Source organism: Xyrauchen texanus, chromosome 8, assembly GCF_025860055.1.
Source record: "Xyrauchen texanus isolate HMW12.3.18 chromosome 8, RBS_HiC_50CHRs, whole genome shotgun sequence".
Taxonomy (NCBI): Eukaryota; Metazoa; Chordata; class Actinopteri; order Cypriniformes; family Catostomidae; genus Xyrauchen; species Xyrauchen texanus.
Window position 1 is genome coordinate 33,495,022 of NC_068283.1, and position 53,494 is coordinate 33,548,515.

Sequence of the window (53,494 nt, forward strand, 5' to 3'; positions counted from 1 at the left end):
GTGAATACACTGTTTTCATTAAAAACACACCACATGCAACGCAATATTCTAAACTGGCTAAAATGCAGAAAACAATAAGTATCAAAAGCATGAAGAAATCTGGATAAAATAACTTAAGCTTAACTTAATTTTCTTTTATAATACTTAAGTATATTTATTATATGCTATTATTTCAGTATTTCAGGTTTTCACAAGGACAGCTGTACACTGTTGTATCTTTGACATGTTTGATACATGTTTAAATTAATAAATGTTTATTTATTTATATAAAAATGTGCATATTCCATTGACGTTTGGTCTGCACATTATTAACTAAAATATGTTATTTTCGTTGAATAGAATATGTATATATTCACATTTGTAATTTTTTTTAAGACACTGGAAAATAATATAATGCAGTATATTATAATATTATAAATTTTCCAGGCGTCTCAATTTTTTTTTTTTAAATGTGATGCTATCACGGCATTTTGTTGATATACGTGCCGGGTCGCTAAAGACCCAAGTATGTAGTAATGATTGACGAAACTCCTATGTTAATACATTTAGGTTCAAAAGCTATTTATATTTAGTACCTTTAAGACATTTAGGGCCAGCTATAATATCTGTGCCCTCTACAACGTCTGAGCACCCTAGGTCCTGTTGACATAAAAATCAACGTTTGTTCACTCAAAATAAAATACAAATATTTGTACAAATTAATTATTAACATTAATTTAATTTTACACACGATCGCTGAATGTTTGGCGACCACGTGATCTTCCATTCCTCACTGACTGAACGTCAACTGTCTGCGCGTGCGCGGATCTCTAAACCAGGAAGGTGTTGTGTTTATGAACCGGTGCAACGACAAAAACAGCGGAGATCCAGAATGATATGAAGGAATAGAAGGTAACTGTGCGGTTTTATATGTTTCAATAGCAGGAGTGCAGTTAAAGCTCGTGAATCCACGTCGTCCTGCACCGCCGTTACACGTCCTGCAATCCTGTTCAGACAGAAATAAGCAGATCACTTTTTATCACACGATTTTTCTGCTCGGGTTTTCGCCTCATTGTTCTAGTTTCTGTGGGTGACATTAAATGTAACGGTGGAGATTTGTGAAAGGTACATTCATGGCTTTAGCGGAAAATAGCTAGCAAACACCTACGAAAAGATAGCAGTATATTACAAACTAACTTAACAGCTGGCAATTTTTTAAGAGTGCAATGCATTGAAACATCTTTATGTTCATTTAAAAAGTGTAAAACGCAAAAAAGACACTCATTGTCGTCAGGAGGCTTATTTCCTAATGCAGTCTCAGCTAAGAAGTGTGTCATTTAAAGTTAGGTAACAGCGTTAAGGTCTTTGCAATCTTAATAATCCGTACAACACACTGTCACATACTTTGCTGTCTTGTTAAATAATATATCTAAACTTAAGGAATAGTTCACCCCAAAAATATTTTTTGTAGACTATTTCAGCTCTGTAGGTCCATATAATGCACGTGAATGGTGACCAGAACGTTGTAGCTCCAGAAAGCACATAAAGGCAGCATAAGAGTAATAATCAATAAGACTTCAGTTTTTTAATCAATGTCTTCACATTTACATTTAGTCATTTTGCAGACGCTTTTATCCAAAGCAAATTACAAATGAGTAAATTCATGCGCAATCTCATCAATTTTGGGTGAGCTCAGGCCAAAATGTGACTCCTTTTTCATTGTACATCTTGCCTTTGCAGTCTTTAGGCACAGTCGTGATGTCAAGCTCGATTACATTTCCTAGTGCTTGGTTAGATGGCGCTAGGAGGTGTAATCGAGCTTGAAATCAAGATCGCTAAGGAGACTGCTGATGTCTAGATTTATAGTGGGGAAAAGTAGTTATATTATGGTCTGTTCTCACAGAAAACTGATTGGATCACTTCAGAAGGCATGGATTAAACCACTGGTGCCGTATGGGTTACTTTTATGCTGCCTTTATGTCCTTTTTGGAGTTACAAAGTTCTGACCACCATTCACTTGCATTTTATGGACCTACAGAGCTGATATATTCATCTAAAATCTTTTTTGTGTTGTGCAGACAAAAGTCAGTCACACATCTGGGATGGCATGGGGGTGAATAACATCACATTACGGAACCAAAATATGTTGCAAATATCCCTTTTTTTTATCTTCCTCTCTCTTAATCTTGCCTATGCAGGTAGAGTGGGCTGGGATGGCAGTATGTGCTCTAACTGTGCTAGACGGGGTCGGGGAGGAGGCCACGACGTTGGGTGGCGTGGTCGTGCTGTTCCTGGCGCTGGTCCTCGCCTGGCTGTCTACCCACGTGGCTGACCGTGGAGACCACATTTTGGGAACTATTCTCACTGTGGGTGCCCATGCCTCCCTTATTGGTTTGGGGGGTCACGACAGCTATGCGGGCTCCCCTCCCAGCTCAGAGCCCAGTGAGCAACCAGATGAGGAGCCAGTAGACGAGGAGAAACAGGAAGAAGATGTGCCGGGAGAGGAGCTGTTGGATATTCAGGGCGCCAGGAAGAAAGTGAGCCGTGTTCAGGGTGATGGAGAGGAAGTGATGGAAGAGGAAGAAGAAGATGAGGCCACAAGTATCACTGTGAGACTGAAATTCTTGAATGACACAGAGGAGCTTGCTGTGCTCAGACCACAGGATACAGTAGGACTGCTGAAGAGGTGATAATGAGTCAAACACACACACAAAATTTGACAGTACACACATTATGTCAAGGGTCTTCAACAGGGGTTCCACAACCCCCAGGGGGTCCGCAAATTATTGTTTGATCCACCTTGGTGGCATTTGTAATAATCACTCACTCGCACGCGAGCGAGCGACAGCGAGAGACAAGAGTGTGAATTATTGACAGGTTGAAGTCCTTTGCAGCTGCATGCCAAATCTAAATGTGACTAAACCGCACTAGTCAGCAGAAGAGCGCAGCCCGGACAAACCCTTTACTCGCCCAACGATAATCAGATGCTGCTCAATGCGTGTCAGACATCAGGTTCAGCAGCGCTGCAGTAGAGGGTCATGTGAGTAAACGAGTCTACTTTAAGTTGGTCGTGCTGTGCGGTTTTGCAGATGACAGCCTGCTTTCAGAACAATAGCTTAGTTGCCTGGTTTAAATAAATGGTTAACACTGAGATTATTAAACTGGCATACAACGTTCCACACATACAAGACGGTGACTCTCAAATCAACATAATTAAAGGTGCAAACAGAGGTTTCTTACGAGAGGTTCTCTCGTATTGCGTAAGCTAGCTTACGCTACGGGAAAGATTCATCTTTTCTGAGATATTGAAGCCAAAAAATTATCCTTAATTTTTGTATCCATTGTCAACGCAGTGCGGCAGCTGCAGACCTTGAGCGGGCTAGCTAGCGAGCTCATAGGTTGCTCTGCGGCAACTGCTGCAGCCTATAGATGAGCTTGGGCGAACTCAGCATCCAATGAGAGGCGTCCAGCGCTCACTGCATCAAAGCCCGCCAAAATGGGCGTGACTAGAGTGCATATAAGCGTAGTTCAGTAGGCTGGAACCCTGATTTTCATCTCTTCAGCGAAGCTCTCCGCATCTCTGAACTGGAAGCCGCGTCGCCATTCGAGGGGCATCAAGCAAGCGTGGACAGCGCTCGAAGAAGCCGGCCGTCTTAGCCACCTTCAGCCGTCCTGCGAGCTACGCCATCCGGCGACGTATCCTTTTAAAACAAGCTAGTTCTTACGAACTTCACAAAAGAGTACGAGCGTCTTTTTAAAGATGCCTCGCTCCACTTGCGCCTCATGCGCGCCCCTCTCAGCACCGGAGACCGCCATGTCATCTGGCGCTCTCTGCCTGGGACTGGGGCATGCAGAGCTCGCCTCGCTGAAGGCGGATGCGATCTCTGCGAGGAGCTTCGATGTTGACCCTGCGGGCTCGACTCGAAGCGCTCAGGACCGAAGCCGCCGCGCCGCCTTCCATTCAGCCGCGCAGAAAAAGCGCCGCTCTCAAAGGCTGCCGGAACCAGTGGTAGAAGGGATTGCCTCGCCGGAGCCCCTTTTGGCGGGCTTTTCAGATGAACAGCCTCACACCTCTGAAGAAATTTCAGAGAGTGCTAGGCTACATGGCCTCAGCCGCAGCAGTACTTCAGCTGGGTTTACTGCACATGCGCCCGCTTCAGCATTGACTAAACACCCGCGCGTCTCGCCAGGCTTGGGCCACAGGCCGCCAGCCCATCAAGGTGACTCAGACCTGTATTTCAGCTCTGCAGCCCTGGACAGTGGCCGAATGGTATCAGTGGGGAGTGACAATGGGAGCTGTATCTCGCCGAAAAGTCATCTCGACAGACGCGTCCAACACGGGTTGTGGCGCGGTCTGTGAGGGCTCTCCGGTTTTCAGCTATGGTCAGTTCAGGAAAAGCTCCTTCACATAAATTGTCTGGAAATGATAGCGGTCGAGTACGCGCTCGTGCGCTTTCTCCCGGTCATTCAGGGTCACCACGTCCTGGCCCGTTCGGACAACAGATCTGTGGTATCCTACCTAAACCGTCAGGGCGGTGTCAGATCCAGGAACCTCTTCCATCTGACGAAACGCATACTGAGTTGGTCCCAGTGCCACCGGCGCTCGCTGAGGGCGACGCACGTGCCAGGCCACCTGAACGACGGCCCGGACAGACTGTCCAGAGACAATATTCCCCAGGGGAATGGTCCCTGCACGCTCAAACAGTCCAGATGTTATGGCACCTATTCGGCAGAGCAGAGATAGACCTCTTTGGGTCCAAAGAGAACTCTCACTGCCCAATATTTTTCTCGAAGCGAGGACGCCGCTGGCCCCGGACTGGCCCAGACGCCCGCTTACGCCTTCCCTCCCGCCTCGCTATTGCCACAGGTAATGCAGAGGATCAGGGAACGCGCCACTCGGTGCTCCTCATAGCCCCGCTTGGGAGAATCAGACATGGTTCCCGGAGCTTACGCAGCTGTCACTGGCAGCGCCGTGGCCCATCCCAGTGAGAGCAGATCTCCTCTCTCAAGCTCGCAGCACAATCTGGCATCCCCACCCAGAGCGCTGGGCGCTGCATGCGTGGTGATCAACGACTACCCGTCGCTCTGCCAGAAGGAGTAATAAACACCATCATACACGCTAGAGCCCCTTCCACGAGAAGACTCTGCGTCAAAATGGTCTGTGTTCTCAAAATGGTGCACCGACAGAGACCTGGACCCGCTGGACATGTGGGGTGTCGTCGCTGCTCAGTATTTCTACAAGAGCTGCTGGATAAGGGCAGATCCCCATCCACGCTCAAAGTGTATGTGGCGGCCGTTGCGGCGTTCGCTGAACCCCTGCACGGCCAGTCATGGGGTAAAAATGAGCCTGGTCATCCGCTTCCTCAGGGGAGCTAGAAGGATGAACCCCCGCGCTCCCATCGGTTCCTATCTGGGATCTTTCTATAGTTCTCGAAACTATGAAAGCCCCCTTTCGAACCACTTCAATCCGTGGATTTGAAATACCTTTCACTCGAAACCGCTTTTCTGACTGCCCTGTCATCAGTCAAACGTGTGGGAGACCTTCACGCGCTGTCTGTCAGCGCTGCGTGTCTTGAGTTTGGACCAAGTGACTCCAAGGTCATTTTAAAGCCTAAACATGGCTATGTTCCCAAGGTGATCGGTACTCCTTTCAGAGCACAGGTCATTTCCTATCGGCGCTGCCAGCACTCGATAGCGAACGCGACGCCAATCTCCTTTGCCCGGTCAGAGCACTGAGATTGTATACTGCGCGCTCCGCCGCTTTCAGACGCTCTGAGCAGCTTTTCGTTTGCTCAGAGGGCGCACCAAAGGTCTGCGCCTCGAAACAGACACTATCTAGATGGATAGTGGACGCTATTGCTGCTGCATACGCGTCAAAGACCTGCCATGCCCGTAGGGCATTAGGGCTCACTCCACTAGAGGCATGGCATCCTCGTGGGCATGGTCCAGCGGGATTTCCATTCACGACATATGTGTGGCAGCGGGATGGACTTCCCCTCCACCTTTGTCAGATTTTACAATATGGAAGTGCCCGCTCTGCAGGCAAAACTACTAGCGGTTTAGTACGCTACAGCTCCCTGGTGAGCTGCACTGATGGGACACATTCCACACAGACCGGCACCGCCGCTCTGTCGCTCCCTTCCCACTATGTGCTTATGTATTACACAATCAATGACCCGCATTCTTGCCGGCCAAATATTATTTCCCCACTCATAAGGGCTCCCCGGTCCCCCTTAATTCCCTGGGGCTCATACAGTGGATGCTTGCGCGCACGGCGTTGACAATGGGTTCCCGTAGCGTAAGCTAGCTTACGCATATCTAAAGAACCTCTCGAAGAGAACGTATCGGTTACCTAACGTAACCTCTGTTCTCTCTAGATGAGGGAACGAGTATTGGCGTAGCCGGCCGTGCTTCGCGCCACGTAGCGACTTTTCGCTTCAGTCAATGAAAACCAGGGTTCCAGCCTACTGAACTACGCTTATATGCACTCTAGTCACGCCCATTTTGGCGGGCTTTGATGCAGTGAGCGCCGGACGCCTCTCATTGGATGCGAGTTCAGCCCAAGCTCGTCTATAGGCTGCAGCAGTTGCCGCAGAGCAACCTATGAGCTCGCTAGCTAGCCCGCTCAAGGTCTGCAGCTGCCGCACTGCGTTGACAATGGATACAAAAATTAAGGATAATTTTTTGGCTTCAATATCTCAGAAAAGATTAATCTTTCCCGTAGCGTAAGCTAGCTTACGCAATACTCGTTCCCTCATCTAGAGAGAACCGAGGTTACGTTAGGTAACCGATACGTTTTCCTCATTACAAATTTTTACTCAATGAAATCAACAGTCATTTTAAAATATATGTATAGAATCGATCACTCACATGAGATGAGGACTCAATTTTAGTAACCTTATAAAAGTTGTTTTATTCTGCATGGACGGGGTCTGTCTATCTATCTGTCTGTCTCTCTGTCTCTGTCTTTTTCTTTCTTTTTGGAGGTTTGGCACAGGGATTTACAGGGGAATGTCAAAATATCACTTCATGTCAAAAACGTTGCAGACCCCTGTTGGAAATCTCTGCTGAAAAGACCAGCTAAAACCAGCTTAAGCTGGTTGGCTGGTTCTCTTACGAGAGGTTCTCTCGTATTGCGTAAGCTAGCTTACGCTACGGGAAAGATTCATCTTTTCTGAGATATTGAAGCCAAAATATTATCCTTAATTTTTGTATCCATTGTCAACGCAGTGCGGCAGCTGCAGACCTTGAGCGAGCTAGCTAGCGAGCTCATAGGTTGCTCTGCGGCAACTGCTGCAGCCTATAGACGAGCTTGGGTGAACTCGCGATCCAATGAGAGGCGCCCGCCACACTGCAACAAAGCCCGCCAAAATGGGCGTGACTAGAGTGCATATAAGCGTAGTTCGTAGGCTGGAACCCTGATTTTCATCTCTTCAGCTGAGCTCTTCGCGATCTCTGAACTGGAAGCCGCCGCCGCTTGAGGGGCATCAAGCAAGCGTGGACAGCGCCGAAGAAGCCGGCCGCTTCGCCACCTTCAGCCGTCCTGCGAAGCTATGCCATCCGGCGACGTATCCTTTTAAAGCAAGCTAGTTCTTATGAACTTCACAAAAGAGTACGAGTGTCTTTTTAAAGATGTCTCGCTCCACTTGCGCCTCATGCTGCGCTCTTTCAGCACCGGAGACCGCCACGCCATCTGGCGCTCTCTGCCTGGGACTGGGGCATGCAGAGCTCGCCTCGCTGAAGGCGGATGCGATCTCTGCGAGGAGCTTCGATGTCGACCCTGCGGGCTCGACTCAAGCGCCAGGACCGAGCCGCAGCCGCCTTCCATTCAGCCGCAGCAGTAAAAAGCGCCGCCTCAAAGGCTGCCGGAACCAGTGGTAGAAGCGATTGCCTCGCCGAGCCCCTCCCTCGAAAGCATCGCCTTCACCCTCCCCGCCCACTCGGACGCCAAGAGTTGCCGCCGAGCCGCTGCTCTGCTGCCATCTCGGACTAAGAAGCGGAGGATAAGGGCTGTTCCATCATGGCTTCGACAGCCAGGAGTGGTCAGGCTCACACGCCCTCCTCGCCCAGGAATCCAGCAGGACCCGCGCCGAGTCGGCGGGGAACTAACGCCGCCTCACACAGGCCGCCGACCGCCTCGGCTCGAAAGTGGTCACCGCCCCTGAACAGGCTCCCAACAGACTCCACGCCAGCACCTTTGCCCGCCCTCGCGAGATGGCGGTCTAGCTGGTGCTCCCGCCTAAGGCCTGCAGAACTACTTCCGCCTGTGTTGGCCGCGCTCTATACCGCCGCCGCCAAGCCGCGATCTGCTCTGCATTCCATGGCCGCCTTACAGACAGAGGCTGTTTCAGATCTGAATCTCTTTCTGCCTCGTCGCTGCTTAGCTCCTCTGCAGGCCGCCCACGTGACCAGCCTCCTGCACGCCAGCCTCTTCACAGCCCCAGCTCAACAAGCCAGACTAATCAGCGTCGACAGGGCGGCCGCCTCGATCAAGGCTCAGACAGCCGCCTCCTGCGGCCTCGGCCTAAGATTGTACTGAAACCTGAGCAACCGAAGTCCTCCTAGCGCTAGTTGAGAAAACGACGGCTCAGTCCCGCCACGGCCGGACCACCGCCAAAGCTTCGCCCCTGTCAGTCCCCTTCTCTCAGGCTACTGCAGTGGTGGATTCAGCAGCCAACAAGCCGGTGATACTACCCGCTTGCTCAGACTCAAACGCCGTTTCACGGCTAATCCAAAGAAATCTTGTAAAGAGTAAACATGCCTTATGTGTAGAAAATGTGCCCACAATCCAGTGCTCACCCCTACACACAAGCATTACACATCCCGTGTCCCTATCAGAGCACACTCACATAAGCTGTTACGACCGCCGAGTGTTAGAGTTAATAAACGCTACCACGAGCCCGCGCGCTACTCTCCTCTGCCCGCTCTGTCACACGGCCAGCTGTATGTAAGTCCCAGACGCCCTTGTCAGTCCCCTTCTCTCAGGCTACTGCAGTGGTGGATTCAGCAGCCAACAAGCCGGTGATATTACCCGCTTGCTCAGCACTCAAACGCCGCTTCCACGGCGACTCAAAATAAAGCCTTATGTGTAGAAAATGTGCCCACGATTCAGTGTTCACCTCTACACACAAGCATTACACGCCCCGTGTCCCTATCAGAGCACACTCACATAAAGCGGTTACGACCGCCGAGTGTTAGGGTTAATAAACGCACCCACCTAATCCGCGCGCCGCTTCATTCTCTGGCCGCTCTGTCACACGCACCAGCCTTATGTGTAGAAAATGTGCCCACGATCCAGTGTTCACCTCTACACACAAGCATTACACGCTCCGTGTCCCCATCAGAGCACACTCAAAAGCTGTTACTTAACCACTCGAGTGTTAGAGTCAATAAATGCGCCACGTAATACGCGCTACGCTTCATTCTCTGCCCGCTCTGTCACACGGCCAGCAAACACTTCTCTGTATGTAAGTCCCGCGTTCGCGGGCTATGCTTAGCGCATCACTTAACAGACGTGACTCTTTCCCCATTCACCTCAATCGGAAGTCACTCACAGAACAGCCTCGTCCATGCTGTCTGCGAAGCAGTCCAGCATAAGCACAGTAAGCGCCACACATTCTGTTCAGCGCTGTGTGCGGCAATCAGAGCGATTTGGCCATTCACCCTCTAACATTACACTTCAAGCTGGGAAGATATTCCAGGGATATCCGAATGGGTGTTAAGCACAATAAAACAGGGCTATTTGCTACAGTTCGATCGCCGCCCTCCTTGCTTCAGAGCTGCTCGAACTACTTTGAACACGGAAGCAGCGTGCATGCTTCGCTCAGAAATAGCAAACCTTCTGTGCAAAAGGGCCATAGAGAGAGTGCCGCTCCCTGAGCGAAGTCGGGTTTTACAGCCGCTATTTTCTTGTCCCCAAGAAAGACGGGCGCCTCAGACCAATATTAGATCTCAGGGTTTTGAACAAAGCTTGCAAAAAGACCGCTCAAAATGCTTACAATCAGCAAACTCCTCAGCGATGTGCGCCAGGGGACTGGTTTATTTCTCTCGATCTGAAAAATGCATACTTTCAGATTCAGATAAATCCCCGTCACAGGCCATTCTTGAGATTCGCCGACGGCCAGGTTTATCAATACACCGCCCTTCCGCTCAGCCTGTCCTTAGCACCTCGCACTTTCACGGCGCATGGATCGCTGGCGCCGCACTCCCCGCGGAGTCAGGGTTTGCGAATTCTGAACTATTTGGACGATTGGCTGATTTTGGCACAATCACATACGGAGCTTCTGTCTCACAGGACAGTTCTCCTCAGTCATCTGAACAGTTTGGGCCTTGCAGTCAATTGGACCAAGAGCTCACTACAAAGCCCAGTCAGGCAATTTCCTTCCTTGGAATAGAACTAGACTCAGTGGCAATGACGGCTCGCTTATCTACACAGTGCTGCCGCGGTGCAGCTTACTCAGTCAGCGCCATTTCAGATGAACAGCCTCACACCTCTGAAGAAATTTCAGAGAGTGCTAGGCTACATGGCCTCAGCCGCAGCAGTACTTCAGCTGGGTTTACTGCACATGCTCGCTTCAGCATTGGCTAAACACCGCGTCTCGCCGGGCTTGGGCCACAGGCCGCCAGCCCATCAAGGTGACTCAGACCTGTATTTCAGCTCTGCAGCCCTGGACAGTGGCCGAATGGTATCAGCGGGAGTGACAATGGGAGCTGTATCTCACCGAAAGTCATCTCGACAGACGCCGCCCAACACGGGTTGGGGCGCGGTCCGCGAGGGCTCTCCGGTTTTCGCCTATGGTCAGTTCAGGAAAAGCTCCTTCACATAAATTGTCTGGAAATGATAGCGGTCGAGTACGCCGCGGCGCTTTCTCCCGGTCATTCAGGGTCACCACATCCTGGTCCGCTCGACAACAGATCTGTGGTATCCTACCTAAACCGCCAGGGCGGTGTCAGATCCAGGAACCTCTTCCATCTGACTAAACGCATACTGAGTTGGTCCCAGTGCCACCTGCGCCGCTGAGGGCGACGCACGTGCCAGGCCACCTGAACGACGGCCCGACAGACTGTCCAGAGACAATATTCCCCAGGGAATGGTCCCTGCACGCCAAACAGTCCAGACGTTATGGCACCTATTCGGCAGAGCGGAGATAGACCTCTTTGGCGCCCAAAGAGAACTCTCACTGCCCAATATTTTTCTCGAAGCGAGGACGCGCTGGCCCAGGACTGGCCCAGACGCTCGCTACGCCTTCCCTCCCGCCTCGCTATTGCCACAGGTAATGCAGAGGATCAGGGAACGGCCACCGGTGCTCCTCATAGCCCCGCGTTGGGAGAATCAGACATGGTTCCCGGAGCTTACGCAGCTGTCACTGACAGCCGCGGGCCCATCCCAGTGAGAGCAGATTTCCTCTCAAGCTCGCGGCACACTTGGCATCCCCACCCAGAGCGCTGGGCTGCATGCGTGAGTGATCAACGACTACCCGCCGCTCTGCCAGAAGGAGTAATAAACACCATCATACACGCTAGAGCCCCTTCCACGAGAAGACTCTATGCGCCAAAATGGTCTGTGTTCTCAAAATGGTGCACCGACCGAGACCTGGACCCGCTGGACATGTGGGGTGTCGCCGCTGCTCAGATTTCTACAAGAGCTGCTGGATAAGGGCAGATCCCCATCCACGCCAAAGTGTATGTGGCGGCCGCTGTGGCGCTCGCTGAACCCCTGCACGGCCAGTCATGGGGTAAAACGAGCTGGTCATCCGCTTCCTCAGGGAGCTAGAAGGATGAACCCCCCGCTCTCCATCGGTTCCTATCTGGGATCTTTCTATAGTTCTCGAAACTATGAAAGCCCCCTTTCGAACCACTTCAATCCGTGGATTTGAAATACCTTTCACTCAAAACCGCTTTTCTGACTGCCCTGTCATCAGTCAAACGCGTGGGAGACCTTCACGCGCTGTCTGTCACGCCATGCGTGTCTTGAGTTTGGACCAAGTGACTCCAAGGTCATTTTAAAGCCTAGACACGGCTATGTTCCCAAGGTGATCGGTACTCCTTTCAGAGCACAGGTCATTTCCTATCGGCGCTGCCAGCACCCGTTAGCTGAACGCGACGCCAATCTCCTTTGCCCGGTCAGAGCACTGAGATTGTATACTGCGCGCCCGCCGCTTCAGACGCTCTGAGCAGCTTTTCGCTTGCTCGAGGGCGCACCAAAGGTCTGGCCACCGAAACAGACACTATCTAGATGGATAGTGGGACGCTATTGCTGCTACATACGCGCCAAAGACCTGCCATGCCCGCTGGGCATTAGGGCTCACTCCACTAGAGGCATGGCATCCTCGTGGGCATGGTCCAGCGGGATTTCCATTCACGACATATGTGTGGCAGCGGGATGGACTTCCCTCCACCTTTGTCAGATTTTACAATATGGAAGTGCCCGCTCTGCAGGCAAACTACTAGCGTTTAATACGCTACAGCTCCCTGGTGAGCTGCACTGATGGGACACATTCCACACAGACCGCACCGCCGCTTGTCGCTCCCTTCCCACTATGTGCTTATGTATTACACAATCAATGACCCGCATTCTTGCCGGCCAAATATTATTTCCCCACTCATAAGGGCTCCCACGGTCCCCCTTAATTCCCTGGGGCTCATACAGTGGATGCTTGGCACGCACGGCGCTGACAATGGGTTCCCGTAGCGTAAGCTAGCTTACGCATACTGAGAACCTCTCGTAAGAGAACGTATCGGTTACCTAACGTAACCTCGGTCTCTCTAGATGAGGGAACGAGTATTGCGTAGCCGGCCGTGCTTCGCGCCACCTGGCTGACTTTTCGCTTCAGTCAATGAAAACCAGGGTTCCAGCCTACGTAACCACGCTTATATGCACTCTAGTCACGCCCATTTTGGCGGGCTTTGTTGCAGTGAGCGCCGGACGCCTCTCATTGGATGCGAGTTCGCCCAAGCTCGTCTATAGGCTGCAGCAGTTGCCGCGAGAGCAACCTATGAGCTCGCTAGCTAGCTCGCTCAAGGTCTGCAGCTGCCGCACTGCGTTGACAATGGATACAAAAATTAAGGATAATTTTTTGGCTTCAATATCTCAGAAAAGATGAATCTTTCCCGTAGCGTAAGCTAGCTTACGCAATACTCGTTCCCTCATCTAGAGAGAACCGAGGTTACGTTAGGTAACCGATACGTTTTAGCTTGTCGCCTAGCCTAGCTAGGCTGGTCAGTTTGCAGGTTTCAGAGGGGGGGTTTGAACACTTTTTAGCTGGTGAGGCTGGAAGACCAGCTAAGACCATCCTGACCAGCTAAGATCAGTATGACCAGCTAAAACCAGCCAACCAGCTTATGCTTATGTCTTTTCAGCAGGGCAGTGTTTAATTTTTATATCAATGGCTTTGCAATGTAAACATCATGAAGTATATACATACAATAATATGTTAGCCTACCATACATGTTTTTATAGGCATAAAACGCAAAACTCAATTTTATACAATATGTAATGGGGGTCCTGGCTACATCTCTCTACCCACCAAGGGGTGCTTGGCCTGAAAATGGTTGAATACCCCTGGAATATGTAATAAAAATAATGTCATATTTATGCTCGAAATAGGAGACAAGCCTTTTGTTTAAAAATGAATGGGAGTAAATGCTATGCTCAAAATGTCAACTGTAAGAAAGGAAGTCATGGCTTACAGTTAAAAGAGTCATTTGCTTTGGTGGCAAATGCAGTTTTGCCATTGCCTAGCGCAATTGTGGGTTTTAAAACCACAGGTAAGATTTTAAACAAATTACCTCAGGTTCACAGGATAACATGGTCATACACAGCAAAATGACTTCCATAAAATTATCATCATATGTACACTTTAATGACAGTCTTGTAGAATGGCCCTCTGTGAAGGAAGCGCAACAGTTCCCACCCACTTTTTCTGCCGGAAGTATTTTCCAAGTTAATTTCTTGAATAGAGATTTATAAAAGCCTTCATAATAGAGTTTTAAACCATGAATTAAACCAACCACACCACGTGAACAACAAAATCATTATTATTGATTTTAAGCAAAAAAGTATTTGAAAATCGGACAGATGATAAAGGTATAAGACTGTACTTAAACGTGTTTCAAGAGGGTATGAACTACAAACCCATGAACAGTGCTGGGTAGATTACTCAATTGTACTATGGTACTGATTAGAAATTACATGTCGGAAATTGTATTCAGTAACATTACCTCTTGGATTACATTTTTAGAAGGAAATGTAATATGATTTCTTTTAGATGACTTGGGTTACTTAAGAAGGAAAACTTTGTACCATTTTGACATTGTTGCTTAAAGGGGTCATATAATGGTACATGCACTTTTTCAAGTTGATTGTACTGAAATGTGTGTTGGCTGTGCCTGTACACAACCATCCTATTATGATAAAAATCCATCCAGTGTTTTTGTTTTAATCTCCTTATATATTTTCCCCTGCCTCAAATCGAGCCGTTCGACCGTGTGACGTCACACGGTCGGACGCCCCTCCCAGGATTGTTGATTGACAGCAGTGTTTCAACACAGACCCGCCCTCGCTCGTGAGCGAGCTGTCAATCATAGTCCGTCATCTTTGTTGATACACTGGAGCAGAATGGCGCCTAAGCGATTTAATTGTGGTGTTCTGTTCTTCGGTGTAATAACGAACACAGCAGTCATTTTGATGTTCCTAAATCTGAACCGCTGAAGACGCAGTGGCTGAGTTTTGTTTATGATGGGAATATTCCCCACGAGCAACGTCAATGCGTTCAATTTTGCGCGAATCATTTTTCACCAGACTGCTTTATAAACGAGGGTCAGTATAAAGCTGGTTTTGCTAAGAACTTCCTGCTGAAAAAGATTCGGTACCAACTATTTATATTCCCTCTGCACCTCCAGAAGAAGTAAGTGTAATGTTTTATTAACCTTTATATTAATCTTTGCAAATCGCTTGCACGCTTCACAATGAATGTGGCTAATGTTTACACTCAGGGTACATTACGGCATGTTTTCCATAACGTTACGACGTTCTCAATATAATTCATAATCCCACGTTTATAATGAACAACGCATTATGGTTATTGTGTTATTAAAAACTGTGGACGCAGGTGTTACAGTTAACATGGTAACATTAAGTTACACCTGATTTACTTGTATGTTACTGATTAAGAAGTAATGTAAAAAAAAACAGTTATACGGAGAATAACTCCAGAACGGAGGGGCGGGGTGACCAAAGCTCATTATCATTTAAAGTCATATGCTCTGAAACGGCATGATGAAAACAGAGCTGTTTTTGAGCAGGTAAAATTAGTGTTTTCTTAAAATACTAATGAGAATTTTTAATAAAAGTATATTACAAAGTTTTCATTTAGACCCTAAAGATTCATATTAACTTGTACAAAAATGGCATTATATGACCCCTTTAAAGAAAGAAAACTTTCATTATGCATAAAAATATAAGAATGGCTATGACTTCTTTTAGTGTTGTCACAATACCAAAATTTCAATAGTAGGTACCGTCTGATACCAGTGAAATTTTACGGTTCTCGATACCAATGTCGACTTGATACCACAGCAAAAAAATTAATAAAATGCTAATATGGCAATGTGCTACTGAACACACCTATTTAAAAAGTTACATATCAGTGCGAATAATACATTAAAACAAAAGCATGTGTCCAAGTATTTCTCAATAAGGTATGCATTGCTTAAAAGTTTTTTTTAAGCCCTACTGAAATCTGTATTTTTTCTGAAAACTTTATTTGAACTGTATTTAGTGTGATTTAATGTAATCACCAAAATAGTGTCTAATCGATTTAATCACTAAAACAATTAACAAATGAATACAGAAAAATCAAAAATTTCAAAATTTCAAACTTTTATTTAGTACAACAGCACTCTTACTTAATTGCTTAAATTGTATTATTATGAATATTATTATTATTATTCATAATTATTTATTATTATTACTACAGTATGATTGTTAAAGCCCAAATGTTTAATTTAGTTTGCTTGTGCTGCACGTTTTACAGTGAATGAGGTCTCTGCTCCGTCATCTCCCATAGCATATGGAGTTTGTGTGGAGTTTATTCACTTTAAAGCACGCAGCTCATGCAGACTAAGATTGCAGTCTTTTGCAATTTTATAATCACACTAGGACATTTCGTGATTTTAATTAGATTAATTGTGCATACATTGTTTTCTCCCATTTGCCTGATTAATAATAACTAATTAGAATCAAAGTATTTTAAAATAAATTTTAATCTAATTACAAGATTTTTGCAAACTAATTATGTAATCTGTTACTACCCAGTACTGCTCATGAAGCATTGTGAATGATGGAAACGGAAAAACACAGATAGAAAAATATCTAACTATTGATTTAGAGTTATTCATTATAGGTATAGAAGCAACACATTTCAAGTTGATTGCAAATTTGAGTGTGTAAGGAGGCTGATTCTGTTTTTTTCCACTACAGAATCATGGGTAGTGTAGTTCTTTACCTGGAATACTACTGTAAAACACAATAATAAAAAAAAGAATTTAAAATAACGTAGACTGGTGGCTTTAACAGGAGCAAATAACATCGATTAACAACTTTGGAGCTCATAGTAGGTCTGAATTGAAAGATTTTCATGTTATCGACGGTTGCATTCTGTTGCTCAGTTTTAATTTGGAATGCTACATGTACTGCCTCCTTTCTGCAGTGGCCTTTTGAGTATGCAAAATTGCAATTTAGAATTTTCAAAAATTTCAGTCTTTCCCCTTTCAGTTAGACAGGAGCTGTAATTGCATTACTATAATAAAAACTTTTGGTCCAAAACTCAAATGTTCCTCATTCTTGTTTTTCATCTTCCTCCCACATCAGTAAGTATTTTTCTGGCCGTGAACATCAGATCAAGCTCATTTACCAGGGCCAGCTCTTGCAGGACCCCCAGCGGTCTCTTGTGTCTCTCAACATCACCCACAACAGCGTGCTCCACTGTCACATCTCCCAAGTCCAGGAACTGCGTGAGGCCGTGGCAGAGGACAACCCTCGAGTTGGTGTGAGATCCATGCTCAGCGGGGGGCTGCGATCGGCCGGTCTGGCTCTCAGCACTGGAGGCCTGGTGATCCCAGTGTTTGTGGTGCTCCTTGCCGTGGTCTGGTACTTCCGAATCAACTACCGCCAGCTGTTCACTGCACCGGCCACCATCTCTCTGGTTGGGGTCACAGTCTTCTTCAGTTTTCTCATATTTGGCATGCACAGTTGATGAAAAGATGGATGGATGGATGGATGAAAAGAAGCATCCCACATAGAGGAATGGTGCCAGTATTGAGAAGGAGAAAGAAACTACAGAAAAAAATAGCAGCTCAGTGGTAGCAGAGAACATTCTCAGGGAGCCTTTGAGGCTTCTGGTGCCATTTAGAAAATGTCTGAATATGTGTATGTATGGTGAAGGTGTGCACTACTGCTTTCAGCTTAATTCGTGAGCATGCACAATGTAACATTGCTGTATCATTTAGCTTCTTGGAAAAAAAAAATAGGCATATACAATTATTTAAACTCTGTGTGAAGAGAAATCAAGATTTGAAATCTCACTGGTCTTTTATTTAGAGAAATTGCAGTTTGTGCTGACTCATTGAGCCTCATTCATGAAACAATAAAAACAAAGTGGTTGAGCTGAATGTGCCAATTTAAAAAGGTTACACAGAAATCTGTTCTGATTGTGTTTCATGAATTAGGCTCATTGATTTTAGGTTTTATCAATTGTTGTGGCTTGTTTTAACCAGTAATAACATGACTATCTTCTGTAGTAGCAAACTTTCCTACGTTCCAATAATAATGAAAAGCTGTGATGTACAAACTCATGTTTGGAATTGAAGGTTGTTTGTTACACTGAAACCTGTATTCATTTCAAACTTGTGTTTCTACATGACAAGTCTAGCTCAGTGTGGCAGCTGCTATTTCTAACTTGTTTAAAATTCATAATCATTATTATCATCATCAAATAGGCCAGTTTTATACCAGCCTATATGATAAAGATTCTAGATGCAACATACTCAGTGCAAAGTATCTCAAGCATTATGGTTCTTTTTAGTTCAGTTAACTCAATGCATTTACAGGATTTTTTTTTTTTTTTCATATTTGACATGGATAACAGAGCAAATAATTTGACGTTCTGTAAAATCTGTATATAAACAATGTGTTTACTCTAGATAAAACCAAGAAGGTTCATGGAGTAATCTTAAAATGACAGTTAATTGGTTACTTTAATGACAGAAAAATGTGATACATTCATAATGTTGTCAAAAGTATCTGTTTAATTTGTTTTAAGAGAAAACTAATCTCATTCTTTATTGCAGACAACTAGTTTATTTCATTAAAACAGATTGGATTTAGCTTTGATGCAATAATTCAGAATAAAATGGCTCATGATTGAAACGCATACTTGTTTCTACACACAATGAAGGACAAACTCTTATTTCAGTGGGGTTTTCAGAATGATGCCATAGAGAAACCATTTTAGGTTCTCCAAAGAAGCTTTTTGAATAATCATTGGATTAAAGAGCCTTCCCACGACAAAGAACATTTTGTACAATGGGAAGGTTCCATTGATGTTAAAGGTTCCTCGTGGTGCTAATAAAGAACCATCATTTTAAGAGCGATTGCAATGCTTACAAATCTCCGGACCAATGTGATCGTGGGGACCAATGATGGGGTAATTATGAGTTTAAGAAATATTGAGTTTTATTTATACTACTACAGAGATGACTACAGTCCACTGAGAAATAACAGCATTACAGTAAACGGCATACAAACACCCACCCAAATTAATGTTAGATCCTGTGTAAACTGTACCATGTTTTTGTATTTTTTATTTTATGTTCTCATCATGCAGGCAGTTCCATTCATACTGCCTAAATCAAAAGCTCTCAGTTCATTTACAATTCAAGTCACAAAATGCACAAACAAATCCATGACATAAAAAAAAAATCACTTAAAAGACAATCAAATAGAACTGTACTGGCTGAATTTTATCCTTTTTAAGTGCATCTTCAATCACTATTTGCACTTTTGCTACAAAAAAAAAAATATATATATTTTTTTTTAAACAAAATTCTTCAAACAAGCTGACACCTAATAAAACATAGTTAAGTGCTCTGAACTTTTGACCGATGAACTTTTCAGCAATCCAAACTCTATGGTCAAAGGAAATACATAACACACAATCACACAGAGGACTAAAGGACTCAAAAAGCCATGATTATAAAAATAACATTCACAAAGCAGACTAAATAAATACTCTCAGACAAAAAAAAAATACCAGTCATGACATAAAAAAGCATATTAACAAATAGGCAAAAGATTGTGCATCCACAGTTTTGGCAGAAAGCTGTCAGTAGTGCTAATGAAAGTCCATTGTTTAGCAAGACATTGTCAAGAAAGACAGTTCGAGAGGCATTGTAGGGCAGTAAGCTGCTAAGAAGAGAAAAGGTTGCAGTGACATTATCAGGACAATATGAGGGAAACCAGTAGAGGACATTGCACGTATTAACCCATATACACACCATGGCACATCTTCATGTGTCACTGTAAACCCAAAACTCACATGTATACACATGTATATACAGAAGTACGCAACACAGAATGACGAAATGCATAGTACAAAACAAAGTGGCACAAACACAATCTTTCTCCATTTTAAACACACACTAAAAGAAAACACGGCAGTTCTCACTTTTCACTGTGCAAGAATGTGCCGTAACAAATGTGTTTTCTTATTGTCTACATATCTCAGAAACTGAGATATAAAATATGGGATTGAGAATGGGTAACTTCTGAAGTCTCCCCGATTTTCCCTTGCGTACACATACGCCACACGGACTAATCTAGTTAATCATCTTCGAGCATTATTCAGGTCCCAGAAAGTTGTTTATGCATTTTTTTCTGTGTGAGAGACATTTTCTTTAGTTTAACTCATCGTAGATGCTGGGGGCTGGGGGAACTGGCAGTTTTGGTCGCTTTTTTCGACTGGATAGGCCCAGTGCATTCTGAGAGCTGCTGCAACTCCCACCACCGACTACTCTCTCTCGTTCCTGTCCTTTATCCCTCTCTCCTCCACCTCTTCCAATGCTACTCAAAGACAGCGTGCTGGGCTTCTTCTCTTTCTTAGGTCTCTTAGATTCAGAGTTGTTGGTGCCTAGGATGTAGACAACAAATAAATGCAACCTGGTCTCATTTTGAAAACATGACTCCATATAAAACACAATAAACATGTCTCCAGGTACAAATCGCTGCAGTTTCTAGACTAAATGAACACTAGAGGTGCTACAACAACTGTGTTTTATTCACATGCACACAAATCAATGTCAAAAGCTTATTAGGACTTAATAAACACCTCTTTTTGTCTATTACTCATAAACTGCTATGTTATGATATTCACACACTTTTACTCTAATGCATCGTTTGAAAAATGAGAAATGAACTTATTCTGATGTAATTGGCTTTCACGGTAGATCACATGGTAAAGCACTGGACTTTGAACACAGCTGACTGGGGTTTAAGACCGCTCAAGAACGCAAGCTGAAACATGACACAACAGTGTCATGGAAGTGACATGGAAAGACATGCTTGCTTCAGAAAATGTGCTTTACATTTCGCTTTTTAAAACACTATTGGTTGGGTTTAGCACTTGGTTGGCTAATTGCTTCAGAAACAGTTTGCTTTTCATTTCACTTCTCCATTTTAAAACACTATTGGTTGTGTTTATGGGTTGGTTGGGTAAGGTTGTCTTTAGTATTGTCTCGTTTATATTTTAAAACAATATTGGTTAGGTTTAGGGTAAAGTTTTTTTAAGTGACATACATTTTACTCATTAAAACCAAATTCACCTTCAAAAGCTCATCTGAATACAACCTCATTTCAATGGGTTTTGGCACCGTCAGCTGGACATTTCACTTTCAAACTGCAGCCAAACGTGTAATACACCACGTAAATTATGTTTTGCAAAAATGTAGCAGTACCCACATACATTTGAGACCAGGCTGAATAAATGAAAGAGCAAATGAGACATTTTTAGGTGTGTAAGAGCAAATTAAAGTCAATTACAGGTGTTACTTTGTGAATTATTTACATTTATTCACCTCTTTAAGCTCGGCATAACTCTCTAGGCCTGCTGTAGGTGGGGGCCAGAGGTTTACGTTTAAAATGTTAAAACACCTGGAAAGATAATTAGTCATATGTGGTACCATTTGAAAGCTTAAAATATTAACTTTTGTAGAACTCCAGAATTTTTGCATTTACAGTATGTTTAAAGGGGTCATGACATGAGAAACCAAATTTGCCTTGATCTTTTGGTATATAAGAGGTCTTTGTATCATTAAAACGTCCTGCAAGTTTAATATTTTAAGACGTCCTCCCCATTCTAAACGAATCATTTATTTAATCAAGCTCAAAATACAGCTCGTTCTGGATTCATGGTTAGAAGTGACGTGTCGGTTAGAAGTGGCGTAACAGCGTTTGCATATGACCGCCTCCAGCACAAGATAACTACGCTTTAAGCGCCAAGACAACTACGCTCATTTCAGTATCGCAGTCGCCTCACAAGTGTTCAGTCGATGGACAGCGAGCTCTGACAGAGACTACTTGTGCACAGGAAAATTACGATGCCACACAGATGTGCTGTTCCTGGCTGTGGTCAAACAAAACCTCTGAATAAGCTGCCGAAAGATCCAGACGTCAGGGAAAAATGGATGCAGTTTATTTTTTGCGGACGTCCCAGTCACGGCAGTGTTAACTTAAGCGTTTGTTCTGTACATTTTAAGGATGACTGTTTTGAGAACAAATCTCAATATGATGCTGGCTTTGCCAGAAAACTGTTGCTCAAAGATGGAAAAATAGTCCGTGCCGACTATTCTGGGAACAACAACGACGCAAACTGTAAGTAATCTATTTTAAACTTTAAACTACTTTTTAAAGCGCAATTTCATTCATTATGAATAATCGCAGTGTTTTTACTTAGTTTAATTGCATATTGTTCTGGCTGGGGGCGTCAATAATTGATACATAGGCACTGACGTTAGCCAATCATAACAGTGGGCGTTAACACTGAAGTCTTAAATGGAAAACGCCCCCAAAACAGACTGTTTGAATCAGATGATGAGAAACAGGGTGGGAAAAGTTCATAAATCACTAGATTTTAAAAGTTTTTCTTAAAAAAAAATATATTAATACTATAATTGCACCTAAGGGAACATAATAATACAATAAAAAAAAACCATGTCATGACCCCTTTAAATAAAATAACCCTGCGTTCTTAAGAAGCACCGCCATGTAGTGAAAATGTTAATGTAAACTGCTGAAAAGAACTAAAACAGACAAGCCTTAAATCAAATGAAAGCTTGTTGTCAGGAATGTGAGTACGCCTTTACTTTTATTTTGTTGCCTTAACACCACCATGTCTCATGTCTGCTTTGATCACTGCTCCTGTAAACCCCAAGTAGCCACAACATTTTTGCTATTACTCTAATGTATGTGGGTAAGGTGAGCTTTTAAATTTGACCATAATATGCTGAAGAGTAGTTTATATCTATATTTATGAATATAGGTCTGCATTACTGAGGGTGATTTAAAATTTAGATATGTTCTGATGCTCCATAAGCCACTCTTATTAATTTGAACAAACCAGTATTTAGAGTTGCCTGTATTTTTAAGGCGTGTAAGAACCAAACAAGCATGTTTGGAGAGTTATTACTAATAAGTAAACGCTACAGGAATTTCAGTGGGGTTTTCTATGTGAAATAAAAGCATGACTTGTTCACAGACTTCTGGACGTGCATACTTTCGAATTTTCAGATCTTGTCACTATAAGGAGCAGGTCATTTTGAAACGTGCTCAAGTCTTTTGTTAAAAACTCACTGGCTTTTGAAGATGCAGAGTCTGACGGTGAGATATCGGAGGAGCCGTCCCACTGGAGGCGGGACATGATGAGCTGGCCATCAGGTGCATCATAACCATCATTTTCCAGCATTGCATCCGAGTCTGGTAGTGTCAACCTATCACACAGAAATCATGGTATGATTCTACACGGTGACAAACAAGCACACAATCCACCAGTGATATTGTAACTAAAGAAGCCAGATCAAAGAAACAAGCAACAGATCTTAAACCAAAGACCGTGCTGCATGGATTAACACAAGGTAACACAAGGCAAATTACATGTCAAACAATGCCATCAGTAACAATCTAATAGATTACTTTTAGATCACTTTCAACCAAATTCTGCATGGTTTCATTTTTTGATTGGTGCTTATGTCAACAAATTCTGATGATAGCAAATGTAAAAATATGAAGAATGTTTTCATATTTTCCTCTGTGATGCTGATAGAGGTCTACTGTAGGCCCTCCATCAATGACAGACTCACATATGATTACATTTCTTAAATTTCCGTAGATTTCTTACCGGCACGTTAACACAAATGTGGTCATGCAATTTTACAAACACCATTCATGCGTAGTAAGAAATCAGACCAGTTATATTTGTGAATCAGCTTCACATAAATGGCTCAATGTTATCCCTACACCAAAAGAGGATCCATATACATTTTTGAAAAAGACTTCAAAAAGCAATTTAAGAAACTTAAATTAACTTTGCAGTGCTAATCCAATTGAATATGAAATTAAGTGTATTTGTGCAATTTGATGCGTTTGATGGACTAAACCAAAGACATTGCAACCTGGTTATATTACACACAGAGTGAAAATTCTAATAATAATGGAAAAAAATGTGTAAAAAAAAAAAGCAAACATTCCTCCAAATGCTTCTTTAGATTTGACACATAATCTTTTGCAGTTGACAGGATATTATCTTTTGGAAAGCAGAGTTTACATTGCACAGTGCCCGTGTCTCCTTAAAATTGAAATTATCTTTATAGATCCAGAGGTAGACTGCTTCATCTTCTTCTAAGTGCAATACACACAACCCTCCCCCTCTCTTCCGAAAACACTTAAAGATTTACACATTTATCAGCGGTGTGTTGACTTAGAATAAATCATTTTTGGCTGAAAAAGCGATTTAATGCCGTTGCCTTGTCGATATGTAATCATGTAATCTATAAAAAGTAACTAGTCTGATTAGGAGTATTTTAAAATGTAATTTAATCCAATTACAAGTAATTGATTTTTGTAATCTGTTAAACAATCCAGATTGCATGTAATTCGTTACGACTAAACTGTACACTGATGCTTGATTGTGTGCCTCAAGGATCAGTACTAGGACCTTGTAGCTTTTCTCGATCATTTATTTTTCAAAAAGCTACTACAAGTGATAAAAGCTTGATGAATTAGAGGGAAATTAATAGAGGGATAGATGTAAGGAAAGGAAAGTGAATGGAATACTGATTGTTTTCTGACAGGGAGAGGTCAGGGTTTGGAGAAGGGCTGAAACTCACGCGGACGGCCCAAGGAGGAAGACCCTGACTGCCCTCCTCTGTTCGTCCGTGTGCTGGGGACACCGCTGGGACCTGCCAGGACACAACGTGGCATTACGCACTGCACCAGAGACAAGGACTGGACAAGAGACTGAACATTGCTAACATAATTTGAGAGGGGGCTCAAGGGTTAGATATTAGTTTTTAGGGAACGGGTGTAAGTGCTGCATGATATTCAAAAAGTCTCTTGCTTTGTAAAACAGGCAGTGCTTTGAAACAACTGATGACTGTCCAATTGGGAAAGAATGGTGTACTTTGTCCAATTGGAATGAAGACAGGCCAAATTAAATGACACAGCAAAGAAAACTGAAACGTGGATACCGATTAATAGATTGGGATTTATGTTGAGTTGCCAGTTGTGTTCCGTAAAATCAGTCCCAACATAACATGATCATTTCCATTTACATAAATGAAAAAGATCATGTGTTTACACATCACATGCACAATCAATTTCTGGCTCTAAAGCTGCATAATATATAAACATATATAGACTAATAAAAATAAGCACTCACACAATCAATGACAATGAATTAATTGGCAAAAGCAACGTCCCCTTTATCACACAACACAGGCACATATGATTTCACTGCTAGGATTCTTTTTCAAGAACAATGGGAATAAATGAAGCTCAATTAATGGATATACAGTTTACATAAGAAGTTTACATACACATAGGTTGAAGTCATTAAAACAAATTTTTTAACCACTCCATAGAATATTAGCAAATTATTGCTTTGGCAAGTCATTTAGGACATCTACTTTGTGCATGGCACAAGTTATTTTTCCAACAATTCTTTACAGACAGTTTGTTTCACTTTTAATTGACTATATCACAATTCCAGTGGGTCAGAAGTTTACACACCCTTAACTGTGCCTTTAAAGGCTTTAAGCAGCTTGGAAAATTCCAGAAAATTATGCCAAGCCTTTAGGCAATTAGCCAGTAGCTTCTGATAGTCTAATTGGAGTCAATTGGAGGTGTACCTGTGGATGTATTTTAAGGCCTACCTTCAAACTTAGTTCCTCTTTGCTTGACATCATGTCAAAATCGAAAGCAATCAGCCTCAGAAAAAAATGTGGACCTCCACAAGTCTGGTTCATCCTTGGGAGCAATTTCTAAATTGCCTGAAAGTCCCATGTTGATCTGTACAAACAATAGTATGCAAGAATAAACACCATGGGACCATACAGCCATCATACAGCTCAGGAAGGAGATGCATTCTGTCTCCTAGAGATGAACGTAGTTTGGTGTGAAAGGTACAAATCAATCGCAGAACAACAGCAAATGACCCTATGAAGATGCTGGATGAAACAGGCAGACAAGTATCTATATCCACAGTAAAACAAGTTCTATGTCGACATAACCTGAAAGGCTGCTCAGCAAGGAAGAAGCAACTGCTCCAAAACTGCCATAAAAAATGCCAGACTACAGTTTGCAAGTTCACATGGGGACAAAGACCATACTTTTCTGGAGAAATGTCCTCAGGTCTGATGAAACAAAAATGTTACTATTTGGCCATAATTGCCATTGATATGTTTGGATGTTATGAGACATCAGCCAGGTAGTTAAAGCTCAGTCGCAAATGGGTCTTCCAAATAGACAACGACCCCAAGCATACCACAAAAATTGTAGCAAAATGGCTTAAGTACCACAAAGTCAAGATAATGGATTGGCCATCACAAAGCTCTGACCTCAGAACTGAAAGAGCATGTACGAGCAAGCAGGCCTACAAACCTGACTCATTTACACTAGTTCTGTCTGGAGGAATGGGCCAAAATTCCAGCAACTTATTGTGAGAAGCTTGTGGAAGGCTAGCCAAAACGTGCGACCCAAGGCAATTCTACCAAATACTAAAAAAGTGTGTATAAACTTCTGACCCACTGGGAATGTGATAAAAGAAATAAAAGCTGAAATAAATAATTCTCTACTATTATTCTGACATTTCACATTCATAAAATAAAGTAGTGATCCTAACTGACCTAAGACAGGGAATGTTTTCAATGATTAAATGTCAGGAATTGTGAAAAACATTAAGGTGTATGTAAACTTCTGACTTCAACTGTAGTATCAGCTAATATTATTGTTTGCATTAATTATAAGCATCAGTTTGAAGAGGCCGATATTGGAAGCAGATTATACCAGGGCTCTTTTTTTCAATACAAACACTTTTATAAAAGTTTTTTTTTTTAATTATTATTAGAGTTATAGTTCTGTGCCACTTTTGGCAGAAGACAAAACTCCAAAAATGATTAATGTCTGGCCTAGTCAGGCAACTAAATCAGACAGCTTTCAATTCTATTTGTTGCAGAAAAGTACTGACCAGTAGAAAAGTTCAACAGTTAACCATCTTTTTCTCTGTATAAGATATTTTGATGCCGATTTCACCTGAAGTGTGTCAAATACTTAAAATCAATTTTAGTATGAATACAGCTTTTAAACAAAATCAGGCAAGACAGTACAGATTTATAGTGGTTGACCGATATGGGTTTTTCAATGGCTGATACAGATGTCTGGAGAGCAGGATGGCCGATATAAATGCCAATAAACAATGCAATTTACAACAACAAATCAGATGTACACAACATTTCTAAAGTGACACAAACTCTTTTTTGATTCAATATTTATTACAATTTTAATAAACATCAAAAGAAAAAATCCTAAAAGCAGAAAGTGTTGATGATGCATTCAATCTATTGGAACTATCTGGAACTGCCACAAGGGAAAGTTCACACTTCTGTAATTTGGCCAAATAAACATGGTTATCGCATGATGCCGATAAATCACAAAATGGCCAAATATCAGCCATTTTATTGGCCTCTGCTGTGTTTCCTAAATCATCGCAAGCCTAAGTCGATAGTAGAAAACGAGGCAGTGGCGCCAATAGTCTCTACGATCAACTTAAGCTTGCAATACTTTTGGGAAACGCACCCCTGGCTGATATACTGAATAAGTCTATCACTTCAGATTTATATACTAGATGTCATATTGGATATCAGCCATTATATAAACAGTATTACAGGATATCAGCCAAAATTTCAATATCGGTTCATCCCTAAATTCTGACCTAAAACCTCCAAAGCTCTGGTCTCATTTTCAGTCTCTCTAAGACATGTTTAACCAGACATCTGACTATGAAGGCCAAGAATATCATCTAATCTAGCCATGACAGGTGCTTACCCCTTGGTTAAAAGTGGTGCTAACCCCCTTTTCAAAATTACATGTGAGAAACATTGCTTAATCCAGGGTAAAATGTGACCTTAACAAAGGGATACAAAAATATGTTAATCCAGGGTTACGCATAGTATAAAAATGTTTCTCTAGACTGGTTTCACAGACATTCTGGCTTATAAACTGCATTCTTTATAATACAAGCCTGCTGAAACAGCAGGAGATGTACTTACTCTTTGCTGGCAAAGGAAAGACGACTTGTGAAAGCACAGCACAGTCAATCACATAATGGAAAAAAGCTCTAAATGTCAATGGAATGAGTGTACCTTTGTGTGCATTTGTAAGAATAAATCACAGATGTTGTGATTATTTTTATTGTTCACATAAAATATGGAGTGAATCCTTACCGAGTGCACATCTTCTTTGTGTGCTCCGATACGACCCCACATTGCTGAGGAAAAAGAGAAGACGACATAAAGACATAAAGACGACAAAAAATAATTCTCTCCACAACATTTAGTTTGTAATAGTAAAATCTGTGAGGGTACATTTCTAAATACCTAAAGGTGAAGTGTCATTTCTGTGCTACTTTTGGCACAAGACAAAATTGCTAAAATTATTCAAGTTTTCAAATAAGATTCAAACACTCCCTCTGTCTTCCATTATTCGCATCAACAAGTCATGCCAAACACATGACATTGCGGCCATGTCTTGCCCAGTCACGCAACTAAATCACACAGCTTTCTATTCTATTCATTGCTGCAAATGTTGGCACAAAAACTTTTATTACTTGGTGGAAGTACTGTTTATTCTGATCATTACTGTTCAAAACTACCGTTGTATTGTTTGCATCATTAATTGATGATGATGTTTTAAGCTGTAGGAAAAGACTGTTTACCGTAGTCAGTATAGATCGCAGCTCCTCTGGTCCCAAAGTCTCATAGCTAATGCCAGAATTGTAGTTATACTGCAGGGGTGACAGAGTGAAACAATATTGCTTTAATAAGTATTGCAAGAGAACCAGAGTTCAGTGTTGTGACATTGGTATGTTTAAAGAACTTGGTAAATCACCTCACCTTGTAAAGGTCTGAATTTACACTACTGCTGAGCTCTCCTGTAGAGAGACAAAAAGAGAAATTGTTTGAAAGAAATTCCCAAATTGATCCTCAGCTTTCCGTACAGTCACGTAGTGAACAAGAGCAAAGAACAAACTAAGGTTATAATAGTTTTTAATTTAGTTTTTATTTCTATTTTATTTAAAAATGTTCACTCAAATTTAGTTGTTTTCATTTTGTTTGTTAGCTCTTTGTTAGTTTTAGTTTTGTTAGTTATTTGTTTGTTTTAATTTTTCATTAGATTTAGTTTTTATTTAAGTTTTAGTATTTATATTAAGGGATATTGGAAAATGAGGAAAACAGACATTTGTATAGTGTAGGTCATATTGCTGGACTCCTAATTTGTAAGTAATATTATTGCTGGTGGCCTCAAAGTAGAATTTCACTTCTAACACCCACATGCTTAGAAACGGCCCTGCTTAGAGTACACATATGCATTCAACTTGATTCTCAGCAACAGAAATGTAAACTGCATTGGGTAGGGGAGGAGGCTATTGTCATATGGTAGTTATATTATGTATGGTAGTCAAAGAAAGAAAAGCCTCCATCTCCATGTAGTTCATTCCATTATCTACAGTGGGGGTGCTCACACTTCTATAGAACGTGATCTACTTTTTCATGTTATTGCAGCAAGATCTACCATGAACAATACACAGTTGAAGTTTGGCCCGAAGTTGAAGTTGAGTCAGGTTTGTATGCCACTTTTTCAGTTCTGCCCAAAAATTTTCTATCGGACTGAAGTCAGGGCTTTGTGATGGCCACTCCAATACCTTGACTTTGCTGTCCTTAAGACATTTTGCCACAACTTTGGTGGTATGCTTGGTATCATTGTCCATTTGGAAGACCCATTTGCGAACAAGTTCCTGGCTGATGTCTTGAGATGTTGCTTCAATATATCCACATCATTTTTCCTTCCTCGTGATGCCATCTCTTTTGTGAAGTGCATTATTCCCTCTTGCAGCAAAGCACCCCCACAACATGATGCAGGCACCCCCCTGCTTCACGGTTGGGATGGTGTTCTTAGGCTTGCAAGCCTCACACTTTTCCCTCCAACTTAGTGTACGTAAATTTCTGACCCACTAGAATTGTGATATAGTCAATTAAAAGTGAAACAATCTGTCTGTAAACTATTGTTGGAAAAAGTACTTCTGTCATGCACAAAGTATTTTGTAAATAAATGTTAAACAAGTCACAGATTGACAGAGTAAATATACTTTTATCTAGCCTACCTGCTTTGAATTTCTGGTAGTCCGTTTCTGATATAATGAGGTATTATGCAGTCTATTAAAGCCATCTAGTGGCATCTTCATGTTACAGTAATGACAGGTTAAAAGGTTTAAAAACATACCACAATAAAAACGAAAACGTCTCAGTTACACACGTAACCTCGGTTCCCTGAGACAAATTTTCTGACTGAGGGACAAGGCGAGCAATGCTTGCACGTAATGTCTTGTTTACGTATGTAACCGAGACGTTCCCTTATTACTTAGTACATTTGACATTGCATTTGCTAATGCATATGGAGAACAGAATCTCATCACACCGCACTACACGACATAACCATCCAGAGAGGAAACCTAACACCACGCCCAATGTACGGCGACCGATCGGAGTATGCCGCAAGTGAGTGACCCTCATATTGGGCCAAGAGGGGAGCACTCAGAACGAGTATATGAACTATAGTCATATAGTATGAATTAACCCCCTTCACAATCCCAGTCGGAAAGGGACTTCGTTTATAATAAAAGTGCTTTTGACTTGATGGGAAGCCTGCATTTAAAGGGAGGGGCATAAATATATGTTATAAATATCAACCACTCTAAACAGAGAGGACTTGTGAAGAGAGAGACGCTACGTCTAGGTTATAAAACCTTGCAAATGTGTTTTGAGAAGACCATCCTGGTGCAAAACATATGTCTTGTAAAGACACACCATTCATCCATGCCCATGAGGAGGCCATGCCTCTAGTTGCGTGTGCTTAACACCAATTGGGCAAATCTTACCCAGCGACTCGTAAGCGATGACAATTGCATCAACGATCCAGTAAGAAAGTCTTTGCTTGGAGATGGACATTCCTTTTGTGCATCCTCCATAGCACACAAAGAACTGATCAGACAGTCTGAACTGGCAGGTGTGCACAGCATATGTGTGTAGCACCCTCACAGGGCATAACAAATGCAAGGATTGTTCCTCATCCGAATTACATGGAGGAGGGATCCGCCTGTGCTCTGCAGGGTGGTTAGAACCTTAGGCACATAGCCTTTTCTGGGTTTGACAGTGGCTTCTGAAAGACCAGGCCAAACTCCAGACATGAATTGTCAATTGATAGTGCATGTACTGCAAGTCACTGAATCATTTTACTGCAAACAGAGCCAGCAGTAGAGCGGTCTTAATGGAGAGCATGCGCAAATCAAGCCGAAGGCGACCTGTTCAAAGTGAAGCTTCAAGCAGCGAGGTGGAGTAATGTTCGCCGGAGCACTGAAGGCGAGCAGAGTCTTCTCGTTGCTGAGAAGATCCCGCCCGCTGACTTGTGTAGTCAACGGTGAAGCAGTAGAGGGCTTCTAGACAGGAGATGAATCGCTGTCTCGAAGGAAGAAAATTCTGAGGAATGGTGTGTGTGCGCCTGCTTATATAGCGGACAGCTTCACGCATAATAGGGTGGGGCTCAAACACCATAGCCAATATTCAAATATTGGCGTTACTGTAGAGAGGTTTCAACTAGGTCATGAGGAAGGACACTCCCAATATGCATTGGCAAACGCAGTGCAAAGTGTAAGGGAACTAAATCTTATTCCAGTTTATTTTTATTTATTTCAGTACGTTTCAGAGCAATGAATTTTTAGTTTAGTTTAGTTTGAGTTTTTCCAATTATGTTATTTTTTACTTTAATTTCAGGTTACAGAAGAAGAAAAAAAATGACATTTAGATTTAGTTTTAGTTTACGATAATAACCTTGGAATAAACACATCAACTGCCAGCTAGATTTCAAAAACTCACCATTTTTGTGCTTCAGAGATTTGGATCTCCTGGGAGAGTTTGGATTCTAAAAAGTACAAATACTTTAATTACAATTTTTTTATATTTAAAGTGTATCAATTTCACAAAGAACATTTGGTTTGGATTTTCATCAGGTTCATGTCAAAACTTATTCGCATACCTTCTCTGACTTTCTCTTCTTGGCTGTGATGAAAACAAAAATAATTGTCAATTATTTTACAAATCAAATGCTACGTGACAACAGAAAAAGAGGGAATAGGAGTAAACATTAAAGGCAGATACAGGTGTGGGACATGAGAGAGGAAATGAGAAAAACAGATTAGATGAGCTCACATTTCTTTTCTGAACCATAAGACCAGTCATTGTCATTGATGTCATCATTGTCTTCCTGATCACTTTCTGACTTGCTTGTGTTGTTGCTGCTGGCTATTCTGTAAAAATAAATAAATAAATAAATAAACAACCTATAATTCTTTAAAACCTTAAGGGACTGAAAAATATTATTTTCTGGCCACTCTTTGGGACATAATTAGTACTGCTATATATGGCTTAAGGCCTGTTCTCACCAAATCCGTGACGATTTTGAAAGATGAACCTCTGACAGAATGTCTATTCACACAGAGTCTGTAAAAAAAATAAAACAAAAACTATTTCACTCCTATACTGTAGGCGGCAGTGTTGCGGTGCTTTGGTTGTAACAGTCTCCTGTCTGAACCTTCAGCTGTTTAATTAATATAATGAATGTAGTTAAAGCATTTATTAAAGCTACGAGTATATTACACATTGACACCTGAACTTCTCTTTTTACTATGCCTGGATAATACAACACAAGGTACAGTGAATACACGTGAAATAATGTGTATTAAGAATAACAGTAGGTTAGGGTATAACATATAAAAATATAATATAAGAGAAAACACTGGCTCACTCTATTTATTTAAATTCTTGCAATACTTGGAGCATATTATCCTCGCAATAAAAATGTGTTTCTGCAATTTCTTTGTGTTAAGTAAAATATAGCATGGAAATAGTCTTTTTCTGGGATTTTCTATTAGCTCAGTGCAAACAAAGTGTTAAATCTCGCTGCTATTTTTAATACCATGAGATTATAACAGGCACAGCGATAAACATTAAATAATGTAGTTCATGAATTGCAACTATTTTTATTTACATTATTTTCAGGAGTGTGTATCAGCTGCACATGTGTCAGTGTTTGACAGTTGATTAGCGACTGACAAAAGCTCTTATCTCATTGGTCAGTCAGTTTTCATCTCAGTCCGATTAATTTTTTTTTATCTGAACACCCTCTGTAAAAAACCTTTGGATTATCAATAGACGATTTGACAGACCGGATGTGCATAGGGCCATAGGAATGTATTGTAACCGTACAAAAGCCAATTAAGAACAAACTCTCGTACTGAAAAAACGGACTTGGTGTGAACAGGCTTTTAATGTCTTCCCAAAACTATTTTCTGAATAAAAAAAAGAATATTCACTAAAATGGCCATTCAGTTCACCATTCAGATTAGTGCAACTGAATAAAATATAAAACATGGAACATTTACAGAGCCAGGGCTGTGTACAAACCTCCAGATTTCTTTTCAGCACACACACAGAATGGACAGCTAGCAAACCGTGAATAGATATTTGCGGAATTTGACAAAAAGTGTATTGGATTACCAATACTCCACCTTTAACGCTCCTCTTTTGTTTCATTTAAAGTAACCGTCCACCCAAAAAGGAAAATTCTCATCATTTACTCACTCTCATGATATCCCATATGTGTATGACTTTCTATCTTCAGCAGAACTCATGTGAAGAAAATATACAAATATATTTGCTCAGTAGGTACTTAAAATGCAGGTGGATGGCAATCCGACTTTTGAAGCACCTAAAATCACAGACAGTAATCCATACAACTCCATTTGTTAAATTAATGTCTTCTAAAGTGGTACGATTTTGGTGCAAAAAGATAAATATTTAAGTACTCTTTAAACTATAAATGATCTCCTCCGTTCAGCAGCGGTGACGTAATCATGTTGGCATGTTCGCTTGATAACAGAGACAAGCGCATCACAGCCGGAAGAGCAGCGCTGATTACAACTGATTAGGAGGAACGAGATTTGTATCACTTTCTTTACTCAAAATGGTGCATGTGTGCTTATCCTGGATATCTCAACTGAGGGGAGAACGTGAGATTACGTCCATAACATGGCAACACACAAGAGGCTGCATGATCTCCACCTTCTCGTGAAGCTTACTGGAAGCGTTGGATTATAGTTAAAAAGTACTTCAATATTGATCTTTTTTCGCACCAAAAGCAATCGTGTCACTTTAGAAGACATTCATTTAACAGATGGAATTGCATGAATGACGTTTATGCTGACTGCCTATGATTTTTGGAGCTTCAAATGGTCTGATCACTATCCATTTTAAGGACCTACTGAGCTATGATATTTTTCTTCAAATGTGTTCTACACATCTGTGATGGCATGAGAGAGAGAATTTTCTTTTCTGGGTGAACTATCCCTTTAAGTTTTTTTGGCATGTTTGCCTAGAAAGACAGGAAAAGACACTATAAAATAACAAGACTCCTGCACTACAGTATTTTCCAAGCCTTCAAATGTGATTGACCTGCGGTTTGCTATTCTGCTGCTGTTGCGGCCCATCCCGAGACACTTCTCCAGATGAGGAGCAAAGCGTGAAGCTGCTATACTGCGGCTGCAGTTTGGACACACACACTCCTTATTCTTCCACTGGTTGTACACCTGCCCAAAGATGTCCACACCTGGCTGGTCCACTATTTCTACATCAGACAGAGCATTAAGTTTTAGAAGTCTGACTCTAGTGATATCAAAACAATGACAAGATGAAGAAATTACAACTCACATGAGTTTTCTTTCTTTTTTTTTATTACATTGACTCACCAAAATCCTTTATGCTTTCTTGGTCCGTTTCATCCAGGAAGAAATAGCCTTGTTTGACCGCCCTGTGCACCTCGAAACACAGTCCCAAACAGGCATCTTCAACTAGGTCTGAGTAAACGTCATGAGCCAAGGCCTACAAGAGCCGACCAAAATGACATTACAAACATTTGAAATGTGTTCTACTTTAGTTTGATGAAAAAGGTCCATTAACTATACTCTTTACCTCTAGCTTGGTGTTATCCAGGCCTGACAGAGACATCTCGTCCATTTTCATTTGCAACAACTATAATAGGGGAACTCTCATTGTCGACGTAATAGAGAAAGTGCTTGAAAACACACAAACATTCAAACATAGGTATACTGTATTACATCAGTCAAATCTTGGAAGGGGCAAGTGGTTGTTGCTCTATCAAACCAGGGGTTGGGCACAAGGGAAATCTAGGGTGGCAATGCCCCACTAGATGACTTTCTTTCATCTATTCTACACAGATTAAGATTTAATTAGAACAATATTTCAGCTCTGTTGGTCCATACAATGCAAGTGAATGGTGGCCAGAACTCAGAAGGTACAAAAAGCACATAAAGGCACTAAGGTAGCATAAAAAAACCAGTGGTTAAATCCATATCTTCATAAGCAATATTATAGGTGTAGATGAGAAACAGATCAATATAGAAGTCCTTTTTTACTATAAAGCTCCACTTACACTTTTACTTACGCATTCTATCTTCATGCATATTGCCACCTACTGGTCGGCACTGGTCAAAGGTGAAGTCTTATAGTAAAAGACTTTATATTGATCTGTTTCTAACCCACACCTATCACATCGCTTCAAAAGACATGGATTTAACCACTGGAGTCGTATGGATAACTTTTATGCTACCTTTATGTGCTTTTTGGAGCTTCTGAGTTCTGGTCACCATTCACTTTCATTGTGAGGACCAAAAGAGCTGAAAAATTATTCTAAAAATCTTAATTTGTGTGCTGTAGATGAAAGAAAGTCATCGACATCCGGATGACATGAGGGTAAAGTAAATGATGAGAGCATATTTATTTTTGGGTGGGGCTAAAAAACAGCTAAGACTCAATTTCTTTTCCATACCATCAACTTAAAGACATACTCGTCATAATTATTATTATTATTTTTTTTCATATTCAAAACAAGTGGACACACATAAAGGAAATACAGTAGCCACATGAAAAACGAGTAAATAAGATAAAACTGAGCCAGTAATTTATAATCATTAGGCGCTGGGTTTAAACTTAACGTTAAAGCTTTATACCGTTAAATGTGTCAGTTTGTAACATGCGGTTTACAGAGGATAACACGGCTGATTTGCGACTGTCATATTTTCTATCGGATATGTCTTTTCATGTGGAGGGCGGGTTTCGGCATCATTGTTACAAAGATGCGGGAAAATCTGATACAATGTAATTTATATTTACGTCGCAGCGCTGTAAAGGAGATTTGTAGCGCTCGAGTTTAAATTGTCTCTACTTACCAAGACTGAACGGGCCGGGTCTTGTCATTCACAGAGCTGTTGTTCTAGTATTTATTAATGTAATCAAGAGAACCGACATGTCTAAAACATACGCCTACGTATGAAGATTATAGAAATATTGCCTTACTAAAACGATTAAATGTCTCTTTGAATGAGTCGCTCGAGCAGATTATGTAAGAAAATAAAAGAACGCTGCCATGATGGGCCCCGTCAGACATCACTAGTCAACTAGCGATCTGAGGAGACATCGATTCGTCGAATTAATATCCTGCAGTATTCAGACAAAACACATGCAGAGAAAAAGTGAAACCGTTTAAGGAGGTTTATTTGCTCAAAATGTAAACTGCACGGATATACATCTCTTGCTATAGAAAACATCCAAATGTGTATTACAAATTTAAGCTTGCTTTTTTTTTCTCCATTTCTAGAAATAAACAAACAAACAAACAAGGGAAGGGGTAAAAACTAAAACTTACCAAATTAAAAACATTTCCCCAACAGACAAACTCTCTATCTTTTTTTTTTTTTTTTTTTGGCTACAGCAGCAGATTGCTTAGCCAACTGAAATTACAAATGCAAAAATGTTCACTCAATACAAAGACAAAAGGAAAAAATAAAGAATAAAGCAATATTTACAAATACTATACAATAGCACTAAACCCAAACCAAGTCTGTTTGTAAATCTCAAAGTCCTAAAAAAAATAAACAAAATCTTCAGAGGTCCACTGGAATCTCTTATCCTGGCCCATCACTCAAATCCTCAATAAACTAGTTGTTCATGTTCTTAAATGCCTAGTACAGAAAATATAGCATCCAGATTCACTTCCAGTTGTCAAAAGATGACTTAATGCAGTCCCCAAAAATAAAAAAAATTACATTTGCTTGTCATCATTTTGTTTATTTGCAAATTATAAAAGGCCCATTTTCTTGATAGTAAAACTTCATTTACTGTGTCCATATCAAGTATGGTTATGTACAAATACTGAAGAGGTTGTAACTCGTGTCAGAAGCTGGGTTGTGTGTTACCCTCTTAATGTAGTTAGAAGAATCATTTCTTTAGCAGGGCAATGGAATCAGAGAATATACCAGTTACCCTCAAAACCATTTAAATACATAAACACACAACAAATAACAGTACCCCACTCTTAAATAAAACATCTCCATTACATTCCTTGAGCTGGTGTGTGAAAAAACCTTTAAAGTGGTTGACATTTTAGAGTGATGGCTGAAATGAAGAGAGGAAAACTGGGTTTGTGAGCTTGCCATTTCATCATAAGTGCACTGAATTGTGGGGTAACTCACATCTATCATATTTAAAACATCTTAATCAAGTTTTTAAAAGGAAAACAGCTCTTTGGAGCTCCAAATAAAACAGTGGTTAGAAAGGGGGGAGTCAGCTTTAAACAACATGTAACCATTATTAACAAATGAGAAATGTTTTGGTGCACAATCTGCGTAAAACAAATACACGCTTTTCCGCGAGATCTTTGCGAGCAATTAACTGATGAACTAATTCTTATTATACTGTACAACATTGGTTGTTTTTAATTCTCTGAGCTGCTAACTCAAATTCTGCTGGTTCCTTGGCTTCGTCACAAGCACAAAACAGCAATGGGAAGAGTTCTTATAACAGGACAAAAATAAATAGTCCATTTTCACCTTTAACCTCCTGACCCTCATAAGGCGCAGGGAAGGGTGGCGCATAAAGCTTTGCGAAAAAGTAGTGAGTGCGCGACCAGCAGGGTCCATGGAGCAACATTCAAAATGGCTTCATTGTTCCTGAAAACACCACATTTTTTGAACCGAAGAAGCTAAAACAAACACAAAAGTAAAAATGGAGGGAGCAATTTAAATGAGTGACTGGAGAGAAACGACGCTAATAGAAGGTACAGATGGAGAGCAAGAAAACAGACATTCTTCAGAGTGCAATTATTTGGTCCTCTGTACCTCCCGAAACAAATCTGCAAAACGTAGATTCTTTGGCTCATTTACGAAAAAGAAAATGGTACCTGGTGCTCTCGATCTCCTCTATAACCCTACCTTTAAATTAGACAATTGGTGCATCCTAATGATGCCCCATTATGACTACAAGCCAACAGCAGAGCACCAAGCCCTTTTCGGTGATCAGCATTGTGTCAGGAGGAATTTAGAGTGTGCATCCCCAAGTATGGATTTTGTTTGCCTAAAACACCATAAAACCTGCCAAGCGTATTTATAGACTGAGGAACGAATAAACCTGAATGTGCAGGGGAATACAGATGCAGAAGAAAAGACTGTGTGAGAGAGTAACAGGGGTGACTGTGTGGGCGTAGATATGTTACAGTGGGGTGAGCTCCCTCTGGTGGTGGGCAGAGCGCTTAAACCCCTCTGCTCATGGCTCAGTTCACAGCATTTCTGGCAGTCTGTGGGCTCGGCCTGACACGACACTGGCTCAGTCCGAGTCGGAACATGATGAGTCGTCAGAGCTAGAGGCGTTGCTGCTGCTATCAGATTTATTCTCCTTATCCTCCACCTCTTCATCGTCTATGTCTTCCTCATTCTGGAAGTGAAATGGCAATTTTTTTTTAAATAATTTGAACAGAACAGATTAGGGTTTTCCCAGTCCTTTTTTGTCTATCGAACAGCTTTGACCTAAACAATTTACCTGAAGTACCCCGTGAGATTTTAAGTAATGCTAACTGTTTGATAAATATGGATCTAAACAGTTTAATTACCACAACTAATGTAATAACTTTTGACTCAGATAATGTAATTCTTCTGTTTTGATTAAAACATAAACAAATGTCATGTTGTGCTCTTTACGGTTAAGTGCAAAGAGACATCATCATGTGATTGGCATGCAATAATTCCTACATCATCGTCATCATCTTCATCATCATCGTCACTGTCTTCACCAGAGGAAGATTCATCTTCGGAATCTTTCTCTTCCTCCTCTTCATCCTCCTCTTCATCCTCCTTTGGAATCAATAAGTAAACAAACTTGTAAAATGTCAAACATGCCACAGATCGACATATCACTACTCACTGTTAAAGATGTACAACCCCAATTCCGAAAAAGTTGGGACAGTATGAAAAATGCTAATAAAAACAAAAAGGAGTGTTTTTGTTCTCTCCCTAATTTGGAATACCCAATTCCCAATGCGCTCTAGGTCCTAGTGGTGGCGTAGTGATTCGCCTCAATCCGGGTGGCGGAGGACCAATCTCAGTTGCCTCCATGTCTGAGACCGTCAATCCGTGCATCTTATCATGTTGCCCACCGAGACATGGCGGGTGTGGAGGCTTCACGCTATTTTCTGCGGCATCAACGCACAACTCGCCACGCGAGAACGAACCACATTATAGTGACCACGAGGTGGTTACCCCATGTGACTCTACCATCCCTAGCAACCAGGCCAATGTGGTTGCTTAGGAGACCTGGCTGGTCACTCAGCACACCCTGGATTCGAACTCGCGACTCCAGGTGTGGTAGTCAGCGTCTTTACTTCCTGAGATACCCAGGTTGGTTGATACAGAACTCCAAAAGGAAATCCCAGAAAAGACATTGCAGATAGTCCTCTATTCCAGATACAAAGAAGCAGAGATCAAACTCACCGATCTTTTGGCCTTGGCTTTCACTTTAGCATTGGTGCCACCTGGTTTTGCTGTACTCCTCCGTTTCTGAGGGAAAAAAGTCAAACAAACCACTGTGCTCATCAACTTGAACCAGGAAACTTGATGCAATTTAAAAAAAAATATATATATATATATAAATATATATATAAAAAAAATGATATGAAGTTGTGTTATTAAAGTCTATTTTGAGACAACAGAAAATGCAATATGTGTACATACAAATGTATGACTTACCAGAGAATTATATTCATTATACACAGCTTTCTCTTGTGCTGATAAACTCTGTGAGGGGGAAATTATTTTATTATCAATTCATTTTCACAAGTTTAAATGTTCAGTAAATCATCACAGATAGGTCACAGAAATGATACAGTAGCTCTTCCCAAAAAACCTAGTGAGCAGCCTTGCTGCCTACATAATTGATTGCATAATTTGATAAACAAAAATCAGCACAGACAATTATTGGATAAAAAAATTAAACTTGGATCAAACTGAATATTTACTGATACTTTTCATTGAATGAAAAGTTTATTTATAGTCAAAAACTGAATCTGCAAAGGATACATGCGATGTTGCCTTAGAATTTGAGCAAAACAAGGTACCTTCGAATGCAGCACAATGTTGATGAATTCCTTTTGGAACAGTCTTTGTTATGGGAGCATGTCTACAATGTCATATAATGCTGTCTAGGTGGGCGGCTCATTAGGTTTTGGAAACAGAGCTAGTATGTGTATAACATCTATACCCAAGTATATTTGAACTTGAAGTATGTAACTTTTTCTGTGTTTAAATACTTTCTTCTATACCAGCTTAATATGAAGAAACAACTTTTCAGAAAGCCCTTTTGAAATTTTTTGTTTTTGGAAATCTGATTGGTGGCGCAGAAATTACAAACTTCAGCTGAAAGAACTATTGTCTTTATATTGAACCATTAAAGTTTTCTTTTTCCATTTGTACAGTGTTGAACAGATAACTGAATAAATAATTATGTACCGCAAGCCATTGCTCCATTAGCACTTTGTACTGCCTCTGTTTTTCCTCTGCCATCTTTTTGTAACGATCCTTCTCTTTCTGAGTAAGTCGCTGCCAGCGGCCTCCGATTTCACCCATCCGCTCCTTCATGGGCAGATGGTTCAGCTCGCCGTTTGACAGCATTTCCTGAGAGAACTTTTGATAACCGTTGCTGCGTGCACAGGTGCACAGAGCATAGTGAGAAAGAGCAGGAGGACAAGAAATACACATTTACATTTTCTCATAGAGGTGCAGGTGTGAGATTAGAGAATTGTGGAAAACCAATGCACAAAAGAAAAAAGATAATAATAAAAAAAAAAAACTATTGCACTTACGAGGGTGGTTTCTTAGGTTCCCCATCAAATTTCATTTTCTTCCCTGGGGTAAAGACTAGAGGAGGTGATCGCATCTCACTCAGCTCTCTCTGTGAAAGACAGAAGAGACAATTTACCCATTGAAACAGAGTAAGTCCTGAGTAAAAACAACAGCAAACCTGTAATCACTTTACAAATGATATTTTGAGCCTCTGGAGTCAAAATAAGGTGTTATAGCATTAAAGAGAGGTACTTCAATGCAGTAAAATGCAACAATCTTGCCACATTATCATTAGAAAAAAAGGGCTTCAACCACCAGTGTCCTAAAGGGGTTCTATTCAGACAACCTTTTACAATGGCTTGATAGCAGCCAAACAAAAAATGTCTTTGAAATTATATTTTGGACTTACCTCGTATCTTTTCTGGTCCTCTGCAGCCTTTTTGATCCACACAATCTTCTCTTTCTTCTCCATGGTGTTCCAGGTGGCCTCCATGGTCTTCTGAGCTTTTATCCGATCGTTCTGAGAAACCGATGAAGAGGGGGAAATCAGCCGAGAAATTAAAATTGGGAAAATTGCGCGGTATGATGGTATATACAGTAGAAATGTCTCAACTGGACATTTCATTAATTTGTTATGAAATTTAGCACTGAATTCACTGGATCTTCAAATAAAAAGGCATTGATTGTTGAATATTATTGAAAAAAATAATCAACTGTTGTTTCATTACATTTCCAGCAAAAAAGTGACATATTGTGGTACTGTGATATAAAATTACTCATACCATGTTAAGATTTTTATTAATTTATAGAATTATAATTACATACCTTAAATCGGGCGAGATAGTCTCCAATGACGCTCTGTTGCCAGATTTCCTGAGCTGTTTTGGGCGTTTCTGGTCGCTTTCCTTTCTCCTCACTCTGCCTCTTTGAATCTGCCTTCAGTGTCATTTCCAGATTTTTATATTTCTCCTATTGGATGATAAGATATAATCACTAAAGTAGTCAATACATTTCAACAGTGTGATCTTGTGACATGAAAAACCCTTGAAATCCTTCTCTGAATCACTGTGATTACCTTCTTCTTGTCAGAAAGCTCATTCCACATACGGGCCAGTAGTCTGGTGAGCTCCATTTCAGACAGATCGGGTCTTTCCTGTTGAAGTTTAGGGCGCTTCTCCTCTGAGAAAATGAACATTGCAGAAACAGGAAGCTTGGGTTTCTCTGCAGACTGTTGGAGTACAAGAGAGAAGAAAGAATAGTACGATGTGAGGGTGAAAGCATAAGTATACTGAAGTTACTAGCCATTTAAATAGTTACTAGTCACTAAATTGTTACTAGTGTAAGCCGATTCATTATCAATCCATAAAGTAACATGATTGGCAGACCTTTGCTTTGGAGCTCTTCTTTTTGGAGGAAGGAGTGCCGCCACCTGCCTTTTTAAAGCTGCTCATCTTCTGTTCTGCCAGTATTCTCTGCTGTTCCTCCTCTGAGATACTCTACAATACACAGACACCATGTTTAAAATGCAAGCAGAGCAGCAAACTATTAGAAACAATACACGCATAGTGCTGAGTGTCTGTTGTAGAAATGTATACTTACTAATAAGAAGCGATTCATCTCAACCTCATATTCTTTCTTTTTCTGAGTAGAGAAAAAAGAAACAAAAAAGTATAACTCAAATGTCCACACCATCCAGTCAATCCATTTACACAGGGACAGAAAGTTAAGTGCAAAAAGTATGGGCCGTTTGTTACTGACCAGTTCACAGCGTTTTTGGTACGCATCCTTCTCGCTCCGTTTGAGGACTTTCCAGCGCTGGCTACACAGGACCATACGCTCTGTACTGGGAACGTCTTTCATACTGGACATCAGTTCAGCACAGAACATGGAGTAACCATTACTGAGAGAAACGGAGAGATTAAGAGATAATGACAAACTTACTACACTTACTGTGCAATACACAAGGTAAGAAAGATCCATAAAAGGGTGAATCTCTTAAAACCACGTTGTCTCATTTCTCCAAATCAAAGAAAAATATATTTAGCATGCATTAAGGCTTTTCTAGGCCCATTCAGTGTTTTTGCATGGTGACATTTTCATGACAATGAAGATCATTTCAAACCCAAATAACCCTTTACTATGTGGAAAAAAAAGTGGCCAAAAAAAAAAAAAAGGTGCACTCTAATATTTTGTTGGACCGCCTTTTGCTTTGATTACGGCACGCATTCGTTGTTGCATTGTTTCGACAACCTTATGCAACGTCACAACATTTATTTCTGTCCAGAGTTGCATTCATTTTTGAATCCGAGATCTTGTATTGATCACGGGAGAGTCTCACCACTCCATAAAGTCTTCTCTAGCACATCCCAAAGACTTTCAATGGGGTTAAGGCCAGGACTCTGTGGTGGCCAATTCATGTGTGAAAATTATTCCTCATGCTCCCTGAATCACTCTTTCATAATTTGAGCCTGATAAATCTTGGCATTGTCGTCATGGAATATGCCCATGCCTTCAGGGAAGAAAAAGTCCATCGATGCGACAACCTGGTCATTCAGTACATTCAGGTAGTAAGCAGACTTAATTTTATTGCCGTATAATGTTGCTGAGCCTAGACCTGACCTATTGAGGCAACCCTCGATCATAACACTGCCTAAATCCAAATGGCGACTTTTTTTTTTGGCCCGGCAGTGTATATATATTAATTATGAATAAACTCATAATTAAATGGTCTGAATGAAAAGGGAAAAAAGAAACATGATTACTGTAAAATATCCAGACATTTTAATTCACTATAGTGTGTGTGTTTTTTTTGTAATTTCCATTGTTCTCAATTGAGATTCTTATCAGGTTTTCATATCTCATTTTTTTAATAATACAGTATTTAAACAAAACAAATATTTTGTTTTATTTTATTTAATATTAGATTTAAATCAGTAATAATTAAAGATATTAAAATAAATACTACCATGCTATTTAAAAAGAAATTACTTTTTAAATATTATATATAATTTATCTGTTTGTCACCTCTCAACCACTGCATGAACGGGCTGCATCTTTGTAACGTTTCAAGCTATGTAACATAATTTGACATTGATGCAACAAAAATTTTGGTTTGATTTGAATGTTATGTTCTAAAACATTCATGCCTGTCCTATTGAAGCTAAAAAACAAAACAAAACCCTTACGATGGTGGTTTGTCTGGCCGCCCGTCAAACTTATCCTTTAGGTGTCTCTCTGCTTTAGTCAGAGTAGATTTGACAATGTCCTCCTCTGTGATGTTCATCTCTGGGTGCTGTTGAATGAGCTCACGCATCTTCTCCTAGACAAGGGCACAAAGGAACAACCTTTAAAAAAAAAAAAACTCCTACATTTGGCAAAAATGCTCTGTAAATTGAAAGCGTCTTTACCTCATACTCTTTTTTCTGTTCAAGTGACTTCATGATCCATTTCATCCTCTTCTTGTCCGTGAGCTGTGGCCACTGCTTCCCAATACTATCCTTGATGTCTTTGGTGGTCCCCTGATAATGCAAAAACACGAATGTTAGAGTTCCATCTCAGTTTAATGGCACTAATGTGTATAAAGGAGCCAGCAGCATTTCGTTTACAGGTGTGCATAGATCTTACATCTGGGTGCGCTTTGAGATAGGCCTTTTTCTCATGGGAATACCACAGCTGCTGGGGTGTCTTGGGCTTCTCTGGAACATTGGACTTCTTGTTACCATTCTCTACAAGGTCTGGATGGTCCTTCCTAATCAGACAAACATAAATAAACTGTAACATAAATAAATGTGATCAATCCATTTCCATCAATGCAATTATTCCACTTTTACAAATATAAATGTAATTGTAGGGTAAATAATTCACTTACTTGAACTTCAACATGTTGAGCGTGAAAGACTCTTTTTCTCTGAGAAAATCATTCACATATTTTTCCTGTTCACAAAAAGGGTTGGTCAAAACAAAACAGGTTTTGCTGTCAGATCTAGAAAGGTACCTCTCAAAGCAATAGGTGATCCAGACCAAATACAAAAAAATTCTTCTTTTCAAAAGGGGCAAAAATGCAAAAAAACATCTGGAATCCTTTGAACACCAAATACACCAGCAATCTTAACACTACAAATTGAGCACTTTTAGGTAATATACCATGTCAGTACTCCCATAATATCAATTTCCCATTTTAAATATCCATATGAATCCCTATTTTGTAAATTTCAATAAATATTAGTCAGTGTTTCAGCAAAGGTGTCTTCATTTTAAAGTAAAACTGAACCACTATATTCAATTTTGTTCCACTCACTTTTTTATGTTCTGGCAACTCCCTGTATTTTTTGGAAAGGATTTTTGTGAGATCAAGGTTGCTCATCTCTGGATGTAGTTTAGCATACTTGGCTCGTTTTTCCATAAAGAAACGGAAATATGGCGTCAATGGCTTTTTGGGAAAGTCCGGGTGTTTCTGTGATACGGTAAAATAGTATAAATGGTTAAGAAAGTCACTAAAGTCAGGCTAATACAACATAGTTTTTAGATACTGTTGCATAAAACAGAAAAACAGTCACTCTCAACCCAAGGTTTTATGATTAGTTGATAAGATTGCCTACCTTCAGTTTCTTTCCTTTGTAGGGATTTTTTATGTAGTCCTGGGCATCCACAATCAGCTCAGTGAGCGTGCGGAATTTGCGTATCTGCGTAAGGAAACATTTTTTTTGTTATCTGCGCCTATGTTTAATTACATTAAAACTCATATTGCATTGCTTGTCACACACAACATACCCAATAAAACCACTGCATGAATGCAATTATATATTTAGAATTATAGTTATATTTGTAGTATATTTTGATCATTATTTCTAACACCAAGATTTTTTTCCTCCCCACTTTATTTATAATGCATGTTTCACTAGCTATTACAATCTTCAACTCATATTCAGTTGGTTATGAACTAGCGTACCTCGCGTGAAACTTCCTGCCATTTCTGTTTGCACATCTCTCCAGAGAATGTGTTAAAAGCCACTTTTTCCCAGTCCAGATGGGACTCGGACGTCTTGTACTTGGCTTGATCCTTTTCAGGCAGGTTCCCATTCATGCAATCCAACAGCTTCAACAGATCATCCTGCTCCCAAACTGTAGCAATAAAAAAAACATATGGTGTAAAGAAAATCTCTGTTGAATTTTCAAGCAAACCAAGAACACATCACATTATTTAAAGTACTTTAAATCCTTACCAGGGTCTGCAGCGGTGGACTCCATTTCTCCATTCATTGTTTGGAATTACTCTAGTGAAAAATTATAATTTAATGTTAAATATATGAATAAAAAATAAAAAAAAAGGACAGCTTAAACTACTTATTTACAGTTGAAGTCATTTTCATTTAAACTCACAATTCCTGACATTCAATTGTAGAAAACATTCCCTGCATTAGGTCAGTTAGTATCACTACTTTATTTTAAAAAGCCCATATTATGCTAATTTACAGGTTCATGCTTATATTTTGGGGGTCTACTAGAATAGGTTTACATGCTTTAATGTTCTCAAAACACGCTATTTTTCTCATACTGTACATTTCTGCTAAACCTATTTTCATCCTCTGGCTCAAACGCTCCGATTTAACTCCTGTCTCTTTAAAGCCCCTCTTTCCGAAATGCCCAATCTGCTCTGATTGGGCAGCTGGCCTAGTCTGTTGTGATTGGTCAGCTGCGTAGAGCATGTGTCAGAAATGTAACACCCCTTACCATAACTGAGTTTCAGGCTTCCTTAACAACTGTAAACACTATTGTAACTATGCTGTCGGTTTTTGCCGTACCAGTTTGACTCCATTAATGAATGAAATAATGAAAGTTTGGAAGAACAAGCTGATTGACCCAAACCACCTTTGCAAGCACAACTTGAGCAAGACGTTTCACAGTGGTAAGTTTTAATTTAGTAGCTTTCTTAAAAGTACACTGTTTATTTATTGTGAACCTAACAAAGCTTCAAGTAAAAGACACGTAGTGCATATAAGTTAGTCATCTTTTTCTGGAATAAGTGTAGCCAAACTTTTTTCGCCAGAGCTATTAACGGAGAACAGAGGCTTACTGCCAGTTGGACATTACCAGGGATATTAGAGAGTTGTTAATCAAGATAACCGTGGACTACTGTGGATAGCGCCCGTAACATTAGAGCTTGTAATAATCATACAATTATAAGACTATTGAGATCTACCATTTTGTTACACAGTTTTCGGTAAAAGCCGGCCCACCGCTGAACAGTAAGCCCTTACCAAAACAATAACATTACATAGCAAGTTAGCAGAGCACTACCGTGGATTACAGACGTAAAATTACCATTTGTACAAATAAATCCATCTCCACACTTGATCACTATTCATGATACAATCATGAACAATTCTAGGTAAGTGGGCCCGCAGCTGATTAGCAAACCCATTTCAACACAATAACATTAGCTAGCAGGTTAGCAGAGGCCTACAGCTGTGCACTGAGTGTACACCGTAGTTACAACACAAAACTCTGCATTTGATCTCTCTGTAGCAGATAAACCATAAATACTCAAACATACATACAGGTTGTAATTCTGAAGCGCCAGATTGTCCCAACAAATTGGGAACTGCACCATCTTTTCGAAGTAACCGTCTTGAAAATATGGCATTGTTTGGGGTTGTACTGCTAAATATATAAAATCAATTTTAACCACTGATTCTTCAATGCCTGCCTTTGGAAGTCCTAACAAAAAGATTTTGCTTTTGCAGTGAAGAAAAAAGTATCTTCTCGACATGGCAACAACACTAAGCCAACTCATCCTGGCGGGCAGGCCAAAGTAGCCCTTAGGCAGGCATTATACTAATGTGTTACATTGTGACGCAGATACTTTTGAAATAAAAACTATCACTTCACTGATGCCTTGTGGTGTTTGTTTTGACACATGAGACTACACTCTGCATGGAGCGGAACACTTCAGATTCAGATTTAAAACATCAACAACGAAAAGGTATGCATACAGTACATGTTGTTATATCATTATAAAGAAATGTATTTGTTGACTAGATGCTGCATTAGTAGAGAACAGCAGTATGTTTGCCAACAAGGCTGAGAGAACACTAACATTACAATGGTTTTCCATTTCATCAAACAAAACGCAAAGCGAAAGCGGAGACACTACAGTTTTTCGCAATTTCTTTACTCACTGAAAGCTGCATATGCATTTACTAGGGTTGTAATGGTTCTCGGTAAAAAAAAAAACGATAGTGTTCACCACCCACGGTTCGCGAAGCATTGGCACCATGGTCGGTTCACCTCACGTTTAATAACGTATCTGAAGCACAAGTTTTGGTCAAGAAAACAAAGTGTGTAACAGACACAGTTACAACTTCCGCTAATGCACCTGAATGGATCTGTAAATGGATATGCTCCATCTGTGTTTTACACGGGTCAACTGGATGACATCACTGTTCTGAGTCGTGTGCAGTTGAAAATGGCAAGTGGAGAAAATGAAACACAGATAGAGAAGATCCCTGCATTTCTCCTTTCTGGGAAAATTGTATATTTGCAGGCAATTACACAACAGCGATTGTTAAATGACGTTTACACTCGACATGAGTGCTGTATACTGGTAATATATGTCAATAATGCTTGTGAGGGTTTATTTAAAACACGCAAGCAAGTTCTTCCTGTTTCCTTGCATGGCTGTAATCTATCACAAGTGTCAATAATGTGCTTTGATTAATGGCATTAAGTTGCTGTTATAGTAATACATTGATACATGATTAATCAATTATGCCAACATCACCCAGGGAAAGAGCCGCACGTGAGCCGAAACTACACACACTCCCTTCCATTTTTAATCAGGCACTCAGTGCTAATTCAGACAGACATGAAACAATAACTAAAGTGCTTGGGGTGTTCAAGTGGGACTTCCATGTATGATTAACATACTCAAGCAGCATTATCACAACATCCCTTCTCGTTTGAATTCTAATAACAAGGTTATTCCTTTTATAACGATGTACAGCTTCCGAATATTGAATATGTTGGGATGAGTTTGAAGTGCACTTTATGTTAATGCATGTAACATATTAGTGCAGGTATTCAATTATTTTGTGGATTTAGTCATTAGAGAATTTTTTTTAAGTTAAGGACCCTGACAAAAATTAACCCTGGTTTTACTAGAGTAATATTGTAGTGACCATGACTGCTGTTACCATGGTTTTCTGAACAGAAATCATGGTTTGGTGAGTGCCACATGACAAGGATTCAGAGAGAAAGTTGCAATGAGTTGATTGTTTGTCATGCCTCCACAATTTTGTATCAGCACTGTAATACCTCCAACTAGAGTGAGATCTCAGCAAAATAGTCTGCAAATGTGACACCCTCGGACAAAATAGAGTTGTTTGGAGTCTGCTAATGTGACACCAGCTTTAGCGAAATTCACATTTGAGGTTTGACGTATAATTTATATTGTAGAACAAAACGTCTCTTCATGTAATGTTTGTCACAGGACATAAATTCAAAACTTGCATTATAAAAAAAAACTAGAAAATTTGACTTCGCTTTCCCGGTCCGTCTACAATTTGACATCACAGCTAAACAGTTCTTTTGCATTATCACTATTCTGTATGCCAGGGGATCCCAAACTTTTTAGACAGCAGATCCCCTATGACCTAAATGATTTACTTGTGTACCCCCTGATATTTTACGCAACATTAACCTTTTGAAATAATAAAAAATAAATATTCTAATTATTGTATTTTAATGAACCTTAATAACATCTATGTTCTTTTCCTATTAATATTTATACAATTTATTTTATATAATTCACCATTTCAGAGTTCAATAATAAAATGTAAGTTCTGTTTTAATTTTCCTGAAAATTCTTATAAACGTATGCCATTCCAGTTGTGCATGCTCATTTGATATCTTGGCATGAAAAACACTCCAAATGTATTCCAGGGTGAAAGTGACTCAAAATGATGGTCGCAAATAGCACTTAATTTATTTCCAAAGATATTCTGAATGCCAGCGTGTGTATGCACATTCAGAAGTTCCTAATTCGTTAGGAACACAAGCTATTCTATTTTAGTTTATTTATTATTTGTATAATTATTTTAATAGTATTCATTTCATCGTTGAATTATTATTTATTTAAAATAGTAGGCGTTTTTTTTCGGACGTAAAGATTAATGAGTAGCATCTACGCGCAAATCAGGAATTGCTGCCTGAATAGTGGGATTAATTCCCTACACGACACATAATGGTTGATGTGCATTACACCGCCCCTAAGCGTTTACGCTTTAGTGAGACAGAGCCCATTGCTTGTGACGGTTTCAAATCTCAAATAACTCTGCAGTAGACACAAGCAAGCGCAGTAAATCCGTGCAACCTTCCATTTTGTCTACCGAACTAAGACTCGAAACGGCTTCTCTCCCTCATAACGCGCTCTTTTCCGGCGAACATTTAATCCGCTCGGTCGAAACTGGAGTATATTTGCGGCGGACGAGTGGATACTGGGAGGTACTACAAAAGGAGGAAGGAGCATTTTGGACGATAGGCGCGACGAACCAGCTGACCACGGATCGGGATCTGCTTTCGGGGGGAAACAGTGATCATCATGAGTGACTGCAAAAGCATGCAGCACCAGAGTCTGCCTCCAAACCAACGGGGCGCGTGTCTCCGCTTCCGCCATGGATACATTCTGGGTCGCACCCTCCAAACAAAGCGATTTCATCACGAGTTTCTCCGTCCTTGAATACAAATGCACGAATTATGCACACATGCGGAGGGCTAGTCATAATCGGATGCCTTTTCGCATATGTGTGAACTGGATGAATTCTGGTCACAAAACGTCTCGCGAGGCGTGTGTAATGGCGGCGCTCGAGCTAGGCAGAGTCCAGCTTTAAAACAGACCCAGGCTGAAGCTCTGGGGCATTAAGACCCTCTTAAAATGATTATGGAACAGCCGTGGTGTGCTAATCAGACCAGAATGCCGGTTTATTACCACAGAAATGCGTAGAATACACCACAGCCAACTATAGTGTTTAACCCACAGTCAACTCTACATTTAATGAGGTTTTGATCAGGGAAAAATTAAACGTTTACCGTTTAATATTCGTATTTGATCGCCGTAACTGTTTACCCAATTTCATTTTAAGCTCAACGGGTTTGATTACAATGCAACAGACGCTAATGTAGAAATATCCATCAAGAAATGAGTCCTAAATAGTCTTAAGAACGATACAACGACGCATGAGTTATGAGTTGACCCTCACCAGAGCAAACCGGCTACAACTGGCATTGAAATCCCCCTCCAGCGCTGGTGATAGCCTAAGAAAGAGATGTTTAAAAATAACCCCAAATTGGTCTAAATTAGGCTACTTGTAATCATATGCCAGTAAACACAAACTGGTTCTCGTAGAAAAGCCCCCTTTACCGTAAGGAAAACTGCTTGTTTATCTCGACTGGCGAGGAACACGGGGTGAAAGCAAGGTGTTCGCAGCCGTATGGCAGCTGGGTCTTCAAACGCTTGAATAATATAAATGAAAGAAATATACGGTTAAAAATCACCCAGTATGCGGTCAATAAAGCGCGGGATTATAACTGATGTGAAATGGAACTCTCTTTTGATCAAATGTATCGTTTTGCTACGACTATTCACAATGGAACAATGTAACAGCCGAGAGAGAACGCTTTACTGGCGTGACGACTGTTCTAGAGCCGCCATGCTACCGTCCATCGTGCTCCATAATTCCCCCTCAACCGACCGAAAACAAGCTTAAAATGGTAAACCTAGGCTCGTAACTTACCCGGTTTGCTCCTCATGCACAGCTATAACCGATAAGCCGGCAGCTGCTATCACGAAATTTGCTTTCACGGAGGCGCGAGCGAAAACAAGACCGCACGGTAAGACTTATAAGCGAGCTCCGTGATGGCGAACTGGTGGCTGATTCTTCCCTCCACGAGCCTCACTGAGTCCTGACTCGGAAATAAAGACGCGCAGTTGCCCTAGTTGCGTTTAATTATGCTAGCGGGCACTGTAGTTAGATTCAGGCGTAGAAACGGAACGCCTCACCAGATTGTGGAAGATATTCAGTGGATGTTTTCCTCCCGAGTCACAGGACGCGAAATGCGGGTACGGCGACCTCGGAATGTACCCCAAGTCAACGCGAATTTAAACGCGTCTTGCTTGCTTTTTGAAAAGATCCGCAAAATCTAAACGAACATATTTAAAGTCGTCGCGATGTTTATATTTATTTTTTCCCCTCAAGTTTCTTTACCAAACGGTGGTTGGCGTGTGGCGCTGGTTAGACCTTACCTGTCGCTGCCTGTGTGTGGAACTGGTTGTGGAACAAGGGGAGGGTTGAATGTTAGCCAGCACTGCGCCGCCGGTCCAGGGCACGGGCGCTCCAGTCCCCGCAGAGCTAAGAGACTTCCCCCCGCCTCCATCTCTCTCGCTCTCCTTCCACTCAGCGCGCAGCTCTCTCGATCCGCTCATTTCTCTTTCCAAGGAGACATCCGCATTTTCAATCTCTCCCCTGCTTGCCGCTCTCATCACGGATGGCTCGCCGGGTTTCGGTTCCATTTGGATTAGTGCTATCACGGGCTGCCCTCAAACCGCGCAAGAACGTGCACCATCCAGTGCTGGTTTTGAATAATTATGTGTTCAGAATGATGATGTAGAGTTTTAATAAAAAAGTGAATGTTATTAATCAGTTTTCAGTGTGTTTTTGTTTTGTTTTCTTTTTTTTCCAAGGAAACGTGTTGCAGAATGCATGCATTCACATTCACAAATTGTATGCATGTGGTCAAAGAGTGGACTGTTGTGGACATTAAAACACCGTTTCTGCATTTTCAGTCTGACAGCATCGTTATTGTCACGTTAAATAATGAAACTCCACCTTGCCTGTTTGTGGGCGTCACCTGTGACGTCCAATCAAGACGTTGTGATTTGGTGAAAACATGATTTTCCAATGAGCGCACCGATTCGTGTAAACATCAGAGCGGTGACGTGCTATATCCATTGGAACGCTGCAATCCAGCGCGCATGCACTCACTGTCTCCTCAAACCGGGAAGCACGGAGGAGAATGAAGTAGAGAGAGTAACGATAATTTACAATTCGACTATTGTTGACGTTTTAAAGATTTTCTATAAGCATAACAGACCAAATATCCCACTATTCAATCATACACAAAACAGGTTTCCCGTGGATACTTAAAACGTCTTACAATGTCTTAAATTCAGTTTTCCAAAAATGTAAGATCATAAGAAAGTCTTAAATATCTTAAATGATACAACAAAAGTCTTTTGGGGGTGGGGAGGCCGGAATTGTTGTATGAATTAATATGAGTGTCAAAAGAATACGATTTATTACAGTATATAAGCGCATGCGCTGCGTCCTTCAAAATGAAAACAC

At 41.0% G+C, this 53,494-nt stretch overlaps 3 protein-coding genes across 7 annotated transcripts; 1 reads left to right on the plus strand and 2 right to left on the minus strand.

Annotated features, from left to right (window-relative positions):
* The first annotated feature begins 787 nt into the window (after window positions 1-787).
* On the plus strand, window positions 788-17,234 carry LOC127647838 (transmembrane and ubiquitin-like domain-containing protein 2). Its single transcript, XM_052132328.1, has 3 exons — window positions 788-891; window positions 2,178-2,665; window positions 16,850-17,234. Exons 2-3 carry the CDS (start codon window positions 2,193-2,195, stop codon window positions 17,232-17,234), a joined length of 858 nt encoding a protein of 285 aa, XP_051988288.1. The 5' UTR covers window positions 788-891; window positions 2,178-2,192.
* Window positions 17,235-19,921: 2,687 nt separating this feature from the next.
* On the minus strand, window positions 19,922-36,366 carry LOC127647836 (ataxin-7-like protein 3). 2 transcript variants are annotated; one of them, XM_052132324.1, is made up of 13 exons: window positions 36,159-36,366; window positions 34,882-34,984; window positions 34,659-34,791; window positions 34,366-34,537; window positions 32,065-32,162; window positions 31,892-31,914; window positions 31,732-31,777; window positions 28,696-28,733; window positions 28,518-28,586; window positions 28,027-28,070; window positions 24,415-24,486; window positions 22,883-23,019; window positions 19,922-20,165 (listed from the first exon to the last, which is right to left on the minus strand). In XM_052132324.1, exons 2-13 carry the CDS (start codon window positions 34,930-34,932, stop codon window positions 19,933-19,935), a joined length of 1,116 nt encoding a protein of 371 aa, XP_051988284.1. In that variant the 5' UTR covers window positions 34,933-34,984; window positions 36,159-36,366; the 3' UTR covers window positions 19,922-19,932. The 2 variants fall into 2 exon arrangements, with proteins under 2 accessions (XP_051988284.1, XP_051988285.1); XM_052132325.1 differs by lacking the exon at window positions 24,415-24,486.
* Window positions 36,367-36,465: 99 nt separating this feature from the next.
* On the minus strand, window positions 36,466-52,777 carry LOC127647834 (nucleolar transcription factor 1-like). 4 transcript variants are annotated; one of them, XM_052132322.1, is made up of 21 exons: window positions 52,396-52,777; window positions 46,319-46,369; window positions 46,045-46,217; window positions 45,695-45,778; window positions 45,394-45,549; window positions 44,965-45,029; window positions 44,721-44,844; window positions 44,504-44,614; window positions 44,282-44,415; window positions 42,855-42,996; window positions 42,696-42,737; window positions 42,530-42,592; window positions 42,172-42,324; window positions 41,922-42,065; window positions 41,506-41,616; window positions 41,117-41,205; window positions 40,764-40,953; window positions 40,005-40,052; window positions 39,750-39,815; window positions 39,012-39,113; window positions 36,466-38,697 (listed from the first exon to the last, which is right to left on the minus strand). In XM_052132322.1, exons 2-21 carry the CDS (start codon window positions 46,353-46,355, stop codon window positions 38,590-38,592), a joined length of 2,142 nt encoding a protein of 713 aa, XP_051988282.1. In that variant the 5' UTR covers window positions 46,356-46,369; window positions 52,396-52,777; the 3' UTR covers window positions 36,466-38,589. The 4 variants fall into 4 exon arrangements, with proteins under 4 accessions (XP_051988282.1, XP_051988281.1, XP_051988280.1 ...); XM_052132321.1 differs by having other exon boundaries at window positions 39,012-39,101; window positions 42,482-42,592; XM_052132320.1 differs by having other exon boundaries at window positions 42,482-42,592; window positions 51,887-52,777.
* Between the last annotated feature and the right edge of the window lie 717 nt (window positions 52,778-53,494).

What these genes read in the sequence shown, in the direction of transcription:
- LOC127647838 (XM_052132328.1), top strand. Translation starts at nt 2,193, where the DNA reads ATGGCAGTATGTGCTCTAACTGTGCTAGACGGGGTCGGGGAGGAGGCC. An exon ending in ACAGTAGGACTGCTGAAGAG is followed by an intron (nt 2,666 to 16,849) that starts GTGATAATGAGT and finishes CTCCCACATCAG; the next exon opens with TAAGTATTTTTCTGGCCGTG.
- LOC127647834 (XM_052132320.1), bottom strand. Translation starts at nt 46,355, where the DNA reads ATGAATGGAGAAATGGAGTCCACCGCTGCAGACCCTG. An exon ending in GAACCTAAGAAACCACCCTC is followed by an intron (nt 40,954 to 41,116) that starts GTAAGTGCAATA and finishes CTGTGCACGCAG; the next exon opens with CAACGGTTATCAAAAGTTCT. An exon ending in ATGAAGATGATGACGATGAT is followed by an intron (nt 38,698 to 39,011) that starts GTAGGAATTATT and finishes TTTCACTTCCAG; the next exon opens with AATGAGGAAGACATAGACGA.
- LOC127647836 (XM_052132324.1), bottom strand. Translation starts at nt 34,932, where the DNA reads ATGAAAATGGACGAGATGTCTCTGTCAGGCCTGGATAACACCAAGCTA. An exon ending in TTCCTCCTTGGGCCGTCCGC is followed by an intron (nt 23,020 to 24,414) that starts GTGAGTTTCAGC and finishes TCTGTGTGATAG; the next exon opens with GTTGACACTACCAGACTCGG. An exon ending in CTCTGCATCTTCAAAAGCCA is followed by an intron (nt 20,166 to 22,882) that starts GTGAGTTTTTAA and finishes TCTACATCCTAG; the next exon opens with GCACCAACAACTCTGAATCT.